This window comes from Platalea leucorodia (genome assembly GCF_965183815.1).
Source record: "Platalea leucorodia genome assembly, chromosome: 9".
Classification (NCBI taxonomy): Eukaryota; Metazoa; Chordata; class Aves; order Pelecaniformes; family Threskiornithidae; genus Platalea; species Platalea leucorodia.
In genome coordinates this window covers 16,532,282-16,604,370 of record NC_138831.1, presented here as the reverse complement: position 1 = coordinate 16,604,370, position 72,089 = coordinate 16,532,282, and the positions used below count along the sequence as shown (strand labels likewise).

Sequence of the window (72,089 nt, the reverse complement as noted above, 5' to 3'; positions counted from 1 at the left end):
AAGGAAATGAGCACAAAAGTCCTAACATTATTAAGCCTGATCTGAATGCAAGCAACATGTCAAGAGCTTCTGTTCAGATATGCTATCCCGATCCAGATTAGACACTCTTCCCTCACATTCTTCTCATTCTAAACGTATTCCTATCTTGCCAGAAGTTTCTGCAGAGAGAAATGATCAAGCTTTCGCTTTGATCATTTCTGTATTTGTTCCCATGTTTACAATCCATTCAAACTGTAAGGCACACACACACTCAGCTCAGCCAGTACAACGGCTGCCAATATACTCCTGTGCTACTTGCCAGGAGAAACGTACCTATGACACTCGGATCAGTCAGCTAAGCATCTCTTCCATTTTCAATAATGGTTTGTAAATTAAAACTGAAACTCCTAAGGAAGATTTCTAATTCAGAGACATGCTAGCTCAAAAATTCTCAAGAGCTAATTTTCTAAATTCAACCAAGACTAATGTTTGGTTTCTTAGTTCACTGTAGTCCTCGGAAGCCCCTCAACCACTAAAACACTACTGAGAAAACTCTGACTGCAGGCATATATATAATTCTGTTTTGCTGACAGACTTTTCATCAAACAGTTTGAGTCTGAGCCCTGAGCTGGTTGTGATATAGGCTGCTAAACTATTCCTCCGCCTTTGACTTGGTTTTCAGTGCTGGACGGTTCTTGTTCTAGCACCTTCTCTGCAAGTATTTTCGGCACATCTTCTTTCCAAGGATTTCTGCCCCAAAATATTATCATTTTATTATTTATTTTATTCTTAAAATATTCTCAGTACCAAGAGATGGAAATATAATGGAGATGTTAATCTCTAAAATTGATACAGCTGAAATACCACCTACTGTAAAATAACTGACAAGGAATCATACACTGGAAGAGAGAACATAGCATCTGAAAAGCAGACATCTTGCATCGTAAAGTGCCACTTCTAATATAAGGTTTTTTTTTTTTTTTAAATTAAATTCTGCTTTGACTCACACCTTTCATACTGGAAAATAAAAATCTCTTACCTTTTTCCTTTGCCCATTTTTCACATACTCAACACCAATGGATTTTGTTCCTTCAAACAAGATTTTTGTTACAAGCGTCTTCTCTGCAACTGACAAATTTGGGCGTGACATGGCTGGGTGAAGGTAAGCACTAGCTGTGCTCCATCTTTGACCTACAATGTATATTTACATTAAACATCAAAATATTCATGCTCAGTATTCTTTAAGACTTCAGCCCATAACCATAGGATGTTTACAGAGGGAAAGCCTTCACAGAGCTTATAGAGTTCAAAGCAAATGTGATTTGATATAATAACTACAGATTTTATTTTAACATAACAAATTTCACAACGGAGTTCTGAAAACCTACTCTCCTTCCCAAATTTAACTATGAATCAAGACTTGCATGCCAATGCAATTTTCAATAAAATACACCCTAGACTGATAGCAAGCTGCTGTGAAATGAACAGGGTGTAAATACAGAGTGCCATAGCTGTTCAGTAATCTAAACAACCAAATGGCATTCAGTGCAGGTTATAAGTCCACATTCCAAAATGCCTTCAGAAGTACCACTGGTGGCTCAGAACTACAAATTACTTAAGGACCCCTTTATGATTTACCTTTGTGTACAGTCATGTCCATCCAGCCAAATCCTTCTTGCTGATAGCCATTCATATCATCTGTGAAGGGATACCCAGCTTGCTGGGCTGCCTCCAGGAATGCATGATGAAGAGGATGGTTTGTTTTCCCTCTTGACACATACAGGGGTCCATTTCCACCTCTGTACTGATCTGGCCCCAGTTCATGCGTCTGTGCCTTCTTAAAATAGGGCAAGCAATGTTCATAGTCCCATCCTATAGCTCCTTCCCTGCTCCATCGATTATAATCTTCTGCATGCCCACGAATGTATACCATAGCATTAAGAGAGGAGGAGCCACCCCACACTCTTCCACGGGGCCAGTACATAATTCGGTTATCCATATGCTTTTGTGATGTTGTGTGGTAATACCAGTTGTATTTCTCATCACAGAGGTTGTACGTTAACGCAGCAGGCATATGAATCTTCCACATCAGTCTTTTACTGCCTAGAAAGGTATCTTTAGGGCCTGCTTCCAGAAGTAGTACAGTACTGAGAGGGTCTTCAGTCAACCTGTTCGCTAATACACACCCTGCCGATCCAGCTCCAACAATGACATAATTATAAGAGTTTGCCTTTTCAGAACTAAGTTGAGATGATGTACGTGAAATTTGGAATTGTTGTTCTTTGATGCCCAATATGTTCTTTAACACATGTGCTCTAAACAGAGTTCCTGTTACTTTGTGCATCTGATTCACAGGACTGCAACATTTAACTCCTTTCATTAAGTATGACATCTTTACTGATTGTATAACTCTTGCAGAATTTCTAACAAAAATCCAGTGTATTACACTAGAAAAACAAACAAACAAAAATCCTTATTAAGATGTAAGCATTAATACAATGTATGACCTCTAAAATCTCGGTCATTTTCAAGTAAAACTGGTATACTTTACCCATTCTCACTATCCAGAAGGTTAACAATGCCAATAGAACAATAAACATTTACTCTGAAACTTGCTGTCTTATTTTAATGCAGTCTATGCACCAGTTAAGTGGCATACGTAATTTTGTGTTATACGCAGTCTGATTTTGATTTGCTTCTGGTTCCTGAGATAGATAGATACATGAAGCAGATTTTCAAGTGTTTGCCAAAACCATAGAGGATGGAAACCTTTGCTTACCTTGTAGTCTCTCTTCATCTGCCTCTTGCAGGTAAGAATTTAAGAAAAACAATTTCATAAACTTCTCTGTAAGTTCCACAGAATCACAGAATACCAGGTTGGAAGGGACCTCAAGGATCATCTGGTCCAACCTTTCTAGCACAATCTAGACGAGATGGCCCAGCACCATGTCCAGCTGAGTCTTAAACGTGTTCAGCGTAGCGGAGTCAACCACTTCCCTGGGGAGATTATTCCAATGATTGACTGTTCTCATTGTGAAAAATTTACCTCTCGTGTCCAATCGGAATCTCCCTGGGAGTAACTTGTACCCATTACCCCTTGTCCTCACCATGTGACTCCTTGTAAAAACGGAGTCTCCATCTTCTTTGTAGCTCCCCTTTAAGTACTGGTACGTGGTGATGAGATCACCTCTGAGCCTCCTTTTCTCAAGGCTGAACAAGCCCAGCTCTCTCAGCCTATCCTCATACGGCAGGCTTCCCAGTCCTTTGATCATCTTGGTGGCCCTTCTCTGGACCCCCTCCAGCCTGTCCACGTCTTTTTTGTACAACGGGGACCAGAACTGTACACAGTATTCCAGGTGTGGCCTGACAAGCGCTGAGTAGAGTGGGATAATGACTTCTTTATCTCTGCTGGTGATGCTCCTTTTGATGCAACCCAGCATCCTACTGGCCTTCTTGGCCGCAGCAGCACACCGTTCACTCATGTTGAGCTTCCTGTCCACCAGGACCCCCAGGTCCCTTTCCACAGAGCTGCTCTCCAGCCAGGTGGATCCCACTCTGAGCTGCACTCCTGGATTATGTTTTTCCAGGTGCAAGACCTTATGCTTGTCTTTGTTAAACTTCATAAGGTTCTTGTTAGCCCACTGTTCCAGCCTATCCAGATCTTCCTGCAGGGTGGCTCTCCCTTCCAGAGTGTCTACTTCCCCACTCAGTTTAGTGCCATCTGCAAACTTCATCAGGCTACACTTGATCCCGTTATCCAGATCATTTATGAAGATATAGAATAGCGTTGGGCCCAATATCGATCCCTGAGGGACCCCACTTGTGACGGGATAGAATCATAGAAGTTTGTGCAGTCAGTGATACTGCACAGCCAAGTCACAACAATGGAAATGTTAAGTATACCCACTGTAGCTTCTGCCAGACCGAATCTAGGACAATGTCTCTACAAAACACATGTGTAACAGTGAAACCCATTTTCAGCTATCCATAAGGTAAAGAACTGCTGGGTTTTGAGGTATGTCTCCTAATATGGGCCAAGGCAAAACCTGTTCATCTGTGGCTTTCTACCTTATTACTAAAACCAGATCCTGCAGGAGTGCTCTGAGGACAGTTACAATCTAATAGCACCAGATCCTTAAGCTAAGTAGGAATGGCAATATTTTTTCTTTCAGAAAAGCTTGTGAGCCTTACAAGCAACACAGGTTTAGTTCCGTGTTGCAGAGGTTCAGGTACAGGGACTAAATGCAACATGTTCACAGCCCATGTAAGTGTCACAGGTACCAGTACTGCTGGCCAGTCTGAAGTGTGTTTCTCTTGCTCTCTCTCCTTGAAACCATTTCCCTTGGTATAAACAATTAGGGAAAATGGATATCCTTGGGCTGTATAAAGTATTTCTCCCTGGCCCATGGCTTCTGTCTATGCAGTTGCCTTAGATTCTAGAGACAGCAACCTACCCAGAGGCTGTTACACAGTAACGCACTGAAAGAGATAAGCAAACTTCCTCCTGGAAATATATTGAATACTGTATTATGTTTATGAAGTCTAATTTTTCAGAAATTAAGTTGTTAAAGTTGATTTTCATACATTCAAGTTTCATAGTTATCCAATATTTTGTAATATAAGCCCTGTGTTTCTGTAAAATGTCTGGGGTTTTTCACTAAAAGAAAACATGTCCTAATGAATCACTGAAATAATCAGCTTTTTCTTACTAAAAGGTGGAACAGAACTGTACTAATTTTCTCAGGTGAAACTCTAAAATGTACAGTTTGTGAGAGCACACATGAGCTCTTAAGGCCTAACTCTGTAAAATGAGATGTAGGTTCCTGATAAATGTTAAAACTCTTCCACATACAACTATATTTATTTACAATATAATGTACAATCGCATATGCAAAAGTATTTTTTTTTCCTCTCGGGGAAAGGATGGGAATAAGCATATACCTCTTACTCTTCTCTAGGAAAACTTGCAATAGGCTGTACAAATACTCAAACTTCTAGAAAATGAACAACCAACCACAGAGAACAGTTCGCTCTGGGGGGAAAAAAAAAAAAAAAAAAGGATGCAGGGGATAGGTCTGAGCTCAGAGTTCACATAGCTGATTCTCACTGGCTAATTCAAAATTTATCCCAGCTGAAGGTGGGGGTTGTCTTTTACAGGTGGAGAATATTAAAGGAGTCTTTCTGGGAAAGAAGGTTTGGCAATTTCCTGTGATGCAGCAGAGGAGTATGCAAAGGTAGAGAGGTTTTTACTTGTTTTTTTGTTCTGTTTTGTTTGTGATGAAGAGGGCTACAATTCTGAAGCACTTATGTTTAACCTGCACAACTGGTAGGTCACAGGATTTCATTGTTTCAGGAACAGCAGATACCTGATAGGGTTGGTAGAATATGGGCCTGGGCCCTGATAATCTGGGAAAGATACTTTGTCCCTATAATGTGAGTTGTTTCTTTTTTTCTGGTGTAGATTCACCATGATGAAGTGAAGTGATCGACCTTACTCCTGAGGAAGTAAACCCTCAGGTTTTGGTCCTACAGATGGTCTAACACTTATTATTTACACAGGTAGGGCTCATAGACTCTGGAACAAGTACTGGCTGGCTTATTTTGGCATGGGATCTATAATGCCATCAAATATTGCTGTGCCTCCTAATCAGAATGCTGGCTGCTAAGCCTACAACCTACTTAGTTTTTGGCTGTAAAGAGGGTAGATTCTGCAGAATCCCTGGAATCATGCTCAGTCAGGGACTGACTTATTCTGGTAGTGCTGGAGGCTGCAGTTCTACAGCTTGCTACAGCATAAGCAGTGGCTACCGAGCTCCTAAAAATACTATTTCAAGTGACACTTCAAAGGCAGCATTGATGTTACAGGACTAAGTGTTTGTGTCTTGCCTTATGTCCTTTTGAAAGCTGATTTGCTAAGAGCATCTCCCATGTGCAGGCTTTGAAACTCATAGAATAATTCAACCTTGTATTGAAGGAGTTGGTATCAAGGACTGAGATCATGAAGTCCTGAAATTAGAATGTGATGATACTTCTCTCTAAAATAATCTGTGTAGTTCTATGAGCATACATGGGTTTATCACAGCTCAAGTTCTTTTACAGAAGATATTCTTGTGGAGTTTTGCATGAGTCCCTGTTTGAACGAGCATCAGTCAAAAAGTAACTTAATGCATCTTCACAGTCAACTTTCCCTTAGTGTTTTTTGGGGTTTTTTTGTTTGGTTTTTTTGCCACGAAGAATTTACAACCTGTAAGAATTTACAACTGTATTTCAGCAAGAATGTGCTTTTTCCAGTAACTGGAAAAAATCAAGTTGTTATCCTAATAGGTAGAGTCATCTGAGGCTCTGAGATGTGCTGGGGAAGCTGATCCAATTCACCCAGTAGGAAACTATAGTTTTGTGGCCAGCTCTGTTAAATACTGTAGTAGCTATGTCAAAACAAAATATGTAGAAATAGGGAGGTTTACACAACATGGTTCTATCGGAATGCTCTGTACTTACCACCAACAAAAAGTTGTCTTTTGAGCCTTACTGGATATTACTGTGTGCGTTTATCTGGATTCTCACATATCATGACCTCCTTATGAACATGTAGTAAGATGTTCCTCAGGAATCAGTGAACAGACCTGCATAAGTGAATACGGCAGCAACATAAAATATATTCACTGTATTGCACTAGAGCTTCAAAATCTGGAGCTCATTTTAAAAAAGTATGTATTTACAGATATTGGTGCTATTAAGCAGGGCCTATAGACAGTGGTCTTACAAGAGTGAGGACAGCAGGAGCATCTCAGCAGGAAAGCTCTGTTGCTACAAATTAATAATATATGTCATTGTACATCAGGTAGCTAGAAATGGCAGTGGAGTTCTGAAGTCAGGTGTTTGGGGCTCCTTGCATCATTGTAACACATTTCTGAATGCAGTATCAGGCTTGCATGAGAAATACACCCTGATGTAACCCATGGGTACCTATCACTGCAACTCTGCAGATGTTGATTTGGGGTCACAGGTGAAAACAGACTTCTCTAAGGGACAGTGAAGCTGTGAAAGGTGAAGAATGTGTTATTTCACTTCTATTTTAAAGGAACAGGGAGACAAAAAGGAGAGAAAAAGATATGTAAGAGGCTGCATAGGGATTCTAAGGACTAAATTGGCTTGCTCTCTCTGTAAGAAAGCTAAGCAAAAGAGCTAGGAGTCAGCCCAGGGAGCATACTTCTAGACTTCAAGATTTAAAGGGCTCACCGTCCACAACAAAGAAAGGAGGATAGCTATCCTGCATGCATGTGGGGGATATATTGAAAAATGGACAGTAATGAAATGGTTCTGTAGGTGGAAGAGGTGGCTACTGTAAAAAAGCTACAGGGCACTGGGCATCATTACTGTTAACCAGTCAAAGCTGTCCCATTCTTTGATAAAACTGGAAATAAGAGTGATCAAAAATACGTCCCGAGACAGGGTACCCACTGTGTGGGCTAGAAGGCTGAATTACCAGCCAAGAAAGCTAAATCTAATGTTCCTTTTAAGTAACTGAAGTAGTATTCTGAATCTACTTCACCGAATATGTTTGTCAGATTTATAGTTAGATGTTATTTCATGTTTTTCTTTGCTTTTTTTGTTGTTGTTTTACATCAAATGGAACAGCACTGGCAGAGTAACATTTGAGAGAACTTTCATCTTGCAAAGCATGACTTGGAAGTGAACTCAGTCAAGAGTGTCCTGGTCATAATGTTCAAGTGACTTTGAGAATCAGTGTGTAGATGATTCACAAATTTCTGTGCTTTTAAGTTCTCAAGTGCAGAGGTCAAAAATCAAGCCATTCTCATTTAATTTAAATCCAAACATAGTTGGATTGCATGGATGAAAACACTAGTTTCAATGCACAGTTCTTGTCATATTGATCCATACCCATTCTCATCTATGCATGGTCCTCCTGCATGAGCACTATCGTACCCCAGTTCCTCTAAACTGATCCTGGAGCAAACAGGAGATGGTCACTGTGGATGAAACTTTACTCCCTGTCCTATTTTGCCAGGGCCAAAACAATAATATCCTCTGGCAGATGTAAAATATGACTCTCTCTTGGAGATGTCCAACAAGGTGAACAATACATGGTGCGGCAGAGCAATGGGACCTTTGCTGGATGCTTACCCTTCACAGCACTGTGCTGCCAAATCCTGTCAGGCCTGCCTGTGTAAGACGCAGGAGAAATAGCTCCTCAGGTAAAAGCAGCTCTTGGGTTTGTTTCTCCCCCCCGCCCCCCCCCCCCCCCGCAGACGGTGTACCCAATTTAAATTCATCTGCTGTGGGAGTGTTTTGGACTAACTTTCCCTTCAGTCCTGCTAGTAAAATGTTCAGTCACTTACAGAAACCTTGTGGTAAGTTTCATTTCCACGTCTGAAACTGTTCAAACCTACTTACCTTACCAGTTCCTCCTCTATGAACGAACGTATCTGCTGGCCTAGGGCGTCAGGCTGCTGTAAACCCCCGCAGGTCTGCGGGCTGCCCGCCACCCTGCGCTGGGGCGCCTACAACGGCTCTTGCTCCTCACAAAGGCCCGGGGCCGGATCGGGCTCCCGCCCAGCCGCCCGAGAAGGAGGCGACCGCGGGCTCGTCCCGGTCCCCTCCGCAGGGCACCCACGGGCTGCGCCTCTTTCCCGGCCGGGGAGGCCTCCCCCAGAGCCTCCCCCAGAGCCGCTCAGGGGGGACGGAGGGGCTGCCACCGGCGGTGGAGGAGAAAGGGCCGCGCTGCCGAGCGCCAGCAGCCACTGCCTGCTCCCGTCCCGCCTCGGCCTCACTCCCCTCTCCCGGCCCTTCCTCCTCACGGCTTCCAGGAACTTCCCCCTCGGAGCCTCCTACGCCCACCGGCTGCGGCCCCACTCACTCGCACGCCCTGCGCGGGAAGCCCCCGCGGCGCTCCCCGTCGCAACTCCGTGAGGCGCTGGGGCCGCCGGCGGGAGGGCGCGGAGCCGAGGGCGCGGGGCGCGGCGGCGGGGCCGGGCTCCCGCGCTCAGGACTGGCCCCGGCAGGGGGAGAGGTCCGCGGGGGAGGCAGGGCGGGGGAGCGGGTGGAACTTCCCACGGGAGTGCACCCTTTGGCCGCCGCGGAAGATCTCAGTCAGTGACTTCGTGCTGTTTCGAAACCGGCCAGAGCGGCAGCGGGCCGAAGTCCGCCGCCTCGCCCACCCCGCTGGAGTCCCCGGGCGGCTCGGCTCGGCGCCCCGCTCCCTCGCCGCTCCGGCACGGCAGCCGGAACAGGTCCCCGAGCTCCGCCCGCGGGCCTCCAGGAGTGGCCGGAGCGGGGGCAGGCCGGTTGCGGAGTTTGCTACCTGTGGAAGAGGTCCTAGAATGGGTTGAGTAGTCTGCCCGGCGCTGAGGCGACCTCGCCGTCCCTTCCCAGGAGCGCTTTAACTTTTTCACCCAGCCCTTGAGTAAACAAAAGGCATTTATTTTTTTCCCTTAAAGCAGACGTATTCGACAGTGTCGCCCCCTCGGCCGCGAAACCGTTTCCCATCGGAGGCGTTGTCAGCTGTAACGGGGCTGGAGGTGAAGGGGGGGGGGCGGGAAGCCTGGGGTGGCGAGGGGGCGCCCGCCTCGTGCCCGCGCGGGCAGCGCCCCGCCCCCTCCCCCGCCGCCCCGCCCGCCGACGGACGGCGTTTGCCGCGCTGGGCTGGGGGCGCGGTGCCCAAGGGCTGCGTTTCTAAGTGGAGCTGGCATCTGCAATTCAAGTCTTTAATTGCGGCCCTTACCTGTGTAACGCGTGTTTGGAAGTGAGTAAATAGTAAAACGAGCTGTCCCGACGCGTCAGTCTGTGTTAACTAACTCGTTACCTCAGCAATGACTCGTTACCTCAGCAATAATTCTGAACAGTATCCCACTGGGTAGCCAAAGTACTAAAAATACTACAGGGCCTTGGTAACTGTCATATAACTTACTTTTCTGTTGGCTTTGCCCTCTAAGTATCTTCAGCATATCCTACTTCAGTACATGTTCAGTGTAGGCTAAACTGCATTAAAAGGTAGCGGTGGAGAGAAGATGCCACAATATTCCTTGGGCCAAGGATCGGTGTTGCGTGAAGAGCTGATGCCACTGCTCTGCTGGGCTTCTGGAAGATGAACCCAAGAGTCGTCTTTTCCCATTCGGCACGCTCATGGTAGAATAACGATGATACAATGAAGAATAATCTAGATAATTGTTGTGAGAACTTACACTTTCTCCAGACATCTTGTAATGACAATAATCTCTGCTACAATATTTCCAATATTGCTTGTAGATGCTGATTATTTTCCTAAGTCCTTCCTTATAGCTCTGCTTGGAATGTATTGGATGACTAACAATTTTCTGGGATAATTGCTTGTTAATGATTTTGCTCTTAGATAAGTAGAAAATAATGGACAGTCTCTGTGTGGTTGGTTATTCAGACTTGGGCACCAAACTGTGAACTTCTGAATAATTATTCATTAATGGAAAAGAGTAATTGTTCCCTGTGGAACTATGAGTAAATGTGTAGTTGATGTAAGTGGTCTTTAATCTTTGTAGTGATTAAGAACGCTTGAAACCAAGCTGATGGGTGTTTGCAGTGTTTGAATAATTTCGTACACCTTCAATGCTTTTATTCAGTAAGCAAATAAAAAGTCTATAGAAAATATGCATTCAATGTGTATAAGAATATACATATAAGAATAATGAATAGTGATTAATAAGAATATACATATAAGAATACATTAAATATATACATTTAAGAACTATTCTGTTTCTTTTCAGTGAATAGTGGGGTTTTGATCCGTGATTGTATAGCACCAGCTGCAGTGCAGTCCTAGTCCTGGGCCTTTGCTAGAGCTCTTAAGCACTCTGACGACACTAATAAGAATAAATAATTATTTTTTATTTCCTACAGAAAAAAAAAAAGTTGTTAATTTTTTTATTCCTTCAATTTCAATGACTTCTGCTCATGAAATGTGGCTGAAGCAAGACCTAAAAGTGTAGGCTGAATTACTTGTGTGCAATCCTGACCCTCACGTGGAACGGACTCCCAAGCACCAGTCTCTAGAGCTGACGATAAGGATCTTATGGCAACTGGTGTTCTGTTTTTCTGTTAGAGAGAAGTGGGAGAGCAGGATGGATTCTGCTACATGCATTACTACAGTTGATTCCTGCTACATCAAAACTCTTGGAAAGACAATAAACCAATACATGAATTAGCACAAAGGTTAGTGAAATTTTAGTATCGATATTGTTTGTGTTACAGTATGTTTAAGTTATGTTTTTGGGAAAGCAGAGTCCTGAAGTTTGCATGGATGACCATAATTGCTTGGGTAGATCAATTATGGGAACATCAAAGGTACTAACTTGTATTGACTATAATGTTATGTTCACATAGAAATGAACTATAAGCTCTGAACTCTACTTCTGTGATGGGTAGAAGATTTATTTTCTAAACAGTCTTTTCAGCTTAATTTTTAAAATCTTCGTCAAAGTTTGACATAATTGTGAAAGAGGAGATGTATTAAACAACTTTGTCTCATTACAGAGTTTCTTCCCTACAGATTTATCTTCTCATTTGGGCAGTCAATGGTGCATACTTTCTATTAACCTGTTTTTTAGAGGTTGATGACAAGATGTTCTATAGTGAAATTTGAAATATTTTACTAGGAAAAAAGCATAGAAGTATCTATGCTTGAGAATATAGTTCAAAGACAAAAGAAAAAATGAATTATTCCATAAAGGGCATAACTCTCATTTTTATTTTGCCATAGAAATAATAAGTTAATTATTTGAGACACTGTAAATACAGTCACAACAGAAAAAAGTGAATTAATAAGTACACATTTCTCAGGAATAAAACACTATAGAAAAACTGAAAAGAACCAAACCCACTAAAAAGTAATGGATGGGTCCCTATGCTAAAATTCTGTGGCCCTAATTCTTGAAAATAGATTAGCATAAATAAGGATTATCTTCAGTGTCAGAAACTTAAAAAAAAAGCAGGGCATTATCTTTTTTTTTATAAGCTACAAGCTACAAATGCTCTGACTGGAGTACAAGAAACAAATTAAAAGTGAGTTTGCTGTATTATCTATATGGATACACTAGGCTTAGCGACTATTCAGAATTTTCTGTAATTTAACCTGCTCCAGTTTTGCTACATTTTCTTTTCTTGCAGCTAATACTAACAACTTGTACTAATTTCTACTCTAGCTTCCACAAGAAAGTGTCTTCAGCTATGAATAACTGGAGAGGACTATAAAAGAAAACAGAATTGATTTTTAAATATTACTGTTCTGTTCAGCAGAGCACCAAGTGTCATGAGCATCTGTTACTGTTTAAATGTGCAAAGCAGCAGTTATATGCAAGTCCTTAATGAAGCGTTAGAATCAAGGCTGATGCTTCTCACTTGCTGTGTTTTTAAGCTTAGTTAGTCGAAGCAGTGGAAGTTCAATTTGAGTGGAATGTTTTCTAGAGATTAATTCAGAATCTGTCACATTAGGCCAAAAAAAAAAAAAAATCATGAGCTACTTTTGAAAGTCATGATAATCATGTTTACTCTTCCCTTCTCACATTAGGCAAATGGTAATTAAAAATTCTGTCACTTTTTTGTAGATAGTCTTTTTATTGAAACTTTTCTTATTATATGCAAGGGAAAACTTCAGTCTGGAAAACCAAACTTCAGCCCACAAAGTTGTTCCTGTTGATGTCTGGCTGTTCAAATGAAGATGAAAATTCCTCAATTCACTCTTCATAGAAGTGAACTGCAAGATTTCATACGAGTCTTTTAAAACCCCACACATCTTAATTTTTCCACTTTAATCCCATGCTTCCTGTACCAAGGCTATAAAATCCAGCGAGAGAAAACAGTGAATATTCTAGAAGTGAAATGCATTCTTTCTATGTGTGACATTTTCCTATGTCTTTTAAATAAATGTTTGTGAACTACAAAGATTTTCACAGCTATGAGTATTTTTGCGGCACCTTGGTGACAGCGAGAAAGAAAAGGTCTTTGAGGTGAACTTCTGTGTAGTGTAGCACAATAGTCATATTTAGAAGCATTAAAAATCAGTTCTAATATTTAAAACACTTTAAAAGTGTAAATTATTTTAGTTTTATTATACAGTCTACCAACCATATAATTAAAAGTATCCAGGAATTATGGTACGGGCAATTAGAAGTAGTTATTAGAATCAACTGCTCAAAGAGCTGTTTCCTCATAAAGGAATTGACTGCCTGGGACGCCAGGAGGTTCCCCCCTTCCGTGTTTGTTTCCCCCCCTTCCGTGTTTGTTTCCCCCCCTTCCGTGTTTGTTTCCCCCCCTTCCGTGTTTGTTTCCCCCCCTTCCGTGTTTGTTTCCCCCCCTTCCGTGTTTGTTTCCCCCCCTTCCGTGTTTCCCCTTCCTGATGCCCAATGACTTCTCCCTTGTTGAGATATTGGCTTAAAAAAGAAGTTTTATGAAGCAGTAGAGTAATTTCAGCAGTTAAGCAGGGGCAGATCTGATTGGACACAGGCAGAATTTTGCGCTAGTTTTGAATACGAAAAAATGGATGAGTTTCCCACTTCATTGCAAGGACTCCTCCTGCAGGTATCCAGTATTTTATGGGTTTGTTGTCGGTTTTTACAGATCGGTGATGCTGCATTATCCTTGGCTACTCTAAGGATCAGCCCTTCTGTCCTTGGCTCAGGAAGATCATCTGATCATCATCTAATCTTTTTTATCACTTTGTCCCATCATTATCATCTGAATCTTTTTAGTTATCTTCTGTTGCTTTTCTTCAGTACCATCATCACCCATTTCCAGTCATGCAGTGTCCTGCTGCACACTGACTTTTTTTTTTTTATCAGAGTCTTCATTATTTCTTTCAGTTTCCATTTTCTAAAACTGCCCTGCTTGCAGCATGCAGGCAGGGCTCCCGTCTTGTTCAGTCAATCCTGCTTGTAAGCATACAACAAAAAGGCACCCATCTCTCTTTAGCCATGTTGACAGCAGAGGAAAAATATGTCCATTTTTAATAAGACATTCTGTAAGAAATTTCCATGAGACACACTCAAAAATACCCTTGTGTGACCAGAATAAGTATAATGAGGGCTAAAAATAAATATTGGATATACGTGTGTACGTGCAAGGCCTGTATGTGGTTGATGTATTGTGGTGTTGACCTGATCATACAAAATTTAAGCTTCTGTGCTTAATTATTTGTATCTTGGCACGCTGACCACATATAGCATGAACCTCTTTGTTGCTGGTCTTTCATAGGTATCCTACTACTCAGTGGCACAAATAGGGATACAGGGGAAAACTTGAGTTTTAGGGTTTGTTTCTACATACGTTTGAGCTCTTTGATCTTAAGCAAGTCTCCTTTTGAGAAAGTTGCTCAATGTTTCCACCTCAATTCTTCATTTGTACTTGGGGCTTAAATATTAATGAATATGTTCCCTAAGCTGTTTTTAGTAAACTGCTTAAATACTGTGGCAGTGACCATATAAACTTTAAAATAAATAGCATCCTTTTATTTCTACAGCAGTTAATACTGTTTTTTCTCCATTGTTCTCACAAAATAGATAATAATCACTTTCACAAAGTACAGTTAATGGTTGTTTTTGTCATCTGTTAAACCTCAAAAGTGGCTGTAGTACCTAAATATTTCTTTAAAGCACTTTAAAATCCTTTATGATGAAAAGTACATATAGACATAAACTATAACAGTATTCTTACCTTAATTTTGTAATGTAATCTCCTTTTAAAGAGACACTCAACATTTCATGTTAGCACATTTCATTAAATGCATTATGGATAACTTTTGCTCTTAGCAGTATGTTTGCATCTTGAATTTGTGTTTCAATTGAGAACAGAAGTTGATGTTTCACATTTTTGCTAGGTATTTGCAGGAATAGCTGCATGTAAAAACAAGTGTCACTGGCGGTCACCATGCAGTTCAAGATATGCATTGTAATAGAGATGGATGATTTTTGTAAGCCATACTAGCTTCTCCCCTGCTAACATTAGTCCTAACTATTAGAGAGTGGGACTTAGATGCAGAAAGGTATGTTTAGAAAGTGTTAATAAACTTACTTACATTTATATCCTGAACAAGTGAGTTGAAAAAGTGTCACTCTTAGTTATCTAGGAAGCCATTAATATTCCTGCTTTAATGGCTGGATTACAGAATTCTGAAGGATATTTTATTACACTGTTGTGGTGGAAGATAGAGGTTTTAAAGTTAGCACAATATTTGGCTGGAAAACTGAAAGCAATATCAAAGTAAATTAAACTGTGTGAGTTGTCTTTCTCTGCCTTATTCAACTAATGGGCTGTCATGTGAAAGACATGAATGTTTATTTCTCACTTTTGGAGACAGGGTGTGGATTTTTCTGTTACATCTGGTTTTTACACTGGAATAACTTTGTCTACTTCAATGGAATCAACACCTAATTTCATCAATGTGAGAATCAAAATATTGATGGATATAAGAGCCTTAGCAGAAAGCTTTATTTATGGTCAGTGATAAAAAAAAGCAGTATAAAATGTGCTTAGTTCCTCTAACTGTATTAATAGAAACATATCTGATCACTGTGAGGTGAACAATCCTTAAAAGAAAAAATGTTAAAAGTAGTGCATGAAAATTGAGTAAAGCTAACCATTTAGGGTAAGAGGTGCTAATAAGCATTTGATGTGATGGTCTTTCTGCTCAGTTTTAGTCAAAAAGACGTATGGCCTGGTTTTGCTTTAGAGAGTCATTGACAAAAAGACTGTTGCGGAAGCCAAGCATATAAGCAGTGGTGAGGTGAAAGAAGCTTTTGTTGCATTGTGTATTGTCTTCTGCACAAAAACCTGGAGAGCAAACCAAAAAAGTTGAAGTAAAGGCTGTGATAAAGATTCAAGAAATCTAATGCCTTCAGATGAGGACTGAGAATATTTTCTTTACAGCTTCCTAACTCACTAAGGAATTCATTGAGGATGGGGGGAAGAGTTTAGACTTCAACCATTGTTAATCTAACAAAAATATGAACAGGAAAAGAACAATCTGTAAGAGGTTTTAATACCTCATGAAGAAACAGATCTCACCATTTTCCTTTCCAAGTCTCCTTCAACAGAAGTTTTTGATGTGTAGTAAAATCAAGTCAAGCAGTCTCACTGCAGATAAGGCTCCTGTGTGGATTTATAGAAGCAGAGGATGTTCCCTGAGAACCTCAAGTGGTTGAGTCTCCATCCCTGGAGGTATTTAAAAGAAGGGTAGACATGGTGCTCGAGGACATGGTTTAGTGGTGGACTTGGCAGTGCTAGGTTAACGGTTGGACTTGATGATCTTAAGGGTCTTTTCCAACCTTTATGATTCTATGATTTAGGAAGGACTAATGTTTACTTGCACATAATTTTACTCACAGCAAAACTTTGTCATTTTGATTTGACTACACAGTGAGATTGAGGAATTGTTTTGCAAGCTTTTAATGTTTACATAATTCAGCAAGGAAGTCCTTGAAGACCTAACAAGGATGGTCTCAGGCTAGTTTTTCTAATCCCCAAAAGCCGCAGAATATCAGTTGTTGCCTGGACAAGGTTTCGGTTTTCTTCAAGTTTTTTATTTTCCAGTAACTTGTCGGTACATGTTCTTTGTCCAAATGTCTTACAATCATGCAGCAGTTTTTCAGTTCTGTTCAGACAGCCAGCATCTGCAGAGCTGAGATTCATGTGCAGATAAGATACACGTATTCAAAAGTTAAACAGTATATCATTGTAGTCCATGGAGCTGAGTAATTTTTGTTCGTCTTTCAATGAAAAGTGCAGATTCTAACCTCTGAAATTTAACAATTAGCTGCATTAAATTGTAGGCAATATAACAAATTTAAAAAATCGTTGTTTTACATCTATCAAATGGTTTTACGATTTTCTTACCATAATAATACTTGCCAATATAAATAAGTAAACACAACATTTAAATTAATTCTCTAATTGAATAAAATTTCTTGCTCAAAATGAAAAGATATTTTTGCTTTTCTGGAACTACCACTAAGTTAAAATATAGTTCTATAGTTCTACAGCTTATACAAATATCTAAACCTACAGATTTTTTGCAATCATTTCTAAAACGATGCTCAGCTGCTTGACCTTGTCTGTTGTTTCAGTTTAACATGAAAGCTCGTTTTGTTGGTGATGGAATTTTCTTCAGTTTAATTTTTTTGTTCTGTATTCCTTTATGTAAGAAATGTAAGGAATATCAAGTCTTATCTTTTCCAAGTCTTCTATATGACTAAATGCAAGATCTACATGCTCAAAAAGAAATAGTGAAAAAGAGGGCTAAAACTGTAACAATATTACCTCCAAAACATTAATTTGTTGTCATTGTTAAAAAAAGTGGGAAATACAGAGGTTTTAATTATCAAGCTAAGATGACTTTCAACCACTTGACATTAAATTTTATTTGTTAAGGTTTTGTCATTGCACCATCTGCCTGATACACAGACCCAATGTTCTAGCTTAAAGATCAAAGCTAAAAAAAACCCCGAACCTGTATTTGTGAAAGGAGGGAAATGTATGTAAAAGATCAGACCTTCCGGAAAGTAAGGCTGATTATCAGCCCATTATTCATCTAATACAGGGATAGACTGAAAAAAATAGTTGAAAAAAACTTACTATTAAAAATGGGTACTTGTCATTGCCTGCTGTACTTCCCTGCTTTTTTCATCAGCCCTGTTAACTTTCAGAGAGGGCAGTAAAAGGGTAAACATTTTAAATTATTCCATTTTATCTATTCAATCTCCTGTTGACCAAGGTTTAAAGAGAGTTACAGCGGTGTTAAGCATATCAGGGAGTGAACATCTGGTTCTGTGTTGTGCTGTCACCTGTATGTTTCTCTCCATATAGTAAGTTATTTCTTCCCATATTTATTTACTGACTTTCAGCCTAAGTGCATTAGGCTTTTCTTGTGGTTCTTTGAAAATTTGCTGACGGGAGAGATGGCGTGGCGTGTGGGGAAGCACCGAGATATAAATTGCCTGGCAGGAAAATAAAGGTCTTGGCACACAGCTTAGGCTATGAATGATTTGTACTGAAGTTGGTTTTGGGAAGAAAAAGTAATTCTACCCAGACTGAAGAGATTGTCTCATTTTTATGAACAGAGATGAGTCTGGTGGCCTGTGTCCTGCTGAATTTGGTACTGAGCAGCTGTAGTGGCAGGGGACAAGCTAAACCAGTAAGATATAAGAAGGAGGAATGATCCACTTTCCTCTTTTTTCCTGTCTATTCTGCATCAAAAGCAAATTAACAGTTTCTTACACTGACTTAAAGACATCAAGGAAAAGTGATTCTTCATGCACTAGAAGGAAAATGGATGCTACTGTGGCTACAGTTGGGTGGCTTCTATTCCTGTATGGGTTAATGGCTTGAATCCATAGCTGCTATGCTCAGCTTTACTAATCAGGTTTCTTTCCTTTAAAACTGTTGTGAGGAGAAGCCACTCACCTTAGCAAGAATACATTTGTCCCAAAGGATTTATGGTGAAAAAGGAAACTTGCTGAATTCAAAGTCAGTACTTGGTATTATCAAGATAGCCTTGATAGACTCAATAATGTCTGACTCCAAGACAAACAAGTCTGAAATGTTGATAGTGATCAGTGTTTTAAAGATTATAATCTCGCTTTTAAAAGGAAGGGTGTCAGCTCTTTTCTGAAGAATAGGATGGTAGTGTAGAGCCAAAGCATTAACTCCTACCTATTACAGGAAAAGATTCCTTAGGCTGTGTACATAAAATAGCCAAAAGTTTTTATATATTCTTCCTTTCTTATGATCTGTCCTTATGGTCCAGGTATGTTTTTTGATAAGTACTACACAAATAGAAAATAAATTAATAAGTCTATTTTCCAAAATATCCACCTTATTTGCAGTCTCAAGGGTTTGAATAAGAAGCTAGATCTGCCTTTATTCTTTTAAGTTCTGTGCTTCTGGCTCAGGAATTTGTTGGAAATTAATTTAGCAATAACTTAATGTCATTTTCTGAGAGAAAACGAAGTTATTGTGCCTTTGGCAAAAAAACCCACCATAAACGACCCCCGTCTCCCCAACAAAACAACGCAAACATCAAACAATATGGATTTTTCTTTTCTCTTGGTATGTGTATGTTTGCTGCAAGAAGAAATCGGCCACATAAGAAGGCAGTGAAGCTAATTAGACACAAAAATCCTACCAGATGTGGAAAACAAAAAGATAATTTATTTTGTCATGTATGTTTTAATAGCTCAAGGTGATACCTGTAACTAGAGGAAACTGCAAGTGTGATTTCTGTCTTCAAATTAATGTTATTTCTTTAAATCTGTGATTTTGAAAATATTAAAGATCACAAAGAATGCTGTCTTTATGTAGATATGACAGCTCGATTTGTGCATTTAAGAAAAATAACACTATTTTCTTGCTTACAGTCTGTTGTGTGTGGCTTAGAAACAGGTATGTACAAATAGAAAGTTTTTTAAAAATCCAATTTCCAATCTGTGATTGCTAAAATAAACTAAAAGTGGCATACCTTCTTTACATACCTAGAACTTGTGTTGCACCGTCCTTCTTTAAATTTTCTCTCTCTTTCTTGCTCTCTCCCTAATAAAACAGATTCCAGTTTTAAATTTGTCTTCCGCATCTCAATGCTCCCAGGAACTTGCCTCCCTTCTCAGATGGATTTCTAGTTGCCTCCCAACTTCTTCCTGACAAACTCTCAGGATAAAGGGCATTGCTCAGCTCTGCAGGAGAGGAGGAGCTCCGTGTTTGTTGCATAACTTCTGTTCCATCCAAAGGAACACTGGAATTCTGGCAGGTTTTTTTGGCTCATTGTGTTGCCAGAGACACAGGATTAGTTCATGAGTCCCAGGGCTATTGCATTTTGCAAAGTATGCATTTTGCATACTTCTTAAAAGTATGGCTTGGTTTCTTTTACAAGAAATGTTTTCACCTTACGTATAATGACAGAGATATGTATATACTGGTACAGAAAACATCCCACAAACATGTGATCTACAAACTTATGCTAGTATTATGACTTGATCTGCTTATATCTCCTTTGAATTTTATCAGTCACTGCAGCTTGAGACAAATAGTTTTCATCTAGCTAAACAAGAAAGCGAGTAAATATCAGGTTCTTCATTCTGTGATTTCTAGAGAGATTTTTCTGGGTGCATGGGAGAAGAATGGCTTTGTTATTCATAAATTGATACTGAAATTCAGAATTCAAAGTGTGATTCCCCCCCCCCCCGCCCCCGCTTTGTTTTTTTTTTTTCTCCCAACACCAGGTAAACATACAATCCAGAGACTGATGGACAGATGGGGATATGTTATCAGGCTGTTTTAATTCCTGGCTATATTTCTTCACAAGGTTCTGCTCCTGAGCTAAAAGAGTGGTACAGAATTGCACCAGCAGATCTTCATAATCTCAGTGCTGTATTGGTTGAAAAAGAAGTTGAAACACAGTTTCAGTCCTATTTCATGAATATAAGTTGGGGCCTCAGCACAGATGGTAGGTTTGTTGTCAGTGTGGCTGGTGGGGATCCTAAAGAGAATAAGAAAATTAACTGCAGAGGGTAATGCTAGAAATGTGACATGAGCAAATAAAAGGTACCCTACTGCCTTTCAGTTTAACTGCCAAGGTTTGAGAGAGATGCTTGTTCTAAAGAGATTGGTTGGTATGAAACAGCATGCTTCCAAATCAATAGAGGTGATTTCTCCTGGGTTGACCAATCTATTACCTGAGTTTGTGGCTCTGGATGCATCGTTGCAGTGAATACAGCTGGCCCCTCTAAGGAGCAAATACACGTTCAGTAAAACTTTTGATTTATTAATGGCATGGTTGCAGTCATAAATATACAAGAAACTATGCCGTTGGGAACCATGGACAGGACAGGTCTTGTAGCCACAAGTACTATGTTGAGAAAAAATAGCCAAGCTTTTGGGCACCAACCTTTCTTTATGTTAGAAACAAAAGCACTGGATGTCAAAGCTAAATACAAGCTGGGAAAATTGTTTGGAGTCTAGGGAGGAGTGTGTCTTACTGATACTCTCACAAAAGACAAGGTAGGTGTTACTTGTGGAGGGCAGGGGACATAAAGGTGGCTTATAGCCTGTGGACACGGAGAGGGTGAGAAATTATAATATACTCTAAAACTTCAGAGTCCATTTTTCCCCAGCAGAATTATGAATTCTGGTTCCCAGATCTGGGACCACACTTGTTAAAACATATTATATATAGGATTTTCTGCCTTCAATGGGATGTTTTTAGGTCTGCAATGAAAAGACTGAAAATCACTTTATTAGAGCAGCTAGAACTGACGCGAGTACAAAGACATAATGGAAGTATACCTTTGAGTGGAGAGCTGAAATGCAGAGGGTATTACTTAGATGTTTTGTGTTTTAATATCTTGGATGTTTTTTGCTTTAGAGTGATGAGCATGGCATGAACTGGATAAAACAAATTGAGAAAGGTATTACAGTGTCTGGTGTTAGTTCTGTAAACAGGCCAAAGGAAAGTACATGGCAAATTTTAAAATTACTGTGTTTTATTCAGAGAAACATTTGTCACAGAAGCTTTCTTTGTTTAATATTCTATCATGTGAAACAACTTTTATTTTTTTATTGATCAGCAGATGTTGTCTTTACTTCTAGCCAGCATCAAAGAACTGACAGCCACAAAGATTTATGTGACCAGCAAAGGAATTTTTGAACGTTTTCAATGTATTCAATGCAATTATACAGAAAAGTTTGAAAGACAAACTGCAGTCCGTAATCAAAGAGTAAGAATATTTTTAAGTAGTTGTTTTCTTCATTTATTTTAGTTTGGTAAGAAGGTGGGGAATAGGGTGTAACATTGAAAAGTATAGAGTAAAAATTTCCCCTCTGCTGAAGTTAGTAAAAAGGGACCTGAGAAAGAAAAAAATAGTAGTTTCATACTTCTTTCAGATGTTTAATGAAAGATGGATTTGAGCCCTGTGTTTTGGGAGACTGAGAATAAAGCTACGGGAAAATTAGCCATCTCTTTTCCATAACTTCATCTCTCCTGTTCTCAAATGGATGCTTAAAGCCAGGGTAACACAAGCCAGAAATACATGATCTGTCATTGGATTATCTGGGACAGAGGATGGTGTGATAGGGGACAACCCTCCTTCATTGTGGGCTAAAATTTTAATTATTTCATATTGGCTGCAAGCTATAGGTGTGCATATACATAATAACGAAATTGTCACTCAATCTCTTGTTCCTGTCTGTAACTCCAAGTTTGGAATTCTCTTTTCCTAGAAATCTATTTTTGTCCTTTTCAAGTGCACTTTTAAAGTAACTGTTAGCAGTTACTGATCTATATAAATTCTCTTCTGTTAAACTTGGTCCCATTAGGATTGTATGTATCTGTTTTCGTATTAAGTCCTTGAAGTGAACTTTCCTTCATTTTTATTTTAGTGGCAGTTCCATTATATTGGATTCCCTGTAGAACTGGGAACAAAGTATTTCATCCATGCTTACAATCTACCCCCAGGAAATATAAAAGAGGATTTTCCATCAAAATCCATTTTGCTAACTACACTGGGTAATTTATCTAGCATTCGCTGCTAGATGATACTACTGTTTTTTTCCATCCATGTTATTGCACAGATTTCCTTAATAAGGCCAGAAAAGGCTTCTGTTTTCAATGTGTTTTGAAATCTGTCTAGCACCCTAAAGACACACAGTCACCAAAGCTGCAAACTCAGAGGCAGCCAGCTCTTTTAACAGTGGTTTTTTGTTTGGCTTTTTTTCCCATGCTTGTTTTGTTTCTGTGTTTGCTTGCCATTTATCTTTGAACAACAGAGAAATGGATATTGTTTTTCAAAGGAAAAAATTATTTTGTGCTGTCAATTTTAAAAGAATTTACACTTTTAGCTAGACAGTTTGTCAATGTAGTTCTTAATAAACATTAATCAGGAATATTATTATTTGTCTAAAATTGTAAGGCAGCCTATAAGTTTAGAGGTGCTTTAAAGAAGAACATGTTGTTCTGGTCATTTTGCTCGATGACTGTCTCCACACAAAGACAAGCACCAGCTCGGTGCTTGTTCTCTAGGACGCCTATCCACCAGGAGAGCGGGTGTCCTCCTTAGTAATGAGAAGGCAGCCACATTCATTATAACTCCCTTAAAGATTTGACTTCTTGGGTCAGGATCAAGGCATTGCTGCTGTGTACATGGTACTCTTCCATACAGAGGACATTCCCCAACTAGATGGGGTTGAATTAACTATAGTTTGAAATACGTCATGCCTATTTATTTTCTTTCTTGTTTTGACTTGTATTGTTGACAGATAGAGAGAAAATATGCAGAGCAGCCTGATAATGGGATGCTTTTCTTTTGGTTTCTTTTACTCTGCAGTAAGATGATCACTGGTAAACAAGCTTTTGTTGCCATGAGAAAGACCATTGGGATTTTTTTACTTAATACCTAGTCATCACTATCACATTTTAGGCAGCTGTCTATGAAGATTATGTAAGTGGAGTGTGTTTTGTGTGAGTGCATGTGTATGTTTGAGGAGATGGTGATAGAAAATTAGACAAGAAACACTGTTCATGGAGCAGGAGTCACATAGGCTAGTACCTATTTTGAATTGTCCTTTCTAAAATATATTGTACTTGGGGATTCATTTATGCATATTTTAATAGACTTTAGTGAAAATGCACACAGATCATGCATTTGCTAAAATTTTAAATATCCATTTAAATTCACAGGCTGTAAAGATAATGTAATGAAATACAGCAAAAGTTGTATTGAAATGGGTAATGGCTATGTACACATATAGACATCATACTGAAGGGGGAAAAATAACTCTTCAAAAGTGTTTCACAATATCATCTTTGCTGGAATATTGAATAGGGCCTAAGACCTACTTCTGAATCTTTTCCTATATCATACTCATGGCCTTAAAATGGGAACTTTGAGAATTCTCTACAGTTTAATTTAGATAATAATGCCATATTTTAATCAGTGAATATGGAATTGAGAAGTTTTCTTGGTTTCTCTGAGATGATGAATTTAGTCTAGTTACTGGTTGGTACGCTGCGACATGAAAAAAAGTACCTTTTTTAGACCAAACAAAATTCCTTGCCGATTTGGGCATGCAGATGTGTCATTAATACTAAATATTACTGTCTGTACATCTGTTGGAGGTTTAATGGGCTAGATATTTTTACCACACACATTTTCAAGCAACAGTGCCTGAATTCAAACAACTGCAGGGAGTCCCTGTTGTAACTCACACTTCTGACTTGTCCCTTCAAAGCACAAACACTCTGCGAGGTCATAAGGTGCCATCTACAGGGTGTGTGGTGCCTATCACAAGCACAGTTACAGCAGAAATCCATTTCATCGCCTACTTAGTTGTTAAAAACCTTGTACTGAAATCTTTTCAACCCTCAGGAAGTTTGTGGAATCCAAGTGTAACTCTGTAAAATAGAGACAGAATTAGAAGTTAATTCTACAACAAGCAGTCTTGGGCTTGAATATTTAATACTGCTTTATAAGCATCCAAAGTATGAAGTACTTCTTGAAAAAAATGTGGAAGCAAAGGTAATTTTCTGTTAAATCATAATAAATTGAAAGCGTAGTTCTCTGAGTTCTCTCCAAGTTCTCTTTCTGTATTAGCACAGCAGGAGGCATATGCTTCCACTGAAGTCAAATCAGCAGAGCTGGCCTGCAAACACTGAGGAGATGGTCTAAAAGAACTGTGGTTGCTTTCAGAAGAGTTCTGCTCTGCTGTTACGATATGTTATTTTACTTTTTGAGATGATATTCTTTCTTTTTAAGAATGTTTTTAAACAATATTATTTTGTTCAGAGTGAGATTAATCAATGAACATGAAAACATAAGAAAATATATAGAAACTAGTTAATTAGGCTTAACTAACATGAAACGCACCTTGCTTGTAATTCCTACTAAGATATTCACCCTGGAGTGTTATATTAGACTAGTGGATTTAAAGATAAATACATGCACTATCTATAATTCTTATGTTAAGAATATATACTAGTTTTAAAGCCTATTAAATGCAATTTGAAATGCAATTGAATATTAAATGTGATTTAACTTAGTAACGACTCCTTTTGTGGTAAATGTCTTTGACTTTTTTTTCTCCCTCCCACACTCTTCTTCAGGATTTCATTTCATGAGTAGATAAATGAAACTAGAATTTATGTGAGGATACCAGGGAGTGATGAAAGCACTGATGTTTTTATAGTAAGTTACATTTTTTATTTATTTTCAGTGAAAAGAGTATTTGCTTTTATATAGTTAATTGATGTGAAGAGTTATACTAATTCTGACTAGCAAATAAAACACAAGCATAGCACTGTTTAGCTCTTAATTTTTTTCTTTCTTTTTTTTTTTTTTTTATTTTTGAATTGGTAGATATCAAGCCTCTTCTCATGGTGGTAATTTAAGTCTATATTGATCTGTAGAGTGTCCCTGCCGTACAAAGCTTAAAGCAAACATACCTGACATGTTTACACTGAATTTTCTTAGATTCTTACTTATCTCATGAATCCCTCTTCATTTTTGTTATTTGTGTCAGTTGTAAGGAAACTATCATCTTTCAAGAAAATCTGATAACAGTTTTAGGAAACACAGTACTCCTGTCAGGAGTCCAAACCATAGTACAGAAGGAAATACATGAAAGGAATTAATCTGTGCTGAAATCCCATTTAACTGTGTATTGGAATTATTCTACTTCCCCCCCCGATAATTCCTTACTTTGCTAAGTGTGGATATGACTGCCCAAGGCCTACAGAAAACCTAACAAACTGTATGCAGATGAAAGCCAATGGTTAGTTGAGTATTTATCATTCTTGAGTCAATATTCAATGCAAACTAAACAGAAACTGGTCGATGTTTTCTGTTGCATTATGTACTGTGTATATTCAGAAGATTTTTCCCCTGCATGTTTGCAAAAATACAGGAAAATAAATGTTTTGGTAGACAGATATTTGAATGTCAAAATCATTTTAAAAAGCAGATAACTTTGGTCTTAGATGACTTTACGTACACTGGCCTTGGCAAATTTTTGCCTTTCATCTTCCCCTTAAAAGTTGAATTTCTATGCTTAACACAGCAATGCCACAGTTCAGGAATTAGTTATTTTGTAACCATGGCTCATGGTAAAACTTTAAACAAAAGGGAAGAGGGGAGAACAACTGATGAGATGTCAGGCTGCGGGAGGAGGTACATTCCAGAAACACGGGAGGAACTTGTAGGGAGCAGATTCAGACTGATATGCCTCGTTTCTTTCAAAGTAGGGAAGAAAATTAAGTAAGTAACTTAGTCAACAGCTCTGTAGTTCTTAACATGATTATTAACCCTTTTGCATTACCTTTTAGCACAATTTCTCTTCCATGTACAGACATTGGAAATGCTCATTCCAATAATTCATTAACTGAAGACAGCTTTTTCGGCTGTGCAAGATTTGTTTCAAAGTGATTGTTCTTTCTCTTTTAGAGATCCTCCCAATCAATTCAGTTGGAAGATTCGTGTGTTTTCTCCTTGCTGCTCTACTTGCAATCTATGTATTATTGCTGCGGTAGCTTGTGTCATCACAGAGGTACGAGTTCTCACTTTTTTGAACTTTAGTATTTCTGTAATTCCTTTTCTTCGAGTTTTGCTGCAAGCATCCTTTTAGATGAGGTAAGATCATATGAAAGAGACTACCTTTTAGGTATCATTGTAAAAGAAACTCTCTCAAGTGTTTTTAGTAAACTCCAGCTGTGTCTATGTTAGTATTTTAGTTTAAATCACTATCGCGCTTTTGAAGGGAATTGCCCACCGGCCTCACTACGGTTTGGTTCATATTGCAGGGTGGTTGAGCAGTGCAGCCATGATTCTCTCAGATGAAATTTAACTGGAAGATGTGCCCTAATCAATACAACATAGTCCAACCACTAATGGGCATGCAGGCCGCAGGACTGGCCTAGGGCTAGGCTGCAGTAACCCCCGAAATAGTGCAGAAGTCTGTTCCTTGGCCCCAATTGTTTTGCTCTGTAGTCTCTGCCATTCTACCACACTACCTGCTAACGTAGGCCTAGCCTTTTTCCTTCCATTGTTCTTTTTTCCTAAAGAGAGAGTACATATTTAATCTCTTAAACATTTGTAAAACCAGTGAATTACTTAGAGTGTGGACAATTTTTGGTTTGCTCTTTCTTTAGCAAACGTCAACTGGGGTCATGCGAGCATTTTGCTGTTTAATTTTTGTTTGCTTAGCACTTTTTTTCACAGTATTAGTTCTGCAGAATGACTAACAGATTAAGTACCGTGCCTCTGCTACCCTCTCCTCATCAGTCTGTAACGCAAAGCTGCTCCCTTGGTGTAGTAGACCTTAAACTGTTCTAGCTACTGAACACTGTTTTGCTAAATTATTTTCAATGTTCTTGGAGAGAGGAAGTGCAGATAAATTGTCTAAGTTGAATCTATTTCATCATGAAGATAGGAATCTGAGCTCTAAATTCTAATTTTAGTTCACTATTTTCGCTTTTCATTCTTTTATACAAAGGTATCTATTTTTTTTCTAGGAAAAAGTAAGAGGCACAGAGTCAACCCCTCCATACCACTTTAGAATGCCATTCAAATTTTGTTTACTTTGTTTCTAGAAATCCTGACATTTTAAGAGAGCATATGGTGTCTTTCTTTTGTTAAACAGATTCATTTAGGAGGTGATTCTTCGATCAGGTACAGCTACAACTATGTGTTAAAGTAGAAGAAGTGTGTTTTCATCACACTGTCCTTTCTTTTGCTGAACTCTCATGTGAGGGCTGCCAGACTGATGTTATTCTAGACATGTGGAAGGAAAGGAGAATTGATGAAAAAAGTTCTGTACAATGGCTTGCTGCTCAAAAAGCAGCAGCAGATAGGGTGATTTTCAAACCCTACCACTGCTGCATGTGATGTTTCTTGTAAAAGCATGAGAAACCATAATAACATAGAAAATATGTTCACTCTTGCAGTTAACATCTCTCTCTTGCAGTGAAATGACAGATCAGTCCTCTGTACAAAAATATATGGTTGTTTCTTTCAATGATGAGGTGAGTTCATAAGACACTTTACCAAGCACTCTGAACTTCTGTCCAAAATACTGTTTTATGAATGACATTGAGACCTTCTGCAGAGACCTTTCTGTTTCATGCAGTGATGTGCATGGCAAGAAATAGGAAATTAACAGGTGTCTGGATACTGAGCTTTAGTCTTCCAAAACTGAGGACACCACTGTAGCTACTGTGCCATATTTAAGACAAGCTTACTTATTTGAAATAATAAATCCTGAACAAAACATTTCTAAGTTGTGGCAAACTAAGAAGTGACTTCCATAATAAGAAATGAGATGATAAGAAATTTGTGCTCAAATAAAGCTATCAGTCAGAAGTAATTGGTTGTGTAAATACCAGAACACAGTCAAGTAATCAAGTAATTTAGAAGTACTACTCTCCTCTGTGTAGAGTTTGTGAAGTTCACTGATGGGAGCCTCAGGTGCAGTTAAGCAGCACAGATCTTCCAACATGACTTAAAGGCTGTTTGATATGCTGTTGTAAGAATAATGTAGCTTTTAAAGTGGAGTAATTTACCTCATCCTTCAGTGTGTCCACGTGTCAGCACCCACTGATGTGAAGTTGTGAAATGTTTGCCATGGCGAACCATTTGTGTATCAACAAATCTAACCAAGATCTTTGTACATATGTACTCTCTCTTCTGTATCACAGTCATGTGACTTACTTAAAAAAAAAACCAAACATTTCTTCTATAACAGGAATTCTGGACCCTTTTCTTGAAGGGAATGCTCCCTTCTCCCCCCCAAAAAAACAAACCCAGCAATGACATCTAATCTTGCCAGAGTAAAATTTGAAGTATTGTATGCTGTCTTCAATAAAACAGAGCCCAAAGGTCCTAGTCTCAAGTAAAATACAAGAGTGCAATCGCAGCCTGCAGTAAAATACTTTCAAATAAGATTACAGTATAATTTGGGTGGAAATATCCTTTCTCTTTAGAACTTTTAATGAAAGCAGATTAAAAGGAAGTCAGGTCTTTCTCATGTGCTTTGTAGAAACTACATTCATTGATCTTTGATACTTATTATATTGTTAGAAGTGGTTTAATAGTTTTAATCTAGATTATAATTGCAGATATGTATTTGAGGTGTGATCTGAGTGTGGCGGAAGCCTTCATTACAGAAGAAAAAAAACCCAACAAATAGCACTTTTGTAACTAAGGATTATTTGTTGGGAGAAAAAGTCCATGTGCCTGTACCACAGGACTGAGGTTGGTGCTGGTTATATAAAAACGTATCTAGTTCTTTTTAGTGTATTCTATTGGATTTCTTAAATAGGGAAAAGAGTGGATAACTATCATGGATAATGAAAAGCTAGCAAGAGCTTCTGATGATGAGAATGGGTAAGAAAAAATACTCCACTTTCAAATTCTTAAGTCTGAATATATAATTTATTATATAAGCAAAATACCAACAACAACTGTAGTTTGGGTTCCCTTCTTCCATCATGACTGCTTACGTAACAATTTCATCTCCTGGTAACATTAGGGTATGAATCAAAATAAGGCATTAAACCCACAGCCTGCACTCTTCAGCTATTGCTTCTGTGTACATGTATCTGGAATGAATCTTGGCTTAGCATCTGCCACATCAATATTTTATACCTCGAATTCCCACACTGTGCAATTTTAATATACATAATCTATATAATATTAATATAGTGAATTTGGAGATGACTGTGATACTCTGTACACAGAATTCAATGCACACAATTCAAAAGATGAAGTATAGCAATGCTGAAGATCACTTTTGGAAAAACCTCAGTTGAAGTTAGTTTTAATAAAATACAAAAATATCTATCAATCAGCAGAAGATCAATACATCTGCACTGGAAAAAGGGGACATTTGAGGAAAGGAATCCTCAATTAATCATGTTCCACTGTAAACATATCTATTACCATACAAATGCAGCTCGCTCTCGTAACATTCTGACACCAAAACGCTGCCATTCTCGCTGATATATCCATAGCTCCTGAGTTGTATCAAGACAGGCTAAAACTGCACCTCCTTTCCATGCAATTAAGCGGGGATCCATATCCTAAATTCAAAACACAGATCATACACAATCACTGGTGTAAATTTGCATAGTTCTCAAAACTTTTATCCTAATTTTTCCAACAGTATTGACCACTTGGAATCTCGGGGGTGAGGGGAGGAGAAAATAAGTTTTTCAAAATTACTCAGGAAAAAGTAATGAGATAAAAATATGGAAAGAATATTTAAGGGGTTTAGAAAAGTCACTTTTTTTTTTTAAGATGCCTTCTAGGCATGTCATGGAAATCCTGCCCTCAGCAATGGAAGCTCTGAAAAATACTCGTTTTGATTTCACAAATTTTGCCTGATTAATGCCAAATGAAAATTGCTCTTTTAATGCCATGATTTCTTTTACCTTAATAGTAATAAAAAACCCTAACACAATTTCTTGCTGAGCAGACAGGTTAACTTCACAGGCCAGTACTAAATGCTTCTTTAAGAATAGAGCCTTTAGCTAATAAACACTTCAGTGATGAATACTAGTAACACTGTTGCTATGCCTCCAACTTCCTGCCTATAATTGGAGAGTGCTATGTTATGAGGTGAAAGCTCTCCTACATCTCCTCAGATACGCAACTAATTGGTGGTTTTGAAAGAATATATATTTTTTTTCACCTTCTGAAGATTTCAACCAATCATCGTTTATTAACCATTTAGCTACCAGTTCACAGTATACCTTAGGTCTTGTGATGACTTCAACATTTTCAACGACTCTTCTAAAAGAAGGTGGCATTTTGTTGAGAATTCGGTGTTGAAGAAACTCTTGAGCTTTATGAAACATAAGGCCTCCTCCCACTACTAAGATGGAGCTGTACATCTTCTTTTTCGTATCATCAGATGCTGGAATGAATGGATACATAGAAATATATCTGTTTTTTAAAATTAATACAGCCTGTATTTGTATTATAAAGAATTTAGTGCAAGTCAAACCAGATAGCAAACACCGGTTTCTTTTAAAACTCTTTTTCTATTCCTTGAAGATTCCAAATGTCTAGCTCAAGAAACCTCAACAAAGATGCAAGTATAAGGAACAGTATAGCTACTCTAGAGATGATGCAAACTTAGGGACATGGGTGTTACTTTGGTAAAATATCAGAGTTACCATAAATCCACACTGACATGCATATTTTACAGAATTGGACAAATATAATTCTTACCACAGCAGTCAATACTATGAAGAATGGCTTTGTCAAGGCCTAAGGCTTTGCCTTCAAACTGAGAAATAGCGGTTTTCCTGGACATGTGTGCAGTTAAAGGTTCCTCTGAATCATTTCCAGATATCATACAATCACTCTGGGAAGATCCCAGTTCCACTTCTTGTGGGTAGATCCTCTCTGAAATGTCTGAGGCTTGGCCTCTCAAGTCTCCCTCAAACGCACCAGGCTTCGACATAGATTTTCTATCAGCTGTAGCTTTTGCAGACTTAAAAATGAGAAAACAAGTTGAACTATGAGAAAATGCAAAAATATCTTCAGCAGGTTACAGAACAATACAAAGACTTAAGTAAACACCACTGTACTTCTTGCCACCTTTTTGCACAGAAAGGCTAAGCATTGTATTATTTCATTTTAATCCTCGCTTTCAAAGTAAGGGTTTTACTTTGAACTCCATCAGATGTATCAGTGCCATAATATGAAGCCCTCTTGGACTCTGAAAATAAACAGTTCTAATTAAGGACTTGTCTAGACATCCATAATTCCTTACTCTAAACTTATTTTTTAATGCTTCTGGCCCAGATAACAAACTTTGGTTTCTGAGATGAGCTAACGAGTCCTGACTTTATTCCCCAATTAAATAATACTTAATGAAAAATAAATGAGCATTCACACACCTGCTCCTGCTTACTTTGTGTGGCTAGTAGATAATGTTCATCATGAGGATCCTCAGGGTCACCTTGTGACCTGTGTTGCAAAGTTGTCATTTTTTGTCCAACAATTCCAAAAGTCGCTGGATAAAACAGAGCCATTGGAGCCTGAAGAATGAGATTTGACATGGTTTTACTACATGGGTTTGGGGTTTTTTTGGTATTTACTATAAAAAAAGAAAAAGCTTGTTCTATTTTTCTCACAATGGAAAATTAAATACACATGTTTTTCAAATAGTTTTGTAAAAGGCTAAACCGTCTTCAGCTTTGTATAATTAAAAGTACCCCAAAACATACAATTGTACACATACATAGGTGTTCTGGCATTGTATGATAAATAAGTATTCAAATGCAGTTTGTTAAAAAATTAGAAAATTCAATGGTGAGGTGAAAAACTTGCAAAATTAGCATTCGTTCCTTGCCCTTGCAGGATAAATATCATCATATTTAGTTGAAGCTACAACCATTCTGGCTAAAGCTAGTTAGGAAGCCTTGCGCATCCACTAGTGCTGCATTAGGTTCATTCACACATATAGGAACTAAGTTTAAAACTATCAACAAGCATATATTAAGAACAATCTATAAATCATGTGGGCTTTGTAGCACTGGACTGATACGAAATAAGGCCCTGAGCCTGAATGCTGAATATAATTCTTGTAATTAAAAAAAAAAAAAAAAAAAAAAATCACCTGTAATTTTTCATCTCCTAATCGGAACTGGTATAATAAAGCTGGAGAATCTGGATGACGAATTTGGAACTCATGGTCTTGCAATCCAGAAATATCCTAAGGTCAAAAACAATGTAAAAAAATTTGTATCTTTTATATCTCTCTATCAAGCTGCATGATCTATTTAAACTGTAGGAAACAACAAAAAGTAACAAAACTCTTCAGACAGTGAATTTCATTTACCTATTCTTGACCTCTTTTTAAAGCCTTTTCTTTGTAGCACAGTCTGCCAAAACAGCTGTCTATGTGCCTAAGCCTCTAAAACGAGGGTTTGTGCAGAAAGAAGAGACCTGCTGGCAGATCTTACAAAACTGGAGTTGAAAAACAGCAAATAGGCAGCTACTATCAGATTCTTTCAGTAATAAGAACAAAGAAACTACCTTTCTAAGAGTTGGGATGCTTTCAACTAGATGAAAAATAAAACAAGTTACAAATACTTAAAGTCTAAAGCTTCTCCAGCTTTTGCCAGTATTCTACTGAGTAAAATACTACATTTTATTCCATTTACAAGCAATTGTAGACTCGCAAAAGGGTTCCCCAGAGTAGTATTCTGTAAAGGAAAAAAAAAAAAAAATACTTGGAGAATATACCATTTTCCCTTCTCACCTGGTCTAGATGACAAAATGTCTCCTTTAAGTGCTGAAGCAGCAGGCAATCCAACTTATTAGTTAACTGACAGTCTCTGTATGGGAATCCTGCTCGTTGCATAAGCCAATAAAAACACCTCGATACGTCAGATCCTCCATATGCAAGGCACAGTCTAAAGCACAGAGAAGAAAAGGATTATTTTATTAATTTGCTGAAATACTGGCCTTTTACAGTGGCATACATAGGAATACAAGCAACATTTTAGACATGCTGGGATCATGACCTCCATGTAGTTTGCAGAGCACAGTATCAGTTCTGCCTGTTTTCTTCTTTTAAAGATGTCAGAATTCTTTAAGCTTCATACCGTAACATGATGACCCTGTCATGCAGCTCACAGTAAAAAAACACTTGTATTTGTAAAGACAAAAAATTCTTGTTTTTAAAGTCAAATCTTTGGTAAGCAACTATATACATGCTTATAATAATTCTGCATATTAAAAGATACCTGGTGTTGCGATGGGAAACACCATCTTCTACACAGCAAACACTTGTCTTCTGATCTCCCACATCGACTATACACGCGCTGCTTAAACCACTTCCAAAAGTAGCACAGACAGACTCCTGGTGTACAATAATTCCTAGCAGTATGGGAAAAAAATATATCCAATTTATGCCAAGCTCCAGAGCCATGCTGCTGACATTTAAAGGACATCTTAATGTCTTTTAAAACCTACTAATAGCCTGACTCTGCACTGAAAGTGTGTATATTTAGTGAAGATGGGGTGGGGGGCACTTATAGCTTTTTTGTTGGATAGGCCTTCAAAGTCCTGAGAAAAGCTGAGAGTGGGTGGATGCCTATATTCAAATGTTCTTATTTTTTGCAAGTTTCAAGATACTGCCTCCCGACTTTACTTGTTTTGCTAACTGGTATTGCAGGGTCTTGGTTATCAGATGGACATGAAGCATTTTCCTAATTTTTTCTAGTTTTAATCAAGTATCATTAGCATTTTAGATATGTTCTTTAAATAGTTATAAAACAAGGTCCAATTTCACTGTCTGCTTTCCTTTCAATCCACCTTTAACTCTGTAAAAGAGTACGTTTGTATTTGTATCGCCCATACTTAAACCTGAGAAGGCTTCAGTCTGTCCTTCTAGCCAACGAAGGAAAAGAATAGCTCAATTCAGCTGCGCTTTGTAGACAAAAACTAAGTAGAATTAGTGTTTTAAAGGGAAATGTTTTTAAATAGATTAAGAGAATTTAGTTATGCTGTATAATTAGTTCAGCTCTTCACCAAATTATTATTTAGGAAATGGCACTCTGAAGAGTTATTAATGATACTGTCTGATTTTCACTTTCATGTATCAGATGAATATGAAGCTTTGTATTTTTTTCTTAGTATTCTTCCTGTTCCTCTGAAGTTGACACATTTCAACTGCAAATTCTTCTATCCTAGTGCCAGTACATCTTTACATAGTAGTATTATTAGGTACTGTTCACAGTACTTCTATGTAAAAACTGAGGAGGAATCAAAGTATGATTTAGAACCATTCTGATCAAAAACTAACAGCCAATATGTCTTGTTCATTTTAACACAATGAAACAAATCAAATATATATATGCGCATGTGAACAAAATTTAGATCTCGTGAGATCAGTCTCTCTTTTTGCAGTGTTTATTTACCACCTACTTAATTCTTTCAGATGGGAAGCAATAATATCTAAGCACATGTTCTGCTGAGAGTAATACTGGGGGACTGTTTGTATTTCGTACTGATTAAGTATTAAACAACAGCAGTATTAATCTCCAATGTCTTACAATTAACTTACTGTTTGACTAGTCTCCATCATTTACCATATTATTCTCGTCCACTTTTTAAGCCTCTTTCCTTGCATACCTAATACAAAAAAGGACTTTGCAGCACCAAAGGTACTACTACTCTGATTATTTCAAATTAAGTATGCTCCATATGGTTGGGTTACAGTGCCTTCCGGAATGACTTGCTGTGTTTTCTCTAAATGTGAAATGAGAGAAAGATGGCTAAGACTACAGCAGTTCTTTCCAGCAGACTAGCCAGAAACTTCCAGCAGTTTAACTGAAAGGAAACTGCATTACTCTTTTTCATCAGAGGGTTTTCCAGTCTAAAAATAAATATGCAGAAGAAGCTAACAATTACTTGGTTATTTTTTAAAAATTGTATTGCTCTTCTATATTTAGTGTATGCACTTAAGCAACTCTGAAACCTCCTATTATGTCATCCTGTAGAGAAGACAGTAGCAGCATCTTACATTGCATACTTTTGTTTTGAAGTCTAAGAATCTTAATACTCTGTGGAGTTAACATTGTGCATTTTAGAAATACTTGAGAAATTAAGACTGTTGCTACTTTTATCTCAGCTGAAGTGAGAAGCCAGCGGTTGGAATACCTAATAGCAAACCAAGAAACTTGTTTCAATGCTAGCCAACCATTCTGCCCCATTAAAAGAGACATCAGTTACAGGAATAGCACAAGACGAAAGGTGCTAGTCCCAGCCAAACTGGGACTGATGTGCAAAAATGTGCCTTAAAGGTTAAAAAATGAAAAAAATCTTTACGCTATTAATCATTAAGTGCTTGCTTATGTATGGTTTTACCTGAGAAGCCCATCTTCATTAGGATCATATTTACCAGTTCTTTCACATGTTGTTTATTATAGATGTCTGGAATTAGTAAAATGCATCTGTAGTACTGAAGATAAGAACAGTAAATTAAAGCCAGCTCTCAAATTAAATTTCTTTACATTCTTGAATACCTGATGCTAAGGAAGAAAGCATAATATACAAGTTATTAAAAGAAGCAAAATTATGGAAAGGGGGAAGGGTTTTAATAGTTTAAAGAATTAGTTCAGAGTAAGTAAGTACCAAGTTAAGAGTTGATAGGTCACTAAAATGTTTAAAAGTACAACAGATATGAGAAAAACACCTACTTGGCAAAGAGAAGAAATTATGCAAGTATTAGGCACCCATTCCTCAGCTGCCTCCTTTTCAGTCAATAAAAAAAAAATCCCAAACAGACTAAGACTGAAATTCTATAATGGGATTTCCAAACCTCCGTGGTAGAAGTTCTAGTAACAATTTTTGTCTTAAAGACATGCACAAAATTCCAAATGAAGTCTTACAAACCATGCTCACCAGCAGAAAGAATTTATTCTTTAAGAAAACCACCGGTAAGAGGCTAACAATAACAGCAGGTTGCTTCTCTTTTATAGTAACGTTTACAGACGTGGATACAGCCCACAATAACGTGCTCACAGCTCACCTTCAAGTCTTTCAATGGTATTTCCAGATATTTTTGTATTGCATGTGACCATATAACTTCAAGGTCTGCTAATACCGCAGTGAGGGAGCCACCAGGTCCTGTGTGGAGATTCAGCTGCCCTCTTCTAATAGGCCAATGTATATTATAAGAATCTAGCGGATTAATATACAGTGCCTGAAAATAAGAGACAATGTTCTATGCATTGTTTTTCCCAAAATATTAGTACACTGTTTTTCCTAAAAGATGAGTAACAAATACTAGAAAAATATTTCAGAAGCAGATACAAGACGTACAGCAGCACTCAGACCGATGTGGCAGCAATACAGGGGATTTCTTTTTAACAGGGCTTGATTATAAAGCATTAAAATAAAAAAGACATTAAGTACATGGTTTAAATTGTTTGAATTTTCATATCCGTGGACATCTACTATGAACACAACAGTATATTTGTATATTTTTCCATTATCTCAAATTAGTAACTAAAATAATTTAAAGATTCTTTGAAGCTCATGAATACCTAATTACTCAGCAGTGATTCCATGTACTGATCCTTTTATCAATTTCTTGCCTTTTCTCTGAATTATACCACATGGGCAAAGTTCTCACCTAGTCCCTGCAGAAACACTGATTATTAGCAGCAAAGGATCAAGGTTACTTGATAGGCAAATGGGGGAAACCGTCTGGTCTTGCTGAATGATACTAAACATTCAGTTAGTCCATACTAAAGCTTCTCATGTATTGCTTGACTAAATTTATATGCCTTTCAACATATACTAACATATAGAAAACTGCTACTGATTACATAGCCGCATTAAAATGTAGTACTAAGTCTCATTTCAGCAGGAAATTGAATCTTACCTCTTCTCCTACCAAAAATTCAGGATGATTTGATGTGTTTGTCCACTTGGCCCCTGAGCTGTGATCTAAAATAGCTGGCCGCATCTGTCTGTTGTATGACCTGGCCTGAAATGTAATCAAAGCAAATGCTGTTGATATTTTACCAGTTTTTATGCGTGAAAGAAAAAAGAACCACCCCACCCCCCTTGGAGAACCATTTTAAATCTTCATTTTCTCAGATCTTCAGAGTTAGGTCACACAATAGCACTATCTATATTTGCTGTATAAAGGATATCTATTCTTCACCACTAAAATATAGCATCACACCAAATGACTAGATGAATGAACAATTTAATAAAATCTTAAGAATGAGTTACCTGGTCAGGTGACACTGGTATACGCCTTGCGCCATTTGACATCTTTTTGGACCATATTGCTTGGTCCACCATTTTAAGGCCATTTTGTCTCTGCTCAGTACTTTCAGGTTTCTAAACAAAACCCAAAAATATGCAACATAAATAATACTTACTTTCTAACTACATGTTTGTATGCTGGTAATACTGAAGCTATTATTAAACAACAGCTTGATAGACCGTAGAAAGGACAGAAGGTTTGCGCGTTGTACAAGGAATATGCGCTTATTTTTAAAGAAACTCTTTTTTGTATTAGAGTTCCCAACACCTATTTGTCTAGCTCAACTTGAATCTTTTAACTGATTGCAATGGCTGCTGGTCTTCAGAGTGATGAGCTCAGGACATTATCTATTTAACTACAGAAATATTAAGCAGGAGCAAAAATGTTTAAATAGATCTCAATTATTTAAAGGTGAGGTTTAATATTAGAGACATTAATTTGATTAATGATTTTTTGTAGAGATTCAAAATATGACTAAGATCACTACATATATTTTTTGAGCAGGTTAGACTAAAATTACTGGCTACGACACCCAAGTTACAAGCCAACTTGTAACCAACGCATTCACAAATGGAGCAGTCCAATTCTAGTTCTACAGCTGTCATTCTATAACCAGAAATACTGTGTGTGATATCAGATCACAGAGCAATCAGTGAGTACAAACCCTCTACCTATCCATTTATTAGATTTAGTTCATTGCAAACAAATCAAATAAAGCCCTAACACAGACTGGTGTAAATCCACTGACTTCAGTAAGGTGGCATCTACAGCACGTTATAAGGGGAAAAGTTTGTCTTAAGAGGTATTCTTCTCCGGAAAAACATAACGCACGAGGGGAAGACACACATTACACAACTAAGAGGTGCAAGAGAAGCACGTAGTTAAAACACGCGTTTTAGCCAGTTCGGAGGCAGCGGTGCGCGGCCCGCCTTACGTTGAGCCCGTCCCTCAGGAGCCAGCTGTCTCGGTAGGCCGCCTGCCCCTGCTGCTTGTGCCGCCGCGCGATGACATGGGGAATGCCCACGGGCAGCGTGTCCGTGGCCCTCCCGAGGCGCAGAGTCGTCGAGCCGGGGTGTATCACCACGATGAAGTTGCTCTGTATTTGCTGAAAGCACCACAAGGCGCACGGCCGTAAGCCGCCGTCCCCGCGCCCGGGCCTTTAAAAGGCCGAGCCCGCCCCCTCCCCGCCGCCCCAGCGCAGCCGCTCGGCCGGCGGGAAGGGAGCGCCGCCCTGAGGAGCCGCCGCCACCGCGGCCCTGCCCCTCACCGCTCCCCGGGCGGCCCGGCCCGGCCGGGCCTCACCTCCTGCAGGGACTCGGGCACGGCGGCGGGCACGATGGGCCGCTTGACGCCGCGCTGTTCGCGCTCCCGGTCGCGCTCCTTGTCCTTGCCGTTCTCCGCCTCGCCCTTCTCCGCCTGGGTCATGCTCCCCGCCGCGCCGGCGGCGCCCGGCCGCCAGGCGGAAGCCGCTCCTGCGAGGGCCGAGCGGCGCCCAGCCCGGCGTTCGCGCGGGGCGGAAGCGGGCGGGCCCGCGCCCGGCGCCGCCCCTCAGGCAGGTGCCGCGGGGGCGCTCAGCCGGACGGGGCTCGCCGGCCCCCGGCCGCCTCGGCTCGGCTCGGCTGGCAGCGCGGTGCGGGCAGGCCGCGGCTGCGCCGAGGGACGGCCTCGGCCTCCGGGCTGAGGGGAGGAGCAGCGGTAAGGAGGGAGCCCGGGGAGACCGCCGCCGCTCCGGGCTGCGGGGGGTCTGACCTAGCGGCGGCCAAACCCTGTCAGCTGGGCCGTTGCTGCTGGAGGAAGGGTAATACAGTCCTCCCAACAACTTAAAAGATTACTGTCTATGAAAATATCGTAGTGCAGCTGGTACACGTGTGATATACACCTGTGAAGAACTAACGCTGACCTACCTACCCGTACACACCTGATCTGCGGGCGGGAAGCGCCTTTAGGAAGATGTGCCGCTTGGGTGGCGCTGAGGGAGGTACGCTTATTACACCGACGGCTGCTCTTCGTTACACAGCAAGTTGACAAGACAGAAACTTTGTGTTGGGTACCCGTAGCAAGAGCAGGAACGACCGGAGGGGGCGATTTCACCACCAGTAGCTGGCAAGGCCAGCTAATTCGTAGATGCTTATGTTAACCAAGAGGCATCGCTGGATGTTACAATTTCCTGCTAAAGAGACTATTAATTAGAGAAGTTTAAGTAAAAAAACTTGCAGTGGCACCTTGTAGAAGATAATTCAATCCGGATTCTTGGCAGCTAAGTTTTCTCAAATAGGCACAGCCCTCTCCAAGTGAACAAAAAAAACCCTAAACCCCAAACAAAACCGAAGAAAACAATAAGAAACTCCCATCCTGAAATGGAGTAAATTAGTTACTGTTTGAAAGAAAGTAACTCTTCTGTGTTATTACTCTGTATTTGAGTTCACTACCTTTTCTTCCTGTAATAAAAACAAAGCCTAATTTTATTGAAAAGAAGTCTTACCAACATTTGTACAGCAAATAGGCTTACACATTTCAGTAAGTTTATAACGGAGAAGGAAGTTGTTTCAAGAGGTGCTTATAAAACAGGCATGTTATAAAACCCATTATGGGCCTTAAGGAAGCGAGTTTGTAAAAGGCAAAGATTGTAAAACAAAGGAATTTGTAAGTTGCATTTTAAAAGTGTTTTTAGAGTATCATTACCATTGTAAAAATACAACAAGGTACAGAACCTTAGTACTGACAAAGATAGAGTAAATACAAAACCTATTAGGAAGCACTGCTTTAAGTTTGACTCTTGAGGGACCTTCTGTATCGAATATAAATTTGTTCTTCCTCATTTGAACAGAAAAGGGCTTACTGTACTTCAGACAGATTTTTTTTCCTAAAAATGATGAGAAAGTCAACCTTGTGACAAGCCAAATATAATTTACTAATTACTCTGCAACTACAGTAAAATGCTCAGAAACTATACAAAGACTTTAGACAGTAAACATGTATTTAATGAAACTGCAGTTCAGTTACACCGGATCCTTGAAGAAGGAGTTCCCAGTACAACTTCATTAATCTGCTTATATCACAGAACAGTTTCCAGTTAGATATACACATTCACAACATTCAAACTCATTTGGTCCACCACTAAACTCTTCTTCTCTTTCATCTTGCGAATGTGTATGCTCTTCTGCCTGCCTCTTCAGCAGGTGTTTACCTAAAAGATAAAGTAATTACAGTACACAAGACAACAGTATAGTACAGTACACAAAACAACAAGGCCTTGCTTTGCAAGATAAAATTATGTAAGTAACAATTTTAAAATAAAATTGTTTTTAATTTAGCTAAATGGGACATTCTAAAGGCTCGCAAACTTATTCCTGGGTAGATTACACATTGCCATTATTATCCAAAAGCCCTTCCCACAGCCTTTGCTGGCCTCATGTCTACTTGAAAAGAAAAAAAACATCCAAATGAAAAAAAAAAAAACCCATGGGAAGAACCTTATCTTTTTTCTAGGGAACTGAAATACTGGTATATGTGCTTTTTGGAATATGAACTTTTTCCTACAAGATTTACAGGTATTAACCACCTGCATGTGGTTTTTGTTATGGTAACAATGGGGAGTGATTCATGAAAAAGAAAAAGGATCATTTACTTAAGTCTTAAAGTAAACTAAACCATACTATATATACATTCAGTGTTAGATGAAACTCTCACCAGCCAAACTAATTAATAAAACAGAATTAAAGTTCAGGCAGCTGTAAGAAATTTAAAGATCAGGGCTTTTTTAATGGTTTTTGCTCACTCCTAAGCAATTCCAATTTTTATGCTGTAGTAGAATTCAAGATTTGCATAGCTGTATCACCATAACAGGAAAAAAAAAGATTTTTACTAATAGTCTTTTAACAACTTTATTAATTGTCCTTCTTTTCTATTGATAAGTATGTGCTTTAAACAAAACCCCCTCACATGTCACATGATAACTATTACAAATGCAAACAAACTTTCAGTGATTACTGATCTGGATAGGACTTTAAATTAGCAGCCAAAAAAGAGGAAAAGTTCTAAATCGTTTTTTTATCAGCTGTGTTCAAAAATCTTTGCTACACTTTGTATATCCAATTCTATGCAATTAAAAGTAGAAACTCACCGTTTCTGAGCCAAAACCTTTTAACGCCCCCCCTCTCTTTTTTCCCCCTTTACTGAAAATATCTAACCGCTTTGATTCTCTTCCTGTTTTGGTAACTTTTGCAAAAGGAGGACAAAACACTCCATTCTACCTTAACCTTCAATTATCACAGTTACTTAAAAAAACAAAAAAAAAAGTTCAAAGCAGGATACAGCAGATTTGGAATTACCTTCCTCATCCACCTCCAGCCATTGGTGGTGGACTGGGGCCTCCACCCCAGTGATTTATTCGACCCATCCTACGGCGAGGATGTGCTGGAGGCCTGACAAGAAAGTAAGGAAAACAACATCTATTCAATCAGCATTAAATTGTTAAATGTAAAACAGTCCTGCAAAAAAGTTAGGCAAACCATTAAGAACAAAGAAACACAGTAACTATAGTGTTTATAGAGATGATATCCCTGTAACAGCGTTTTGCTTTATCTGTAGGTAATCTAATACATGAAATGACTGATTTAATGTAAATCAAATGCTGAGTATAAGCAATCCTAACAAAAGAATTTCAGCAAAGATGCATATTATCTATTAGGCAGGTCTGAAAAATTGTTTCAGTGAGAATTAGACTATACTGTTACTACAGCTATCCAAAGCTATGTATTGTTGTTACCAGTGAGTTTCAGACAAAATACTGCAGTGTCCTGGTTTCAGCTGCAATAGAGTTGATTTTTCTTCCCAGTAGCTGGTATAGTGCTGTATTTTGGATATAGTATGAGAATAACGTTGGTAACACACTGATGTTTTAGTTGTTGCTAAGTAGCGCTTACACTCCTCAAGGACTTTCCAGCTTCCCATGCTCTGCCAGGTGCACAAGAAGCTGGGAGGGGGCACAGCCAGGGGGGCTGACCCAGACTTGCCAAAGGGCTATGCCATACCGTATGGCGTCATGCCCAGTATATAAACTGGGGGAGTTGGCTGGGGGGCAGCGATCCCTGCTCGGGGACGTGCTGGGCATCGCTCAACAATTGTATAGTGTATCACTCGCTTTGTATATTATTATTGTATTATTATATTATTATTACTACTACTATTCTATTTAATTTCACTTCAATTATTAAACTGTTCTTATCTCAACCCACGAGTTTTCCGACTTTCACCCTTCCAATTCTCTCCCCCATCCCACTGGGGTGGGGGGAGTGAGCGAGCAGCTGCGTGGTGCTTAGTTGCTGGCTGGGGTGAAACCACGACATGCAGACAAACAACACTTTAGTTTTCTTGCATGACCCAATTCAGTGCAAATGACAACTGTAATCCGAATACGTTATGCCATTTTGCTAAGATAGGAAAAAAATCAGAAATAGTGTGAATATGAAAAAATACCCTCTTCCATCGCTGTATCCTGAATAGGAGGAAGATGTGTAGCCACCTCTTCTCAAATCTGGTTGAATAATGCTCTGGAAACTGAAAAATAAAACAGAGGAGTTAGGTGAACTGATTGCTAGATATAGTTTCTGAATCTTTGGATTGCAAGATAAGAAATGGCCTGAAAAACAGTAAGTGGAGCTCAGGAATGAACAGTGTATCTTCTCAAGATTATTGTTGTTTAATAAATCCTGGCAACTTTTCTCCTATATACAAACATAAAATCTGAAGTAATTCCAAATTACAGTAAGGCTCAAACTAGAAAATCTATTTTTTCTGGTAAATAAAGTGCAAGAAATGCATAAAGTATAAACCTGGAACTGAAATAATGAAGGACTGTTGAATACATCAAAAGAACTTTTTGTGTCTTAACTGGCTTTGATCTGGGGCCATACATTTGTGATTACTGCTGGGTGATTATTTTATATAGCCAGAATCTATTGTCACCAGTAGAAATTCTCCAAATATTTCAATTATTTGATCAGCTGTTAGAAGCTAGCTGTTTAACTTAAGTATATGCTTTTTCTTTTTGCGGTATTAAAATGGAGGAAATGTAAGAAAACTCATTTGAGCTGCCAGTAAGTTAGCATTGCTGTGCATACACTTTTCTTTTTATTAAATATATTACAGTGCTTAATAAGCGAAGCCACACAGTCATAGTAAAACATTCACATATGTTTTGGGGACAGTAGATATGGAATGCTAAAGAGTAAATCTAACATTTTTATTGTTCTGTTACTGATAGCACTGGGTAGCTTCTACTATGACGAATCTAAACTAAAGCTCATCAAAAGAATTAACTTCTACTTACAACAGAACCACAAAATCTGCTATCGACCAGAAGAAATCTGTTATAGATGACAAACGCCAAGGAGCCCGACTCTGGTTATCCAAAACTTGTCCTGTAACATATCAAGACATCCAGCAATGTTTAGTATGTGACGCTGTGCAGTATATTACGCAAAAACATATCTGCTGAGTCTAAAATTTGGGAACAGGATGGAGAAACTACACTCCATGGGCAATGGCAGCAAGTTTCATTCCCTGCGAGGGTATCGTCCCAGTGCTTGGAATAATCGGGTGGCCGCCACCGAACAGACAGGGACAGGCTGTCCCGGGAAACCTACACAAAACCTCCCGTACAGTCTCTGCTTCCCTCTGTGTGGCTAAGCTGCTTCTCCCTTACGCTCCCGATGTATGCAGAACGCGCTGCGACTTTTCGAAGTCCTTAAAAACTGCTCAGAAGCACGTAACGCTCAAACCCAGGCCGCGGAGAAGCGCGGAGACGCGGGGTGGATGCGGTAGCGACGCTGGCAGCGGCCGAGACGTGCCGGCCTCTCCCGGGCCGCGGGCCCGATGCTCCCCCGGCCGGCCCCCGCTCGCTGCCCCGCCTCCAGCCTGTGCCCCGCCGCCCCACTGAGGGGAACAGGCGGGACCCCCTCCCTCCCGCCGCCCCTCACCGTTGGAGATGTACACCATCGCGGCGGGCCGCGGGCGCTGCCCCGTCCCCTGCCCTCCGCCCCGCTGCGCCTGCGCGGGCGGCAGGCGCATGCCCAGAAGGGGCCGCTGAAGGCCGCGCCCTGCCCTGGTGCGGGCTCCTCGCTTCCGGCTGACGGGGCTGAGGGGAAGGGGGCGGGGGCGGCGGGGGCGGCGGCGGCGGTGGCGGGCGGTGCTATACAGTGCCGCGCTATACAGTGCCGCACGGCTGTGGCGGCCCTGGTCTTCGTGGTTCCCTTGCCACAGTAATCGTAGCAGCACGCAGCCGCCTCTTAACTGGGGGTCCCGCCCTCAGCAGCCCAGCCGCGGGGCCGGCCGGCCTGGGGCGGGCGGTGCTCGGGGGGGCGTCTCCTCCCTCAGAGCGGGCGGCTCGGCTCGGGTTCACTCCTGAGGTGTATTTGGTATTGTAGTAGTTACACCGCTGTGTAACGCTGCGTCGGAGCCTTCGTGCCCTGCACCATAAGTGTATGGTTTCACCAGCAGTAACGGGGAACAGGAGCCGTAGTTAGTGGTATGGCAGGGTAGCTTTCTTAAAAATTGTATGTTCTTAGTAGTCTTCCATAGTTACCTTCTGCGGGATCTTATGTAAAAGTTAGAGCTTTTGTCCTTTACCACCGCCTCGGTTTTCTCTAGTTGTTGAAAAGAGCCTCGTCCATCCCAGTGGTTTTCTCTAACCACCGTATTAAAAGTGATAACTCACTGTAGTATTGTTAGAAGTATGACCAAATGCAGATATTTATTTAAAACTTCTCTGCATAGGGAACTTTAGTTCCTTTTATGTGATGACAGGTATGTGAGTACGTATGTTGCCATTATGTTGTTGGGAATGTTCAGACCAAAGTTGAGCATTTGTTTTAATTTATTTTATTTTTATAAAAACTTTGCCCTGCAAATAGTGGCTAGCATTTCATCTCATGGAGAATCCGTGCATGTAAATTTGGAGGTAGCTATATAAGCAAATTTAATATAATGCCTTATCTCTTTTTTTAAACTAAGCTAATAGAGGAGGGATGTGTAATTCTGCTGGGAAACAGCAGTAAGAAAAATGAGTATGAAAGTATTTTAATATTGCCTTTGCAAGACCTGTCTGTTCCTAGTAACAATGAGGTAAAGTCTTTTGCTAAACATCTGAACACAAGAGTGTTGTCTGAAGTTGAAATTGTAATATAATATGTCTCTGACAATGTAGTTGTCCCCTAGTAAAGAAACTGTTTGCAACTGACAGGTGTTTATAAATGTTTGATGTTCCAGAAATAAACTCTTGCTAACAACTGAAAGCAATTGTGAAAGAAAAGTATCTGTAACAACACATATAAAGTAAATATTTATCATTCATATAATAGCTAGGTAATCTACCGCTCAATAAATGGGGAAATACAAGAGAGTTTAGAAAATAGTGGGTGCTACACAGTGCATAATGGGCATAAATGCAGGCAGTATGTTAAAATTATTCAGGGACAACATCTATCCTTTTTCTTAATTAGCTATGTTTATGGTGATTTTTTCAAATAATACCCAAGTGTAGTCAGATCAGTTTCAGTTTACAAATTGCAAAACACAGCCGACATAGGTATAGAAGAAAAACAGAGATTCAATCAGTAAGTCATTTGAACATTGTTTTTAGATTCTCAGTGAAACCAGATAAATGGAACAATAAACTGAAAGAAAGGTGTATTGGTATACTTTTAATTTATGGAATGCATAGTAGATGTGATATCGTGTGTTAGGTGATACTGTTACGTAAATACTAACTTTATATGGAAAGTGAAAACATTACTTTAAAAAGGTATTGTCAAATAATAGGAAAATTACACTACTCATGGAAAGTATATGACAGATGCATACCTTTGTATTAGTATGCTAACATGAGAATGATACAGTCTTGTTTTTAAATAATTTTCATAAATATACTTTGTTTTCTTTTCACTAGATTTTGAGACAAAACAGCAAATTATGTTTAAAGAACTATTGCATAAGTTCTAGGTACAACATTTACCAAGAAGAAAACAAAAAGAGGAAGGATGGCAATGGTAATGGGATAAGTAGAGATAGAGGAGGTATTGTAAATTTTGTGATGTATTGAAAACACATAGAAACTGACTCTTGCTAGTATAAAACAAACATCACAGTCCAAAATTTTCACTGTAGTTTACACAGAAGCATAATAGTGAACCTGAATACAAGCAGGTAATTATTCCACCTGAACTCATGCTCTGTATGCAGGTGATGTTGTCCTGCATCAATTAAGGTAATAAGAGTTTGAACAGTTCGTTCCCTTTTTTAATGTATTATCTTTCAGAGGGAATGTGTTAATTATGCAGAAAGGAACAATGTATTTTTTGTTTTTCAAATGACAAAAAAAACCCCAAACCCAAACAACAAAGATGATGGTTAGTAGGTTCTTCAGTTATTTTTTTTTTTTAAAGTAAAATCATATGTCAGACAGTCTTGATTTATTTAATAATAAAGTAATAATAAATATTGTCTCAGTGCCCTAAAATTATATAATTACAATGCAAACTTTCTTCGTGAAATGTATTTTTGGTGAATGAAATTAAAGACACATACTTTTTCAATTGCGATTACTAGTGTGTGTGTGTGTGTATTCCTAACATAGTTATATTTTTCCAAGAAAGCATGTCCAGGTACTTAACAGTGGCAAAATAACCAACCATTGCATAAAATGATACATGAAAATCTTAGTAGTTATAACTATTTTTAAGTACTTACATATGCACTATTTATTTATTTCCCTATTTAAATTTTAGACATGAAAACATGAGATTGAAAAGGTGTGGTTAAAAATCAACGGTAGCATTACATTATCAAGCTTGTTATCCATTGGCCTTTCCTTGGGTCAGGAATGGAGCAGAGAAGAGGAACAGGAAAACAGTTGTTCACGTGCATTTGCCATTTATGGTACAATTGGGACAGCAGGTATGGACATAAGCTCCGGTGGGAGCTCATTCCTGGTAGCGGCACAGCCCTGGCATCCCCCTCTGAGCAGCTACTCCTTCACAAAGGGCAGGGTGAGTATCTCTAGCTATTGCTAGCTAGGGTCCATCAGTGACCCATACCTTTGCTTTCAGTCACCTGCCTGATGCTGGGAAGTTCAGAGGACCACAACAGCAGTGCACCTGTGCTTAATAAAAACCAGTAAGGAAGGTTTTTTGAAAGTCAGCAACAGAAATACAAAACAGCTGGGTTGCCCTTCTGAAGGTGGGTACCATGAGGAATAGAGCTGGGCAGTCATTGGTGTGTAAGAGCTAAAAGTTAACATACATGCCATTTGGAAACTGGGGAGATGTGATTGTTTTGATGGTAGGCAAAGTAAATATCTGTACAGTGCCACGGAGAGTAGTGTAGGCCATATATTAAGGTATGTAATTGAAAAAGATCAATACTAAATGAGCTTTTCAGGTTTTTTTAAAGGAATCTGAACTCTCAATGGGATACCTTCTGGTTTTAGGTGGTTTGGGTTTTTAGGCTCTGTTCCAGATGCAGATTTGTATAGTCCAATTCCTTGTGAATTGTCTATTTGCATATCAATACCTAAGTACTGGTGTTAAAGCAACCTATTACTGTGCTTTAGTAACTTTTTTTTTTTTTCCATAAAAAGTAGTAAACCCATGGGTCAGCTATTTTTATAGCATTTTATATACTAAGGGTCGACCTTTTAGTTGTGATGCAAGAGAATTACAAAATTGAGTGCATAGGGAAGTGGTGATACAGCATGAACAGGGCTTGTACTCTCTAAAATTTATGCTACATTTTTTATATGAATGTAAACTTTTTAAGAGAAAATAATTTTGAATTAAAAGCTAAACTGGGGAAACTTGACCCTACCCTGAAGAGGAATCGCAAACTGTTGACCACATTTGAATAGCAGAAATAGAAAAGGCATCTCTTTTTTACTGGCCTATAGTTTTTTCTCATAGTGATTATTGTGTTGCACCATTGCATAATTTAGATGGAAAAATTCAAAACTTAATTTAGACTGGAATTATTTATAGAAGAGCCAATTGTCATATAGTATGTCTTCTGCACACACAGTTAATACTGTATGTATTAGAGTGAGAAGGTCTTCTAAACTCCAAATTACAAATGTAGAATGTTCACTGCAACATAAACATAAAATTCAGAGGATATTTCACAGGATTCTATTTTTTAACAGCTTTTATAAGAAAAATTAAAATAATTTGCTGTTTGTGGAAGAGCTGAAACTCAGTTCTTGGAACTAAATTATGTTGATTTAATGTCAGAATTTTAAACAGAACTTACCTGTTTAAGTAAGCTTCAGTTCTGAGTAATTGATTGAAGACCTAATTTTTTTTTAGTCTTTGGTGCCTCAGAGAAGGATGTACTTGTGTACTGTGGGGTTTGAGTTAAACATATCTTGTGCAGATTTCAACTGGAAGATACGTTTTGAAAAATCAGCAGCTCTGATCTCAGCATAAAATCAGGTCAAGAAAATAAGCACATAATTCTGTGAACTATTTTTTCCTCCTAGCTGGGGTAGAGACTAGATGTTTGGGGTTTTTTTTTATGTACCATTTGTTGATATCTGAATAACAAACATGATGAGGCTTTAGTGCAAAATTACTACAGTTAACAGTTTGAAAGGAAATATATGCTGGAGGAATGCCAAAAGACTGTCTTGCACTTTTATATGTCTTTAGATAACAGCATATCCTTATATACAGAAAGCCATAACTGTCTGTAAATGTTATGTATTCTTCTTAATAATGACGACTTCAGCCCTCAATAGAATGAAATTGTTGGTCCTCGATTTAAAGTTGTATGAGAGTCTAGAAACTTCCACACTCCTCTACGCAGGGTGAATAGTGTGCTAAATTTTTTGTTCAGGCAGAAAGAGAGCATGTTCAGTAATTGGTGAAACTACCTGACCACAGTGAAGAAATACCTCTCTTTCGTGCATGGTTATTGAGTAGTGGTGATACTTTGAATATCCATCAGGTGGCAGCGTAAGTGTGAAATAACGCTATCTGCTTTGTTTTGTTACACTGCAAACGTTCTACCTAGTTAGTCATTAACATGTTTGGATTCTCCTTTGTATAAAAATCCTTATTCCAGCGCCACTAGACACTTATGTAATGCATAAGTGGCAAATTCTTACTGGATTAAGGACCAGTGTTGAATGCACAGATGTGTACTGTTCGGGAATTTGCTAGAAGTCTCATATTGGTAGGGTCTTGGGTAAAGGTGGAGAAATGCTTGTATGTTCACACATGACTGTTATGTAATGGGAAAGATTGGGTTGGTTTTTTGTTGGCCCTTCCCCCCCGCCCCCCCTAGTCTGGGGAGAAGCTGAGAACTCTGCTGTGGAATAACAGACTTCCAATTTTGTTAGTGGTACCGTTGGCAATTTTTTGGTATAAATGAAAAAAAAGTGAACATAAATAAGTGTAATAATTACCTTTTGAAGTATAGTAAGTAGGAAAAATAATGATCATCAGATGGGTCAACTGAAAATAAAAATTGCGTCCTCAAACCTATGCAGCAAGTTAATGACAAAGCCTGAAATAGAACCGACTTGCTTATTCTCATACCTGTGTTAATTTCTGGAGGATATGCTTGCATCTGTCAGGTAGAGGAAACAAAAGCGATCTTGGATTCTTTCAGTATTTTGGTTTAAGGCAAATATTCTTTGCCTTGTTATGCTTTCTGCTAACGCATAAGAATTTGATTTGTCATGTACCTGATGAGACTGGATAGTGAATGTAGGCACACACACACAATGCCTGCTTTTGCGTATTTTTCTTCCTTCTCTTTTTCTGAACTAATTTAAAAATAACGGTCTTTTTGTTTAGTGAAAAGTAAAATTTAATGCAATGAGATTTGAAGAATAAGTGTTCAAGCGAGAGATTATCCTTTTTCATTACTGTTCTTACATTTTTAAATCCTGTTTGTAAAGTTAGCTTGTAAGCACACCTACAGATTTTATGTGGCTATTTCCACTTCCCAGATTTTAATTTGATACCAAAAATGACATCGTTACCCATTGTGGTATCTTTAGAAATGAAAAGGAATGATTAACCAGAGGAATGGATTTGTTAAGACAGCTGGTGTGATGTGGATGTTGGCTTTTGAGCCAGACTGGCCCACAGACCAAGGCACTATATCAGCTGCAGGTGACAGTGTGGTTGAACTGATGTTGTAGTCTTCTACTACTTTTGGTCTTATCTGCATGCAAAAATTTGCTTGTACTGATTTGTTTAGCACTGTGGTGCTAGCAAAGCAGGGAGAGGTGTTTTAAAGGCCGGGAACAGAGAAACATGTTAAAGAAAAAAAATGGCATCTCAGAGTACTGAAGAACAGTTTAAATGCCAGACATTATTGTATCTAAGTAAACCTGGTTTCATTCAGAAGGTTGGTTAACAATCCATTTTACATTGAATGTGTTCTCTGGGGCCTGTTAAGGCATATAGTGTGTTTCTGTTATCTATAAAAGCTGTATGAAATGTTTTGCATACATTAGGCTGTCTGTATAGGTGATAGCTTGGTTATGAATACACTCCAAGGAGGAAAAAAGGCTTTAGCTCATGGATGCTGTGGAGCTGCTTGTAGATAGCTGGAACTTTCTTATCAGCCACCTGGTGGGAGAGGTATGGGCTATATGACTGAGAAAACTCATATGTGAAAAGTGGGAAAGGAAGCTGGAAAGACTTGCGCTCCAACAAGGCACTACTGCTTGTCATTCATCTTTATTTTCGTGTCTGAGATGACTACAACACAAAGTATGTAATGGAATCCTCTGACCTCACTGATGTCCAGGTGAGCCTTGTGTGGGCAGTGCCTCATGGGATAGCTGGGGCAGATGTGTGGAGCCACAGCTGGAAAGGTATTAGATTTTAGTAAGAGTGAGTTTTGGGAATGTTTGTGCTGAAGGATACACGTTTCTGAAAAAAAGAAACATGAATGCCTCTGAATATTTTTCAAGTTCTTATTTTCTCATTTGTATGCATGTTGTTCTTGTTAGAGAGCTGGCTGCTGTCTGTTGCGCTCCTACACTTGGTTTAGTGTGGTTGGTTTTATCAGAAAGTTTCTGTCCCACAGCCCAATCTAGTTCTGCTGAACATCAGTACTATCTCTAGCTGTAGCTCTTGGAAGACTTGCTGAATATTTATGGACTGAGATGTTTATACATGAATTACATTTCTTGGTTATGTTAGTCCTTTTAATATAATTAGCACTCTTTTTGCTAAATTGTTAAATATTGTTAAAGAACAAAGACAAACTCACATAATTGTTTCTTACTTCTCATGCACTCAACTGAAATGGCACTTGTCCCTGAAAATATATGCAGTTAGGATATAGACGGTGCTGTTTTCTGCTGGATATGCATCTACGCTGATGATTGAGCGAGCAGGAATGTTTCTTCTTGATGCATATTTGCTTTACTGTATGTTTGGAATTTTGTGTCCGCATTTGGAGTCTTGCGGTAGACACTTGGACATGCTACTGTTGTGCTAAGCGTGGATTCCCTCCTGATGAACCAAGGCTGAGATTGCACAGCAGCTGGAGCACTCCTGCAGTGTGGGCACAGGGTTATTAGCACTCTGTTCATATGCTGTGCACACAGAGGACTGGCAGCTGGCATGAACTTTGCTGCTGGTAAAGATGTAATGTGGATATGCAGTCTTGGCATCATACCAAATTTCAGCAAATGAAACCTTGTTTTTTCCCTCTTTGCAGCCGTGTAGACTTGTCAATGGAAATTGTATGCGACAAGATTAACGTAAATTTTGAGAACGTCCATTACTGCATTAGAAAGGGCAATGCAAGTAAGGTGACGGATTAAACAAGCCGCTAGCTGTTGCCAGAGGCCTCTCTGGTACTTGATCTACAGCTTTAGCTGTTAAACTTTAACTGTTTCAGACTTAACAGCCAAGATAAAAATAGCAGTAAGGTACTTGTCAGAAGTAGGTGGATGAAGCCAATTCCATAATCTATTTGGTGAGTAAAACAGTGATGTGATAATTGACAAATGGTTTGAAGAGCTCTTATGGTTGTGTTGGAGTATTAATATCAATTTTTGCCTTCTGAAAAGTTACTGCTTCAATGGAATATGTTAATGCAATTGAAAAAAAACTTTAAATGTGTGCAAGCAGTGTAGGTATTTAAAAAGCACATAGTTATGATTTGTTAGGGAGTGTTTGGGAAGATGCAAATGCTGCGAAGCCTGGAACAGGTGATGACATGATGATTCTGTAGAGGTTTTAACAGCACATTGCATTCAGGTTGCAGCATTCTTACTCCATTCTTCTTGCTCCTGATTTTGATGTTTCTCTGTGTACAACATTGCCATTCTTAGTTTTACTGAACATAAAAGGGAAGCTACAGCCATGACAAAAGATTCATTGCAAAAACAGATTGCCTCCTCTGAAAGATGTATTTGAAATAATGGTCTTCTGGTAGGAAAAATCCCCTACAAGCTAGAGAAGTAATCTGGGACAAACCACCCCCAGAAAAATTCCACTTTTTGCAGGAGGTTGGTATGCCATGCTGTACAGTGTCTCATGGGTTGCAAAATGGTTTTGGGTTACCATATGGAATCAATTTAGGCACATGTGAGACTTTTTATAGTAGAGTTAATCAAAGAAGTATTATGTAATATCTGATTGGGGAACATATCATCCCTGGTTTTTATGTGAATATCACATTTGCTTCTGTCATTATCACATGATAAAGGACCCCAAAGAATCTGATTTTAAAATGCAGCTGAAATTCTTTATTATCTTATTTATTGCATTTTCCATTTTTTCTCATTTAAAATAGCTCACTGTGTTATACCTCATAATCTAGAACATAATGTACACAGGCTCAGTGCTATCAGAAGCAGAGCTAGTCCCCAGTAAGAAATAATTGCATATAAACTTATTTAATATTTTTGTCCATCTCCATCAGACTGGGTGACAAAACCATGCTTTCAGTTCTCTACATTCATATTGTCATGACTTGAAAAATTCTCCCTTTTCTGCCTGGCTTAAAGAAGAACTAGTTTTTAAACTCAGAAGGAACAAATTCAGGACATTGAGAAGAATCCCCAGCAACTTCTTTATGTTGACAATAAATTGCAATTGAATTGTCATGTGTTTCATGCTCAAGGAAGAAAAAAACCTAGCCTGTAAAGAATTCATAAGTGCTAATTTCATTCACCAGTAACTATGGTAAAAATTAAGGTTCTCCAGCAATCCAGTCGGGATGAAGATGAGCTTCAATGGTAGAGAAAAAGAATGCAAGTCAGACTAAGTAATGAGATGGTAAAATTTCTTGATAAATTCTTCCATGGAGTAGTACGTTGAATTCTAATTACTGCATCATAACAAAGAACCCCAATCCATTATAGCAATATAAGAGGATGGTAGTAAAAGTTGATTTCTTTTAGAAGCAAAGTCAGGCATAAAATCGGATATAATACCTGAGTATCTGAGAAGATAAGTAATAAGAGAGTTAAAATATATAAAAATGTAAATGGATTAAGCAGCACAAAGTTTTGCATTTTCATTGGTAACAAAAACATTTGATGTCAATGAAAATTAGTGGGTGATAACAGGTATCAGGAAGCCCTTTATGGTGTCTTGACAGAAAGACACTTCCATGCAGAAGGAGGTTGTGCTTCTTCAAACAAAAAAACCCCACCAAAACCTGCATTGTAAGGCTACTTTTCTTTAAAAAGGCTTTGGAAATCAAGCATTTTAGATTTTATGCTTTCATAGTAGGATTTTCACATTCTAGGCTACTGTCAAAGTTAAATTTCTTTTTGGAAGAAGTAGAGGTGAGTTTAAAGAAAGACATTTTTTCCTTAGGCATTGGATTCGTTCATTCTTGTTGCCCTGGAACAAACAAACAAACAAATCAGTGAGAATCAAAAGGAATTGGATGCTTTTGACTAAGAAAAGAGTTTTAATTCATGTTTTAAAAAAAGCCAGGGATATAAATGGTCATGTCTGAGTTTCCAAGCAGTAGGAATTAAGCTGAGACATGTGGCTGAAGTAGCTTATTCCCGTATTTATCTCGTATGGTATCTCTCGTGCTCTTCTTTGAAGTGTTTCACATCAGGTACTGGAAAGAGCCATAGCAAAGCACTTGATGCCTGGAACTCCTTTCAGAGACTTCCCAACCATCACTGCTGCCTCCTGCTTACCCTGCTGCTGCAGATCTGCAGCCTTTCTTATGGATATTAGAAACAGTCATTAGGCTTCTGGAATGTTTGCTTCTCTCATTCTGTTTGTGTTATAGCTTCAGTTTTTTCATCATTAACAGAAGTTTCCACATGCTGTCTTGGCAGTGTTTGTCAAGCTCGTTTCTAAGGCGAGATAATAGTACTGCATGGCCCCGTTGTGTGACATGGTCTTGCTGAGAACCAGTAAGCATCAGTTCAAGTTAATTGTGAGAGTGAAGTCAGACACCAGTGTGAAAAAGCAAGCATTTTAAACTAAAAGGTCCCACAGCTAGCTTGCTTATTAAGCCTATATCTCCATCGAACTTTAAATGCTGCCAAAGCAGCAAGGCTACGTTATCTATTAAAGTTCTCTAAATTATGTTGGATATCTTTTGTATAAATGCTTTAGGTGGGTGTGACTCAATGGAGAAGGTGCTCCTGAACATTCCCCACCTACAACATGACCCTGTGGGCTAGCCTTTGCTATTGACCCGACACATCACGCACATTCCCCAATATGTAACAAAGGAGAAGAGATCAGTACTTGGCTGCTCATACAGCCGCCAGAGAACGAGGAGGACAAGGATGCCAGGCTTGAGACAGCTGCTTTTGTTCACTGTGCAGGAAGTCTCCAGGTGTGTGGCAGCAAAGTAAACAGGAGACAGTTGGTGATGAAGTTTTGTATGTTCTTGGGTATTTCCTTAACTTGAAGATCCTTTCTGCACCCTTTAAACCTTTCATAATTCTAAGTCATTAAGAAGGAGAGAGAATGGGTAAAGAGAATTGGTTCCTCTGGGCTTATACGTCCACCCTGAACATTTTGGCTCTCTATTCTGCCTATTTCTCAATTTCAAAAAAGAATCATTCACAGAGTCTTCTCCATCCTTTATGTTACAAGATTTTCTTCCAGGCTGTTAGCCAGGTACATGAATCACTGTAGTCCTGATCAGAGAAATGAAAACTAAAATGGTATGAGGGAAGCTTCCAAGTAATTGAACTCACAATAGATTACTATGCTTTATTAGGCTAATAGACTTTAGAAAGTGCTTGTTTACAGATTCTCCTCTTGAAGCTGTTCAAAACATGCTCCTGAGAGCAAGTTAAGAAAAAAAAAAAAAAAAATCAATAGAGAGAGTAGTTTTGGCCATCACTTGCTCTTCTGCTGCCATGTGACTGGTCCCATCAGACTTTGCTTGTTTAATGCTGGGAGGCAGAATCTAAGTTCTGGAACCAGTGGGCTGTGTTCTGTCAGGCTGCTTTCTTTTGTCAATTACACCTGTTCTGAAGAGACAGAAGCTTCACTAATAGCTTCTTAAAGTTCCTTCTGTTACTTTGGGTTAGCAGCTTTTCATGCATAGAAAAGCGATACTGTTGCCTTCAAATTTCAGATATGTTTCATTGCTTGACAACATCACGTGTTGATTTTGCATTTTTTGCCTAAGGCTTATTTTCTAAAGCTGTTTTTCAGATGACACCTGACTACACTAATAAATTTTTAAAAATAAAAATTTAATAGTAGCTTATGCAATCTACATTTTTGCATGGAAATTGCATAATTTGATAGTAAGTTACCTAATTTACATAGCCAATAGTAGATTCCTGATATAGTAATGAAAAGCACGTGTCCTTTGGGGATGCAAATGTAGAGGTCACTTCTGAGTGTTTTCTTACCAACAATATAAAATCTGAGGGTCTCTTTCATTGGGTAAATTGCTCATAAGGTTCCATATCTTTCTTGAAATACTTATAGTCAGCTCAAGCTATGTATAAAATAAAGAGAGAATATTTAACTACACTGCATATTTCATTTTAAGGATGAAACTGAATAAACTTGATACTTCTGGCAAAACCAGTTTCCTTAATAAGAATAATCAGTTACATTTTCCTCTCTGCCACACGGCCAGACATGCAGAGCATATCTTTCCACCTGGGTTCCTCATGTCATTTGAAAAGCCAGAATTAAACAGGACAGAACAGAGGCTGCAGTCCTCTCCATTTCATCACGTAAACTTTCCCTCTGTGCAGCTGATACACTGAAAATGTAACTGCTTCAGAATAGACTCAATAGATATTATTTGTGAGAACAAAAGAACTTTAATTCTATAGTGTGATTTTTGTCCTAGGGAATTTGTATTAATGATACTGTGGGGATCCATAATCATCTCAGCACTTCAACATAAAATGAGCTTCCTTAAGTCTTTCTGTAAGTTTTGGGGTTCCCCCCACCCCACCCTCTTGCTGGCCTTCCTAAAACTTCTGTCCCCTGACTGTGGAGTGTAGATCTCCTTTGCAATGTGTCCTCTGTAGTAACAGATACCCTGCAAATTATGCACCTAGCCTGACCTCAGCAGTTAATTCCTTCAGCGTTTTATGGCATCTGTGTGTAGCCGCTGGCAAGTACAAAATAGTTGGGATAAGCAGAAACTAGAGGAAGCATATAAATAAGAAATAAAATATAGAAACAAGGGAGAAGAAAAGTGTTTTCTGTGCAAGTGGTTGTTTATGTATGTGCTGCAGCTACTTACGTCTGTCTCCTTGCTGGTGTGGATGGCGCTGAAAACTCAGGTAATCTTCAGTGTTATTCCTCTGAAGTCTGCAGACCCTCCCTTTGAAGTAAATGTCTTTGTGGCTCTTCGGGCCTCCATCAGTAACCGAATTTGTTTCTATAAGGCTATGTTGTGGCTTCTACTGGCTAGTACAAGGCAAAAGTCTGTTTCTCTTGGCTGAAGAGGTTACTGCATGTGTTATATAAAGACAGTTTTCACAACCTGTATTGTGAAGACAGTTTAATTTTTCTGATTTCTAGTTCTTCAGACAGGGCCTTTACAGAGTTCTTAATCACTGCTTCATCAGAACGTATTACTATTTGAAATCATAAGGGTCTTTGAGCTCCTAGGCCTGCTGTGGCTCTGCGGAACTCCTATAGATTGCTGCTAATATGCTAATTTTGCAGGAACTTTCCTACTCTTTGCGTGTTGATATATTGTGCTCATCTCTCATATAACTAGGGCAGCATTTTGTTGTAAAATGTTATTGTAAATTGCTTTTATGTTTTCAAATATCTTTGCAAAGTGGTGGAATGATTTAGCAGAAAATACTGCAGTTGCTGACAGCAGATTCTTTCCCTTAAGAGATAATGCTTGCAAAAAGAAAACATAATATGATAGTGTAAGCAGAAAAAAATCTGGAAGACTTGTTGCCCACTTCAGTTCCATGACCTTGGATGTAATTAAAAGACTTCCTATCTTTGTCGCTCAAGCAATGTGTAGATAGTCCTATGCACAAACTTGACTGGTTTTATGAAGAAAGAGGAAAAATGAGCTACAGTCTAGGAACTTGACATGAAAGGTAACTATATTGATTTTTTTCCTAAAAATTTTTATTAGAAATTGTGCTTTCTGAGATCTGAACAAATACAGATTTTTCTACTTTTTTATATCTGTCAGTTCCATCTAATGCAGCAAATCTACTAAGGAAAAAGAAAATAAAATAAGGTTTTTGGTTTTATTTTTGTTTTCCATGCAAACCTTTACGTAATTAAAAAGGCATGAGTGTTGTCTTTGTTCTACAAAGTTATCTGATTAATTATATTGTCTATTTCATTAGTATGTGTCCTTAGACCCTCTTAAATGAAAACGGGACATTTTAATCTGACCATGTTTTTTGTGTCATGGGAAATCCTATTCCAATTATTTCCTCTTTTCTTTCTGTCAAGGATCCTGTTTTAAATGTCTGATGGCTGTGATAGCAGTCAGGTTATGTGAAGTCTGATTCATACTCTCCTAGCACATATCCTGTTTTACTTATCTTTATTTTATTATTGTTAACCAAATCATATCTAAGTGCCATCAGCCATGATGTGTTTTTGTTTTATAGCATTCTGACTTAGTTCAGTGCTACCATGTCTTTCTTTTCCTATGATTGTACAGAGGCTAGCAAGACAGTGCTATTTATCATATTTTTTTCTTTAGTCTACTCATTCTTTGTTTCTGGGCCTCTGGAGGAATTACGGGAACTCTCACACATTGCTTGAGCTCCCAGGAGAGCTAGATACTCTTGGGGGAGGAATGTCTGAGGGTCAATGAATGTATTGATATACTTAGCCTGAGGACATAGGAAAAAAAAAAAAGAAAACAAAAAAACATAACCAAAAAAACACCACAGGCTTTTCAGATGGCTATGGGTAGCATAAGACTGCAGTGGTACTCAGTGACAGGCTGCTCTAGGACCACAGTGCAACTACTCTAAATCATCTTGAAACTTCACATTAAAAAAAACCCTGTAAACTTCCCAGACTGTCTTGACCATAGTGGAACTGAGGTATGCGTGGTTACTTTTGGGGGAATTGCTGCTGGTGCTTTCTGACAAAGCTAATTCATTCAGGATGACCTTTTTTAAAAAAGGGAAGAGTACATATATTTTAAGCTGAGTGCCAATCATCTTAGGGCAGTAGCGCTAGATAACATCTCTCTCTCTCCTGTTCTTACCATCTTATCCCAAAATCAGTAATAGTCTTTGACCAGTATTGCTGTGATTAAAGAAAGAGACAGATTGCCTTGTTAAAGGTACTTCACAGAGTATGAAAAAAATAATTTGAGGACTGCTTAGATTAATAATTCATAGTTAGCTGATGTAGCAGGACAAAGTACACTCAGATTTGTTACCTGAAGATCATCAGTGTCACTGCATCCTTAAGATAATGGACAAGATGCTCCTTCAGGACTTTCAGGGATAATGTATTCATTGTTCTTCAGGGATAATGTATTCATTGTTCTTCAGTTTGTCCAATGTAGCAAGTAATGTGAGTAAGCTAGCACCAAATTTGTTTTAAATACTATTGCACTGGGTTGTTAACTTTAACACTGTCATCATGTTCTCCTTCCTGCATTTACCTTCTTTAGGGAAGATACTAATGCTTGGCATTCACTTGGATCAAGAATATATTAATGCTTCTCTAGTTCTCAAGATATTACTCAAACTGTTTGTGTATTAGGAATTATATTGGACCGATAAGGGAAAAATTTCAGCAGGAGTTTCAGGTGGCTAAGGAATAATAACAACTGTCTCTAGATCCATAATTTGCAAACCTATTGGTGTTTAGCCAGTTGTGTGTGTGGTTTTTATCTTGATGGGTGCTTTGTTAGATTACCTTCAAGGCTGCCTAGAATAAAAAAAAAAAAAGAGCTGTTCTTAGGTTCTGTAAAAGACAGGATGCAAGGTAGTTCAAAAGAAATCATCATATAATTCTCAAGCAGTTCTTGTTATTCAAAAGATACGTCAAGGCATGCTGGATTTTCTAGTGAGAACTATTGGGACTGGCTGGAGGCGACTATAAGGGGTACCTGAAGATGAGTCAGCAGTGGGTAGTAGGTCTAGACACGGGTGAAATGTTTTTTAAAAATAACTTAAATAGTGGCAAAAACTTCATAGAAAATTGGTTGGTTTTTGAAAATTGACTCTTGTTTAGAAGCATCCTGGTGATCCATGTAACTGAAGTTCATTCTACAGAGACTTGGGGAAAGGTTCTGATGTCAATTACACAGCCATGAACCTACAGAAACAGTTATTCAGGTAGCAGTTGATGCAGGTAGCTTCTAGTCTTTACCAAATATACCTCATATACTTGAAAAAAGGAAGTGACTTAATATCACATATAAAAATATCTGTGTGCTAGAAACTTACTGTAAGAAAAGAAGAAAAAAAGAATGCATTGATTTTCGGTATTACAGATGTCAGTCTGGCACCACTCTCATTTTTCACATGTGGGAGCAAGAGTAAGAAAAATGTCTGAAATAAATTAATAGTTTATAATTTGCATATCTCGGGGGAGCAAGTCCTTGGATTTGAACTTAAGATGAAGAGAAAATACACTCATGTGGCTCCATATCTGAAGAAATTCCTAGAAATGCATTGAGTACACACATATATCTGCTAGCGGATTTCAGACATGATCTTCAAATGTTCATGTTACTTCACTTTTAAAACTCTCCCAAGTAAAGACAGATACTAAAATCTCAAGGATGTTGGGTCCACCCACCATGACATGTGAAAAAGTCTGTTAGGATCTAGTGCGGAGGTTAATCTGTGAACTCATTTCCACTAAGACTGGGATACATTCACAGCTCTGAGATAGGAGATGGGAGTTCTTCACCAAATGATGCAAGAGTGCAAGCTCAACAAAAAAAAAAATTATCAGTCTCATCTGAAAGAAATAGAGAAATTAACAATAGATAACAGTAGATAGGCAGAAGGTTATCATGCAGATTACAGGGTGCCCTTGTAATGTGAAGAGGAGAGGAAAAAAAGAGTAGTAGAAGTCAACAGCAATATGGGAAAGGACACACCAAGCTTCTGGCATGTGAGGGCACAGAGAGTTTCCAGCCTGGGGAGACTGTGCATAGGGACTTTGGGGGGGAAAAAGGAAATATGTAAGTAGGCCGCCATGTGCGCAGTCTGCCCTGCCTATGTAACAACAAAATGTAGAACCTGAGTAATTGGGGATTGGTCCAATGTGCCTGGAATGATTTGCAGGGGGAGATAATAGAAAAAAATTTTGGTTGTGAAGTTATAGTCTGCTGACTTTCCATTAAATCCTTATAAATACTCTTACAGAAATCAGAGTAGGCTGTTTAGTGCATAGTGAATGGTAAAAGAGTGCCCAAAAAGTGAGTTAGGATGGACTGGTGAGTGCACTGTAAAGTCTTCCCTAGCTTATAGTGTACTGTCCCATGTGTAGAAAAGCACATAAATGTCTAAGGGCTTGAATACATAGGAACAGTCATCATAGTTAAGGTAGCTTTACTAAAGAAAGGTAAGACCTCAATAAGTGAGATTTGTACCACATTAAAGACAATGAGAGGGGCTCTCGTCGAAGTGTCAAGTGATTGTGAAAACATTTATTTTTATTTTTGATACTTTTTTTTAAAAAAATTGTAACCTTCTATGAAATGCATAAAGCAATGGGATCATTTTCTGGAACAGGCAGTGTTATATTTTTATGTACTAGTCTATATGAAAAGCTACATGTCAATAATTGTGCTTGCTTTCAACCTCTTCCTTGATTTTTTTTTGCCCTAAGTTCTCGTAGTTTTCAAAGAAATTCCCTATGTTTTGCAATTTGACCTGGAGGGTCAGAATGAAATGTATACAAAACTGTTCCTATAGAGCTGGTGAAGAATAGGGTGGATTCTGTCTCCCTGGTGTAGAGCAGGAGACATGTTGTGTTAATTAGCTTTTTTCATAGCTGCATCATTCCTTAAAATACATTCTGGAGAAATGGTTGTAGTTCTGGATAGAGGTTAGTTTTTGCACTTTCAGCCCTGGTGCGTACCATAAACTGAATTACCTCTAATAGCCCTTCTGTTTTAAAATTGTTGAGTTTTTTGTCTAGGCAGCCTTTGAAAGCGTGTGTCTGCAGTACTTTGTATCTTGAAAAAATCTGAGAGAACTTTCACAGTTCTGTAGAATCATCTAACTTGATAAGTGCCACAGAAGATGGAGTTTTTCTTGTGCACTAGCCAGATGGATTCCACAGATTCCATATTGCACAGTCTGATCTATAGTCTTGGCAATAGTTAGTTTCTAATGTACAGCTTATCTTCAGTTTTTAATTTGTGATGACCTTCACTTCATTATTTAGTGATTTTAAAGTGTGCAGTCCATCAGCTGTTTGAGCCGGTAGCCTATATTTCTAGAAATTGCTTCCCAATAGATTCTTTTAGTGTTTTATGTTTTTGGAGGGAGTGTGGGAAGGAGGAGAATTTCTTACTTCTTGGACATTTCCAAACTTTTACAAAATTGGAATCAAGAATATATAATGCTTAAGAAAATTTCCTTTTAATGAGCTAGTCCACTTTCTTGTGAGAAAATTGGACCTCTTCTGGGCAAAATCCTCCACAAAATACATTTTTGGGCAGAGAAGGTCTATCTGCTCTTCTATCCTTTGCATCTTCCTCAAATACTAACAAAATTTTCTATATTACGATGATAAAACATAGTGAATGTTCTTTGGAGATTCCCTTTTCCAGGTACTTGGGAAAATATGCACTTGTTTATCAGAAATTCTGTCTATCGCTCCTGCAAAACTTAATGAGAATTGCATGTGTTTGGCCCCTTTCACTGTAGTGTTCACTGCATAATAGGCTGAGCAATCAACACTGGTGACTGTCAAAATCACACCTTATGTTTTAAACCTCACTCAGGTGCATAGCAAACTGGTTGATTCAGACAATTAGTATTTTAATCTTTCTGAAGCAGTATGATGTCTTTTAAGGAAACAAAGGCTTTCCCGTGCAGCAATCAACTGAAAGGAGTTAGAAATGCCTCACAGTTTGCCAGAGGACTTGCTGCTTCTGTGAAAACTAACTGGACCCTGAAATTTTCTTTATGGCGTGTGTCTGTCATGAGTAATGTAGAGGGCAGGTGGGAAGTGAGAAGATACTTGTCTAAATAAGGGACCCTATGAAATCCTCATCTGAGACAAGAAGAGAAATAAAGACTTGTTTGACAGTACCACGTGCTTCGTTTATGGATAAAAAGAGAGGAATGATTTTTATGATGTACCCCTCCAAGATAAAGTGGTAGCTGCCTGCTTTGATTTCTTTCCAAAGGGTCTGTGGCACATAAAACAAATTCAGGGAGGTAAGAAGCATTATGCAGTGATGCCAAGACCTTTAGACGTTATTTTCTGTAAGTTCAGGAAAAAAGTATCCAAATTGTGTACATATATTTTTTTCATATATGATGAACTCATTAGTTCCTCAGAGAACACAGAGCTATCTGAGGATAAGAAACTTCAGGTCCCAGGCTAGTGAAAAATTATCCCCAGGATCAATTTTTCAAATCTTTCATGTGGAAATCATGCAAACTGAAAAAAATGTGCATTTCAAGGTTAAAAGAGATTATCATAATGCGATGAGTATACAAAAAATGCATAAATTATGTTTTCTAGACAAAGCCTTTTAAACTATTATTCTTACTAGTGTTGCATTCAGTATTTATAATATAGAATCTAGGGAGTTCTGTCTGTTGTTAACCTAGACATTTGGAAGAACAGTTAACTTTATTTGCAGACAACTGCTGTTATTTAATATTAAGGTCAGTGTGGCATAGCAAAGAGTTTGTGGGCGTCTCTTGGCTGCTATCCTGGTGCTAATTCATTACCGGTGCACTAGTTTCACTAACTGCACCAACTTTAAGAACCTCTGTAATCAGCATCATATGTCAAAGAGACTGTTCTGCGTTGATTGATGTATTCTTCATTAATATGTAGCCATTTTGTGATATATTTTCTCTTGGGGTAAAAATAAATAAATTAGAGATGTATCCAATTAAAAATATGACACTAAAGGAGAACCTAGGTTTTATAAATTAACAGATAGTGCTTTGGTTCTTGTTTCTGTAAATTGCTTTTATTGGCTTCTTAGAAAGAATGACTTGAAGCAGCTGTATTTAAATTAAGGTGGAGTAATTTATAAGCAGAATAAAATGGTCATAATGTTTCAAATTAACAACAAGTAAAATAAAATAACTGTACCATAAAAGTGAACAAAAGAGATATAAAATCTGCATTGTGTGCATTGCCCCTTCATTGTGAAGACCATCTCTTCTTAAGGAATTTTTTTAGTTCATGGCTACTGATAGCACTTTAAACTGCATTTTGACTTTGGTTCTAAATATGTTGGAATGTTTGGAGCTTAGTGGCCATGTCATGTAAAACCTACATTCAATAAATTGCATGCAAGAACAGTATAAATATCGGTGTGTATGTATAGATAACTAACAGGTAATTCCCAGTAGCTGTCATTATGCATACAAAATTATGGTGATTCCGGGTACAGAAAATAACTACCTTTCTGCCTCTCTTTTTAATGCTAGTACTTATTCTCATGTGAAAATCACAAGTTCTTTTCCAGGTCACTTTTGCATGTGCTGTTCTTTTCTGTGAAAAACTTGGGGAAAAAAGTCTGAAAAATTGAGACTTTTCAGGCCCTCATGGACAATCCATATTTGACCTTTTCCAGCAAGTTAATCTCCTTTGCAAAGCAAATTCATTATAGATCAGATAGTTTTAGACATAAAAAACCCAATAAAGTCAATGCAGTGTCTGCAATAGGTTTCTAGCAAATTAACAAGAGTGGGGTAGCATGAAACAAATCAAGTATACCGTGTGATAGTTTGGTGCTTTTCCAATTAAGAAACAGATCTTTTTCACATGCAGTAATGGAAACTTCTTCCATGGCATGGCTTGCCCAGCATGTGTTTCCAGTGGGTATCATTACAGATAATGGACTTCAGTTTGCATCTTGGGATTTCAGAATTTTGCAGAGCAACAAAATTTGATTGTCATGTTCTCGCTGCATCATTGCAAACTCAATGGCAGAAGCAATATCAAAACTGTCAAAAGATGCAAGCAAACAAAACCCGGCAAGAGCTGTTAAAAGGCAAAGCATATATTCATGTAAGTAATACTGAACTTCAAGAGTACATCTACAAAAGACCCTGCTACTTGTGGGCTATATTGTAAAATAACAATTATGGAGAAAATTATAGAATGAATAGTCAATAAGGTAAGGTAAAAATGTCAGCCCTTAGTGTTATTTGAAGAGGCCCATTGTAATAATGCTCTTTTATGAAAGCATTTTACATGTAATGTGAGCCACTTATAAGGTGTTAGATATAAATTTCAAACATGAATATCCTCTTTCTTCACTGACACGACCTTTCATACTATCCTCCTCTCATCAGTGTCTTTGCTAAAAAGATTTGCAGCTTGCACATCTCCGTTTATTTCAGTTTGTGGTTAATGCATCTGCATTCACTGATTTGGCAGGTGCAGATGCACTTCATTTCATAATCTCAAGGATAGTGATCCAGTTATTCACTAAATGTGCAGGTCATCTGTGGCATCTTTTATCTAACTGTATCCTGGCAGATTCTGTACAGCAGGTTTTCATTGCGGGGATCATCTCCAAATTACTGCCTGATAATTCGTGTGTAGTACATGCTGTAATAGTTCCATTATAGCGTGCACTGCAGAAGTAACTCCAGTCAGTTTCATCCATTTCGGCACAGAAGAGCTGCAAGTGGCAGGTTTACAAAAAACTGTGTGTGGTTCCTGCCATACAATTAGGCTGTGGAACCCTCCTGTCATGTTGTAGATTTTACGTGAATTCAAAAAATGGCTATGCAAATTTGTGAAAGAAGAACTCTTGAAGGATGGGGAAGCACAAAGATATCACCTCTGGGTCAAAAAGTCTGAGCTCCAAACTGGTGGAGGTTGGGAGAGTATACTTTGGAATTATCATTCCAAGTTATTTTTCAATTTTTTTCCTTTACATCCGCTCTTGGAGTCTCTTGGAGGCAGGGTACTGAGTTGCCTGGCTGGCTTAATGCAGAGATTCTTATGCTAAGTTATTACAATACTTTAAGGATTTTCACTAGAAAATAAAATTGTTTAGTAACAAAGTCTTTTTCAAAAGTTTTATGGATGCTTCAGCACTTAGCAGATAAGGCAGGGTTGGTGATAGCCTCTCAACTGGGGGTAAATACGTTTGTATCTTCTTGACTCTAAATATCTTTGTTGCTTCCTCCTTGATCGCTGGACCTACTGGGGTTCTACCAACAAGCTTAGTCTACCTGATTAGAACTGACATTCCCCTCTTTTTAAGACGGTCAGTGGTGGCTGAGTTGCTAACCTAGTGTGGAATGGGAAGCAATAGGAATAATTTAGTTTATCATGTGGAAAAGCCAAATAATTGTAGCACACATGGAATTCAACTGTATCATTCCAACTCCTTCACTATAGGTGCTTGGAGTTGTCTCAGCATGTCGCCTGGTTTCATCAGTGTGACAAATCCAAAAAACTGTCAGGTTTCCGTTATCGCCATCTCTTTGGCACATGAGGTAGATTTTAAGTAGATGATTAGTGAGAATGTGTTGTTGGAAAGGACTGTGCTGAAATGTCTGTGACAGATATCAAAGAAATATTATTTTAAGTGCTGCTTCCAATCGGGGCATCCTTGGAAGTGTAAATATCCTATAGCAACAAGGAAAAAATTCCTTCTGTGCTCATCAGGAAGTGCTTTGTATACAGTTTTCTGGAGCCAGGCTGAACATTTATGATACTGACAATAGATATTTTTCTGATAATGGACAGACATAGAATAACAATATTAAAGTCATCCTTCCGGGTAGCATTCTGAAATACATCGCTGTGCTTCCATGCTACTTTGCAGCTTTTGTGTAAAGGTCATATCCTCTTCGCTGCCTTTTGTTGCTACTTAGCCCTGTAAACGGGACGCTTATTTTTCAGCTTGCAAAAAAGTTTGTGTAAAATGCACAAAAATTCACAAGCACCTTGTAAATGACACTTATAATAGCAGATATGCAGGTGGAACTCCTATTGTGTCAGCCAAATTTCCTTGTATATGTGTGTGAGTGGGACCAACTGGGAAAAGTTAATCAGGTGGAAAAATTGTCACAGATACAAGACTCAATTAAACAATATGAATAATTGGTTACATGTCTTGTGGACTAAAGTACCACTATGATGGAAGCTCTTAAAAAATAAGAGAAAACAAAAACCAAAGCCCAAACCCAAAAAATATTTTAGCAATTTCAGGTAGGGTAGTAGGATAACAAGGAGTAAAACCAGTTCATATAGATGAGAGTAAAGGGATATGCGTGCCAAGCCTCGGACAAGGACCCTTTTGCTCTTGCGGCTGTTCTGTAAGAACAATGAAAGGAAAAGGCTGAAATGAATGAGTTTGACTAGAAAGGGCAACTCATGAATGAGTGAGACCACTGAGTGTTGGCCAGGGTGTTGCCAGGAAATCTAACAGTACCCGAGGACAGTGGCAACAGAAGGGAGAGCGCTACTGAAACTCTGCCAAGCCTTCCTGATTTAGTAGGTGACTGAGTATGTTCAGTTTCAGTTTTTATTGGAAGAAATTCTTGCAAGATAACAGATCTGAAACGTCTTTATACTTAACAATGTTTAACAATTAATATGGCTGTAAAATGGCACTGAATGACACTTCTTTTGGTTTTATGAGCCCAATAAAATTGATGTTTTTTCACTGCAAAATACTGAAGGAGTTCAGTGTACCAAAATAGAATACAGTACTTACAACTGCAGTGATATTGAAGAGCATGTTTACAAAATGCAAGAAATTCTCTGTAGCTGAGGTGTACTAGTTGCCAGCTTTGGGCACATTTTGTAGTTAGGTTACATACACTGCTATAAAGGGTTTCAGTGGAAATGCTGACATCCTTAACTGTAGAAACAAAATGTACTGCTTATTGTAGTTTAATTAAACAAAAGATTTTACTTACTGGTCTTTGGCAAGGAACATACACGTGTGGCTGCAATAGCAACAATTTTCTCCTTGTAACAGAACATAATAAATACATTAAAAAGTGAAATGCTTTTGGTTTTCTGTAATTACATTAAAAAGTGAAATGCTTTTCATTTTCTGTAATTAGGAATCAACTTTTGTAAGAATTCAGGTAAACACTTTCAGATTCCTCTCATTCTCAGAATGGTACAAAATGCCTGATGCATTCAAATTTGGTGAAATAGTCACTTGGAAGTTTACTGAGTCAAGACATGAGTTTTTAAATGTATGTTCCCCCACAGAGTCTTGTCCTGTGAGCTGAAGAAATGTGTTCTCAATAGATAATGATAATGTCTATATTATGATTATGTCTATATTCCAATGATAATGTCTATATTATAGTTTCTTCAGGAACAGACTTTTTAAAAAATATTTTTAATTACAGAGAAGATTATATCTGGTCCATCTCTGTAAATAACTAAGACAAGTCTACCGGGTCCAAATGCGCATAGGGAATTCAGAAAAGTGGCTTTGTCATCTAAACTTTCCGTCTTCCGAACAAAATTGTAAAGGATATGAAGAAATGTATGCTAGGAACTTAAGCATATAATAATGTTGGAATCAATTATTTCTGCCTAGACAAGTGACATTTTATATAGCAGCTAGTGTTTTGTTTGATGAAACACTTAGACTGAGCTGGTTTTTAACAAACTAGATAAATGAGTATAAGTATGCTGTGCTTGCCTTAGGCTTGCTGAGCGTTGTTGTCCGTATCAGCTGCTCTACCTTTTGGGAGGCTGGGTGAGGCTGCGAGGAGAGTTGCCATTGTGAATTTTGTTTATGCGCCTTGCTGTTTGCAGTGAAATGAAATTTTAGAGAAGTTGGTATCATAATTTATGGTACCATACATATATATATATGTGTATGTGTGTGTGTATTTCTATTTGAAAGGTTTAATTTTTGCTTTGTGTCTGATTATATAATGATGGAGTTAGAAATCTGTTTCTGTGTTTTTATACTGTATAGGCCACGCTCCAAGTAATGGCCATAGAAATAATCTTTCCTCTTGGTTTCTATCTTCAAGTTAAAATGAATTCCATTATGTGACACTGTCAGCCAGTTTCGCGCTTTCATATATTTGCTCAAAAAGAAGTGCCCTTTTGATGTTGTTCTACTTATGTCTCATCAAAGGTTTTGTAGCAGCAACATTTCACAGTTCTCTGCAAAACCACCTGGAAAATGTCCATCGTCTGAAAGTGGTATTCTTAAGAGTGCCTTGCAGACTCAGATTTGCAGGTTGCTGAATGCCGCTAAATTGAAAATGACCTTATTTGAAAGGAAATTGATGCCGTCAATCCTTTAAGAATATCAAACGCTACAGTACAAACAGCTCACAAAATGTAATGGGTGTCTAGAGATCCAGTTGTAAAGCTGCAGTGCTAGTGTAATCTGCTGAATTTTAGTCATACAGAGTAAGATTTTGCGTCTCTCTCAAAATTACTTTATATTGAATAGCTATTTTAAAAGTTTCCTGAATATGTGATTACCTGTGCTTATTGAAAGAGACAAGACCTATATTTAATAGAATTGTAGTTGAATACTCCTGTTACCTTCGTGTTTTCCCCTATCAAGTTGTCAGAGAAAACCATATGCATTAAGATTTAGATCTGCTTTTTCCATATATACATACATTTAAAGGATCACTGAAAAAGAATCATTGCTGCTGTTCAACAACAGTTAGAAGAGTATTTGAAATACTTTTTTTTTTTTTTAAAGACATAAGGAATAAATTATGCATGTTCATGATGAAGTTATTCATAAAGTTGCACAAGGATCTGTCCATAGACTTGTGCTGTTCTATATCATTCTATACATTCATAAATTATTAACAAAAAGGGTAAATAATATGTATCAACAACAAATTTTGTTTCCTCAATTATTTTAAAGTGAAAGTTTAATTTGACTGCAGAGAATTTGAGAAGGACCTTTTCGTACTCTATGATGCAGTAATATAATAACAAATTTTCAAGAAGTGCCAGGTAGTATGAAGAGGAAAACCAAATATAATTCTACACAGCGATCTCCAAATTGGTTATTGTTATTCAGGAAAAATAAAGATCTCTTAACTATTCTGGATGGTTCTCCAAAAATGTCAGCTGAAAGTTTACACTGGATTGTTCCAAGTGGCTTTAGAAAATACTCATTTTGATGAAATGTGTATGCTTTTTTTAACAAATATGTCCATCTTGTTCCTTTAAAGTAAATCAGTCAAAGAAAGTTAAGATACTTAAATATCCAAAATTAACAGAAAATATCAAGTAAAATGAGAAACTCTATTGTCTTTTTTTGTTGTTTGTTTGTTTGTTTGTTTTGTTTTATATTAATCTGCTATTTCTTTCCATCAGTCATTTCAAGTGGCACTTAATCAAGAGGCAACACTTGAATTGTTGGAAATTGCAGCATAAATAAGAGATAGAGATTATTTTTCTTAGCAGCTTGAGTTACAGTAGTCATTTAATTCCTATGCTGCTTTGTTTTTTCCACTGGGTGTCTCCACACTACATAGGAAGGACACGCAGTGTTTCTTTTCAAAGCAAGTACATGAAAGCAGAGGGAATGTGTGAACACTAAAAAGCATGTTTTGAAATACAGTTCAACAGTAAATTATAGAAAATGGGCATATCTAAATGAACCCTGTCTTCCAGATATGAAGCCTTGAGTGGCAGCTGACTTTTCTTCCATTCACCAAAGAATTTAGAAATGCAATGCTGAGAAGTTATTCTTTCTATGTTGATCTAACTTGGAGGAAATCTTTCCAGTGTAGTATCAAAGTGGAAATGGGTGTCCAATGGAAAGAGAAATTCCAAAATCCTGCTGTCTTCCTTTATGTTTGTTTTTTTGTTGTTGGTTGGGTTTTTGTTGTTTTTTGTTTTTTGGGTTTTTTTAACTCTGATCCAGACCTTTCTTTTGAATTAGACATTTGCTAGCACTTTCTAAATTTGTTTCACCTTTGGCTACAGACAGTCATTCCTATTTCATACTGTAATGACAATGACTGATAGCTTTGAAATTAACTGACCACCACGTAGTCCCTGGAGCCCATTTCTCCTGGGTGTGGGTTCTCAGCCACACTCTTAACTGCAGTCGTGATGGCCATACCCACATTGCTCTTTGGTGTTCTCCAGAGCACCGTGACAGAGAGACTCTTCTGTGCTGATTTTTTTTCTCTCAGCATCCACACTGTCAGGGCTTACGGCATTCTTATGCCGGCTACAGAGATGTGCAAAAGCACCTACCAGGTTATCCGTCCACTTTTGCTTTTCGTTTGGGATTACAAAAAGTTGTGATTGCTGCTTTCTGGAGATGTGATGAAACCAAAGTGCATCTGCATGGTAGACAGGATACACATTGTAATCCAGTTTCTGTTTGGGGTGATCAATAATTCTGACAATCAGAAGAGGTACCATTTCATCATAGCTGCCAAACACTGTGCAGATCTTAGGGACCTTTGAGGTAGGTTTGATTCCAGCATCAGCCATACCATATGGATTACTGCTGATATAATGCATTTCAGAGTTAGTGAAATACTTCACACCTGGGAGTCCCTCCAACCATGTGACTAAGGGGGAGAAGCTGTATCCTGGAAGACCTCTTAATGCAATGTCAATCCTAAGTGCATCTTGAGAACCTCACCTGTGTATGACTTCTGGGCAAAAGAGCCCATGCACGACACCAGTATGGCTAAGAAACTTATC

General features: G+C 38.4%; 4 protein-coding genes across 4 annotated transcripts in view; 1 reads left to right on the top strand and 3 right to left on the bottom strand.

Moving 5' to 3' along the window:
- The window catches only part of CHDH (choline dehydrogenase), a gene marked incomplete at both ends in the record, with an annotated part of 6,549 nt that extends 4,178 nt beyond the window's left edge, over positions 1–2,371 (bottom strand). Inside the window, 2 exons of the mRNA XM_082321472.1 lie at positions 1,019–1,170; positions 1,618–2,371. Of these exons, the coding sequence (XP_082177598.1) occupies positions 1,019–1,170; positions 1,618–2,371 (906 nt within the window). The remainder of the gene's footprint in view (positions 1–1,018; positions 1,171–1,617) is intronic.
- Positions 2,372–20,262: 17,891 nt separating this feature from the next.
- On the top strand, positions 20,263–28,144 carry IL17RB (interleukin 17 receptor B; the record flags this gene model as incomplete). Its single annotated transcript, XM_082321248.1, is given in 9 exon segments — positions 20,263–20,455; positions 21,598–21,725; positions 22,387–22,513; positions 23,684–23,731; positions 24,372–24,396; positions 24,398–24,521; positions 27,637–27,665; positions 27,961–28,027; positions 28,031–28,144. Coding segments are annotated over 9 exon segments (855 nt in total).
- Positions 28,145–29,452: 1,308 nt separating this feature from the next.
- Positions 29,453–39,284, bottom strand: ACTR8 (actin related protein 8). The gene is made up of 13 exons (XM_082322265.1): positions 39,097–39,284; positions 38,729–38,899; positions 37,758–37,868; positions 37,402–37,506; positions 36,544–36,717; positions 35,880–35,973; positions 33,755–33,887; positions 33,268–33,421; positions 32,623–32,718; positions 31,901–32,041; positions 31,227–31,491; positions 30,746–30,909; positions 29,453–30,073 (listed from the first exon to the last, which is right to left on the bottom strand). Exons 1-13 carry the CDS (start codon positions 39,217–39,219, stop codon positions 29,930–29,932), a joined length of 1,875 nt encoding a protein of 624 aa, XP_082178391.1. The 5' UTR covers positions 39,220–39,284; the 3' UTR covers positions 29,453–29,929.
- A 1,469-nt stretch (positions 39,285–40,753) lies between these two features.
- Positions 40,754–44,865, bottom strand: SELENOK (selenoprotein K; the record flags this gene model as incomplete). Its single annotated transcript, XM_082322266.1, has 5 exons — positions 40,754–40,981; positions 42,126–42,218; positions 43,273–43,353; positions 44,126–44,216; positions 44,775–44,865. 4 exons carry the CDS (start codon positions 44,863–44,865, stop codon positions 42,131–42,133), a joined length of 351 nt encoding a protein of 116 aa, XP_082178392.1. The 3' UTR covers positions 40,754–40,981; positions 42,126–42,130.
- Between the last annotated feature and the right edge of the window lie 27,224 nt (positions 44,866–72,089).

Excerpts from the sequence above, each read along its gene's own strand:
- ACTR8 (XM_082322265.1), bottom strand. The coding sequence starts at position 39,219 with ATGACCCAGGCGGAGAAGGGCGAGGCGGAGAACGGCAAGGACAAGGAG. Across the intron at positions 38,900-39,096 it reads TGCCCGAGTCCCTGCAGGAG|CAAATACAGAGCAACTTCAT; the intron begins GTGAGGCCCGGC and ends TGGTGCTTTCAG. Across the intron at positions 37,869-38,728 it reads TCCTGAGGGACGGGCTCAAC|AAACCTGAAAGTACTGAGCA; the intron begins GTAAGGCGGGCC and ends GGTTTTGTTTAG.